Source organism: Brachyhypopomus gauderio, unplaced genomic scaffold (assembly GCF_052324685.1).
Source record: "Brachyhypopomus gauderio isolate BG-103 unplaced genomic scaffold, BGAUD_0.2 sc62, whole genome shotgun sequence".
NCBI lineage: Eukaryota > Metazoa > Chordata > Actinopteri > Gymnotiformes > Hypopomidae > Brachyhypopomus > Brachyhypopomus gauderio.
The window spans coordinates 528,198-598,751 of record NW_027506883.1 but is presented as its reverse complement, the minus strand read 5'-3'; the positions used below and the strand labels follow the sequence as shown (position 1 = coordinate 598,751).

The following is a 70,554-nucleotide window of genomic DNA, read 5'->3' as shown; positions in this document are numbered from 1 at the left end:
AACTGACCCTTGAGACACACCAACCTTAACCTTATTAAGATGATTATTAAGATATTCACTGTTCATATTCACAAACTGAAAGCAGTCAGGCAGAAAGCAGATAGGATTTAAAACCAAATCATTGATGACTAGTTAATGCACTTTCAGGACTAAGACAGGGTCTAAATCCAGAGTGATACGTTTCTTTTTCCTTTACAAAGGTTGTACTGAGATAATTTTTTTCCTGTGATTTTTGCAATAAAGGTTCTTTAGACTATGTCTTTAACTTTGCAATATTTGTGTTATCACTCTTCTAAGTGTTGTATTCATTCATAAACGTACAAATGAGGTCATAACAGAATCCAAATCAGCTTTGATTGGATCGTTCCAAACAATTTCAACATGGTCGTTATTTATCCAAAAAACACTGAGCATGTAGACACCAAACAATTTATATGTAATATCCTGGCTGGCTGATTATACGAAGCCATATCTTTCTAAATGTTGCGTTATGAAACAAACCCATTAGGTAGAAACTGAGGATATTACATTTTTACTGCAGTTACTGAAGCCACTGAAGCAGGTGGAGTCTTGGTACCACAACAACATAGCTAGCTAACACAACACCTCTCTCAGCCTTGTGTCAACTGAAGCTGTCTGAGCTCAGCAGGGATTCTTTTTTAAAAGTGATTTGTGATGCAAAAAGGCATAAATTGGCTTTAGAAATTGAAATGAACACATTTGCTTTCGCTTTTAATATGTATGTGAAATTAAATAGTCACATTTTCATTCACAAGCAGACTTATCTTCACTCAAATGACTAATGATCAGGGCATTTATACTATACTCAAGCAAAAGGCCGTGGCACTTTTCGCCACTGATGTTAACATGGTGTCATACTGTTTCCAGGAACTGCTTAGAAGTGTTTAGTTTAGTGTGAGTCACACCATACCAGTGGTCAATAGACGCTGTTTCCTAAATCCTTACATACATCTAAGAGCCACAAAAGATACTTTGATGTGATGTATGAAAGAAAAACCTAGAACAAAACATTTTCTCTACTCTTTTTTTCTCTCTGAGGGCTGAAGACAAGGTTGACAGTTCAACTCACACTGTGTCTCAATTATCGTAAGACATTCCACCTTACACTCACTGAAGAGCCTTCACCCAAGCTTAGAGTGGGACAGCTCTATGTTTAAGATCATACCCAGTTGTCCTCGCAGAACACAAGACTGCTGGAACTGAGACCATTAAATTTGGTCTTCATGTAGGTATGTGAACATTGGAATTGGTGCAGAAATCCCCAAGACCTCACACACGCACACACACACACACACACACACACACACACACGGCCCACCCCTCCGTAGTCTCCTCCATGGTTGCGGTGCTGTGGTGTAATTACCCTGCTTATCCCAGTATGTGCGTCCACCTTCGTCTCAGCTGCTGGGTTTGTGTGGCGTGATTCTGGTGCTTCCTCCGCTGCGTCCTCTCAAACACGTCTGCTAGGACTCCCTGACCTTGCCCAGAATTACACTGCTCAGCAACACATACATTTCTCTCTCTCTCTCTCTCTCTCTCTCTCTCTCTCTCTCTCTCTCTCTCTCTCTCTCTCTCTCTGTGCCAACCCCCTAAACACACACACACACACACACACACACACACACACACACACACACACACACACACACACACACACACACTCACAGGAAATAATGAGCTTGTCCACCGACTCTGAAAGCTTTAGGAACCCCATTCTCCTCTTAACAAGGTGAAGGCTGTGGCACTGAACCACAGGCCTAATTAGTGCTGTCTTCAGTGCACCTCTTTAAAGGTAAATGTAGAAACGGGCCATTATGGTTAACAACAAGAAGGCCAACAGGACCACACTCACTTTGGACCAACCGTCCTGCAAGTCGCCGCAATCAGCACAGCAGTTTTGTCAAGGTGCAGAATTACTGATGTGTCGCACAGGAAATATCTCAGTCAAAAAGACAAATGCTGCCGTTTCTGGTTTAATTATTTATTACCACTCATCCACACTACAAGTGAGAAGAGGGTAAATGATGAATGAATTTAATTCTCCGTGCTTCATTGTTTTTTTGCTCATATGGTAATTCTCTGTTGAGCAAATATTCTCTCTCGTCTATACGGGTGGTGAAATGTTAATTAGGACATGCATGGTTGTCAGGTCCAAATTACGCCGCAAAAACTGGTTGTTAATCATATATTTGATTTCCTTCTTTTATGTCATCAGACATCAAGTACATCCCACTTAATAGAATGTAGGAACACTGAAAATACTCCCACCGAGTGGGGCAGTGGTGGCTATTCACAAACACACACACACACACACACACACACACACACACACACAGTGCCACTAACTACCCCTCTCTCACACACACACACAGTGCCACTAACTACCCCTCTCTCACACACACACAGTCCCACTAACTACCACTCTCGCACACACAAAGTCCCACTAACTACCCCTCTCTCACACACACAGTGCCACTAACTACTCCTCTCTCACACACACACACCCACACACACACATAAAGCCCCACTAACTACCCCTCACACACACACAGTCCCACTAACTACCCCCTGTCACACACACACAGTGCCACAAACTACCCCTCTCACACACACAGAGTACCACAAACTACCCCTCTCTCTCACACACACACACACAGTGCCACTAACTACCCCCCTCACACACATATCTGTAAATAAATATAAATGTGCCATATTTTGTCAATTGCGATTTTTTCACCACAATCGAAATTTGTCCTCCGCTTTTTACCCATCTGTGCAGTTAGAACACACACACACACTAGTGATTACTAGGGGGCTGTGGATCACACATGCCCAGAGCGGTGGGCAGCCCTAGCCCAGCACCCGGGGAGCAGTTGGGGTTAGATGCCCCGCTCAAGGGCACCTCAGTCATGGCCTCAGGTCTGGGAATCAAACCCATGACCCTCCGGCCACAAGACCAGTTCCCTACCACAAGACCATGACTGCTCACCCAGTCTGTGTGTTTTGCCACAGCTAATGGACGTGCTTACTGAATAATCAAGTTATATTAGTAACACACCTAATATATTAGCACACACAACGTCCAGGTCACTCCAGGACTATATATATATATATATATATATATATATATATATATATATATATATATATATATATATATATATATATATATATGTGTGTGTGTGTGTGTGTGTGTGTGTGTGTGTGTGTGTGTGTGTGTTTCCCAATAGGAATGTCCACCCATTCAGTGGCAGCTGTGGCCAAATGCCCTAATTAAATTACAGTGAAGCTGATGCAGGATAAAATGAAGGTGTGTGTGTGTGTGTGTGTGTGTGTGTGTGTGTGTGTGTGTGTGTGTGTGTGTGTGAGATGCCTTGGTATACATAACCATATTAGCTATGTCCCCAGCACGGCTGGAATTGGATTAGTGTCAGCCTTGATATCGTGACGGACAGTAAAGGGAAGAGTGAGAAATTGAAATAAGGAGGAAGCTGCAATAATTTCATTTCCAGATCAGGTGGCTGAACGTGTCACTGCGCGGCTGCAGCTGATGGAATATTCATGCACTGATTGCTGCTCTCCATCTTCCTGTTTCTCCTGCCGTCTGTTCTGCGTCTTTTGTGACGACAGCGCAGGGTGGTTCTGTGCTCCACGTGTAGAAGGTGAGGTCCGTCACAGTCACAGAGAAGACGGGTACCTTACGTTTGCCGGAAGAAAACCCAAATCTTCTGTCCTAGAGACATCACTACTATTGTTTTAACATAACGGTAGTTAATGCTGATGTTTTGTGATCCTTCAAAGTTGAAACGCGGGTGCATGTTGGAGTGCAGGTGTGTGATTGAGTGAGTGAATGACGTCTGGATCCGTGTACTCATCAGTGTAACGCTCAGTGAACTGTTGCACTGAGCTTTCAAATGAAGGAGGCAGAATCCAATGAACAGAACTCAGAGGCCATGTGAAAGGGGCTTTAAAACACTACGGAAATCTTCAGTGCTGTAACCTGCATTTGTACTCGCAAGCAAAGAAGAGAGCAGAAATGAAGAAAGAAGGGTGAAAAATGAAAGAAAGAAAATACTTGAATGAAGAGAGTGAGGGAGGGAGGGAGAGAGAGAGTGAGTGAGAGAAAGAGAGAGAGAATGAGAGAGAGAAGGTGAGAGAGAGCAAGAGAGGAGAGAGAGAGAGAGCGTGGGAGAGAGAAAGAGAGAGAGAAAGAGAGCGGGAGAGAGACTGGTCATATATAGTTGGTCGGATGTATCCGTGGCACATGGCTGTTAGAATTCAGCCGGTGTTCTGCCTCTGTGTGCAGAGTAAAGCCAATAAGAAAAGAGTATCATGGGACCCTAAAATAAAAATGTGGCACATTGTGGAGTGAGGGAGAGATGGAGGATGGGGGGAGCACACACACCGTGGGGAGAGATGGAGGACGGGGGGAGCACACACCGTAGGATTAAGTATTCAACTGCAGGGTACAATAGCTTTAGCTCAGGCTCCTTCCGGAGATTTCCATTTCCACATCGTGTGAATCATCTGCACTGCCATTGTGTAGTCACGTTCCTATTAAACAACCTGCACTGTGAATCCTATCTCTTCATTCCCGGACTACAGGAACCCTGATTTAGAAAATATTGAGTTCATCTTTGAAAATATGGAAATATTTCCAGAGCACATACTTGTCGTTAAAGCACACTGTCATTGAAAATTAACCTTCATGTGAGAATAGAAATCTGATAAAGGCTTTCAGAGTATTTGCCTTCTGCCCTCCAGATCAGTAGTTAGATAAGTGAACTGGCAATTAATATGGGTAAATGTTAACAGTGCCGTCTCTGCCAGTTTCTGCATTGATATGAAGTGGATATCATCCCTAGTGGAATGTAAGTGTAAAGTTCTCAAAGGCAGTTCAGCACATCTTACACACAAAATAAAAACATTTCACAGTTTTGACATTTCAGTTTAAGTAGTTGCATAAGGAAGTTCTGGTGCACTTTCACATATCACATCTCTATTTTCGGTTCTCATTTCCAGTGGTAGAGTTGATATAATTCTGTACATTTACAGTGTTTAGCATACGCTCCTGCCCAGGGGGACATGTAAAAGAGCTTTGTTGTCTCCATGAAAGTAATCCGTACACCGGCACAACAGGCCAGCGCTGAGGACACCATTAAGGCAGAACCCTGCCCCAGAATGCATTTACATTTACAGCAGTTGATGCTCTTATTTAGAGAGACGTGCATGTTTGTATGACTGTGTCTATGCTCCCTGAATCAAACCAATCTCAGTGTAACATCTGATTTGATCTGCTTAGGCGAACTTCAAGAGCTCAGCAGTTCAGAGGAGTGGAAGAGTAACAGAAGTCAAGTAATTATTAGTGACAATTACTAATAACTTACTGAGTCATTTCTTATCTTGAGTACTTATTAATTAATTGTCATTAATGGTAGCTCTGTCAAAAAAGAGGGAGTAGGTCGATAAGTGCTTCCTCATAGTCAGACCTCTAGGGTTTTACTGAGTCAGATGGAACTATGAATGTCACTTAAACAAAATCTACAACTGCTATGTGGTTTTTTTTCCAGCCAAACCAACAATGGTCAAACTCTCGGGGATGATGGGAAACGTAGTGCATGTGACGTTGAGATGCACCATGTGGTCCTGCAGTAATCTAAAACTTTGATTTGACTAGTGATAAAACAGTCCATTTATGTGCTCATAAATGTGTCCAGAAAAATAGTTATAGCTTTCTGAGTCTGACACCATGCAAATGCGGAACCTTCTAAGCTAGCTGAGTCCAGTTAGTATTTCTTCGACAAGTAGCAACTGTTTTGTGACTGAAAATCATCTTTGGTCTTCTACATAGCTGCATGTTGCACCTGCCTATCTGGCTCTCTGTTTCCTAGATATGGTTCACCTTGAGGAGGAAACCAGACCATGTAGAAAAGCACTGACCATAACACAGGTCAGACATCATTCAGGAAAGGTCGTGGAGTTTACTGAAAAGGACACTGTGAGTCAGTCAGACGTCGTTGCACTGCTAATCTCTCTCTGTTTGTACATCATTGCTGTGGTTTGACTTAAATGACAGCGCCACTGGGCTGGAGTCCGTCACCAACAGGACCAGGACAGTCCTGGTGATACTAACACATGTGAGACTATAGCATAACTCATACAGAAAGAACATAATGCAATGTGTGAATGAGAAACCATACAACTTTAGCATAGAGGCCACTCGCCCAGTTCCGCTCAGAAGTGTCCTACACTGAAAAAGCCATCAGTTACCATCACACCCGTATTCTCTCTTTCCTGTTAGTCACACTGATGGATTAGAAAATGTTGCTGCAACCTTTACTTGAAATCTTAACAGGCATTTCGATTCGCCTCAGGGTAATTGATAAGGGAAGGATTCTTTCTGAAGACGGGATATGGCTTCTGTTCCTGTGCTACTGTCTTTTCCTGACGGCAGTAACACGTCAGGGTTGGTTCGATTGTCCTCGGGGAACCTGTAACGGGCCATTATGGTCTTATTCATATTGCTTTAATGTAGTGATCAGTTATTATCTTCATATTCCGCTAGTGTGCACACGAGCACCTTGAGTGTTCAAGGTCCGAGCTGTGCGTGTCAACCTTTAAAGAGGGAGAGTGAGTCTCTTCATGACTGTATTATGTCCACGTTTCTAGAAGTAGGGGTGGTTGTTTAATTAATGTTGTAATTTAATTAAGGTAATAATGTTATTTTTGTTTATTACTCCTATCTACATAGTTGTGCACATATGACAAAATACATACAAAAATCTTCTAGTTGACTGAGTACAGCTTTAATCACATTTTAACTCATTTTCAAACACACCCAAGCACCTTATGGGTCTTGAGGTGTTTTTGTGGCAGCCCGAGCATTATAATAACCTTTAGCTCTCCGCTTGCTGTCTTCTGAACTATTCGCCATGTCCCCATTTGAATCAGCATTGCAACTGACCTCACTGAACTTGCTATTTGGACGGTTTATACTGGGAGTTTGTGCAATCAGGGAAACATGGGTTTGACTTCTCACATCCTGTCCAAAAGACTCATGTGGATCTATGATCTACACAGTATATAGTAAAATCTAGTGTGGTCCACTGCACATGGCCATTTAACACCTTCCTCTAACTGAGGTTTCCAACCCAGCACTGAATGAACACTTCCTTACGTTTATGAGAAGGCTACACAGATTGTGAAGGTTAAAGGAAGAGGATCTCCATCACACGTCACGGTGCACAAAGCTGTAACACTCACCTCTGCAGCAGACACCAGGGCCGTGTTCCACCAAAATGCTGCTTTAAAGTTCTTACGGGTCTTAAATATATAAATAAATAAACAGTAAAAAATGTTTACATGTACCAGGGTCATTATTTATAAAACAGCAAATCGATGAGGTGTCTTGTGTAATAATTTATCCCGTCATAAAACTAAGACTTCTGCAGAATGTTTCAGGGCATTGACTTTAGATTCATAAGCATTTTCTCCACCCACACACAGAAAGAATCAAGTCTCCAGACACTTGCACTCTGTCTGTCTCTCTCTCTCTCTCTCTCTCTCTCTCTCTCTCTCTCTCTCTCTCTCTCTCTCGCTCTCTCTCTCTCTATCTCTATCTCTCTCTCTGTCTCTCTCTCTCTCTATCTCTCTCTCTCTCTCTCTCTCTCTCTCTCTCTCTCTCTCTCTCTCTCTCTCTCTCTCTCTCTCTCTCTCACTCACACACACAAGTACACACACAACACACCCATACACACAAAACACCATATACCAATACCATATAATCTCCAAAGAACTATAGATTTACCCCACAAACAGAGTCAAGTGGGATTTGAGTGCAAAAGCTGTAAACTTAATCAACGTTCAGTGAAGATGACATACATTGATCCCTGGCACACATATCACACATATACTATGTTAGACAATATACAAGGGGAAAATGTTGACACAACTTCAAAAAAAGGTTGCTAGAAACAAAATTATTTCTCAGAAACACATTAAAAAGGGATGAAGCTGAAACAACAACTGTTCATGCCATCAAAAAATACATAAGACCTAAAGTGTGAAGCCGAGGAAAGATACAGCTACTGTGCGGGAACTGAAGGGTTAGGAGAGAAGAGGAGAAGGTGAGGCTAACAAGCAACGGAGGAAACAAAAGCACGCTAATTATCAGTCCAGCTCTCAGAGTGAACAAACACAGATGCGATTCACACCTCTGTCATCTGTTTTTCAGAGGACTGCTAATTGCACTGTCAAGCTGTTCAATTCCTTGATAAGACACAGGCACACATGGCCTGTGCTTCACATAAACAAGCATGCACAGACACACAGACACACACAGACACACACACACACACACACACACACACACACACACACACGCGTGCGCACAAGCATGTGCAGACACATACGCACACAGAATTATGAGCAAATAGGAACTAAGCTGTGTTTTCCTCTTTCAGTATAAATATGTTCCAGATTATTAAAAAAATTATTTAAAAGAGAACAAAGACATGTGTGATCCTACCGAGATGTCCTTGTGTTACATTTCCTCTTCTCTGCTGTACTTACAGTGTGTCCACAGCGCCCCCTACCATGCTTTCAATGTATTACTCAAATGTACTTACTCAAAACATGCTGAGCTGAACGAAATTACACTAAGTATCATAAACCAAACTTGTCATGAAAACTGGCCTTTTGTTTTTCAAAACCTGTGCCAAATGTAATGAGAGTATCCACAGTCTTTCAAAATAATGTGTTTTTATTTTAGTTTTTTTTTTAGATCTAGCTACAAAGCAATCATGAAGCCAATTTCGTTTTATAGTCCTTTGCTCTAAATAAAAGTCCTTTAAACATGATGACCTTTGTATACTTTTAATATGTTAAAGTGACTCACGAGAAACAAAACACAAAATGGAGAACCCACAATACATTTTTCCAACAAATGTGATCTATATGATTCTGTATGTAATCTGTACATTTTCTGATACACTAATATGAATTTTCCATCTGTTGATGAAAATAAGTACTTGAGTAAAATGTAAAAGGCTTCTAACCATATCAGTGTAATATGAGGCCAGGTGGTGTAATGCTGTTTTTTACCTGCCACGAACACACCTAAACTCACCAGCTTACTCTTGCATTAGCCACCATGGTCAATGTCCAGACACTTGTGTATAGAGAGAGGGACATAGATAGATAGAGAGCGGGGGAGGGAGAGAGAGACAGAGGGAGAGAGAGAGAAGGAGAAAGAGAGGGAGTGAAAGTCACCCTTGGTTTGCACAACTGTTGTAAAAAGCGCTATATAAATAAAATTTGATTGATTGATTGATTGAAAGGGAGAGAGAGAGAGAGAGAGAGAGAGAGAGAGAGAGAGAGAGAGAGAGAGAGAGAACAGTACCCCTTAGCTTAGGCCAGTCATAACCTCCCATAACACTGCACTGAAGAACTACAGGTTAGCAACACACTTTCATTCGCCAGCATTTAGGCAACTGTCATTTTCACATCATCACAGTTCTGCCTGAGTGACGGATTAACGCTTCTAATGTCATGTAAATGACAGTATGAATGCATCAGTGTAACACATGCGCTTCTGGTAATGCTTGTTTCTAACAGAATGCTGAAAGCATCTAAAGAGTAAAATCTCCAGATTTGATTTACTCTGCTATTTTGCTTTGTTTTGAAGCTCACTTTGTTCAGAGAAAATGCACCCGCATTTCAACTTTAAAGCTGGAAAGCAAACATGGAGACGTTTGAGCACATTATGGCTCCACAGGGTTGCTCTCCACCGTGTGCAGTTGGAAGATGTTTCAAACCCCCTGAAGACGGCCTGTACCTGGACACAGTGAATAACTACATTAACGAGTCCTACGGGGGCGACGTTTGGAGGCTGACTGAAGCCCGGCCAGAGATCCCGCACCTCAAGTTTGTACGGCACCAGATGCACAAGCAAACGTCCTGCATTATGAATCAGTATCACAGACAGAGTCCAGCTGTGGACTGAAATGATTTTGTAATGGCGATCTAGTGAATATCTCTCCACTGCATGAGCAGAATTCATGTGAACACAGCAAACTGGCTCTGTTCTGTCTGTTTAAGTCTGTTAAACCTGGATTTGTAGATTAGATTCTAAAGATGAATAAAGGAATTTTAAATGCAGAAAACCTTCACTTTAGTTTAAAAATACAGTTGTTATAAGTCTGCAGAATTAGCCTAACAATGGCAAAATGTGTGAAATGAATTCTTGCTACCTACTTAGTTAACCTCGTGTAATAAAGTTACACCTCAAGTGTAAATGTATTGTTTTTTTGTTATAGTGACAATCTGATTCTTTGTCTGACTAAGGAAGCTGGAGACATCCTAAGAAAGACTCGTGATGAACTGACTTATTTGGGATCTACATGAAAAAATAAATAAGAAATTGTTAAGAGAAGATGCTCAATGTGATCATTAAAATAATTTTTGACAAGCATCCAAAATAAAATCTTAGCATATGATGCACATACCATGCCTTGTTATTTGTGTTTAGGCCATACTGTGATCATTACACGTCTTACAATTTGGATTCCAGCATTCATTGTCTAAACTGTGATCATTATAACATCAGATTAGGCTTTGCCAATTTTCCAGTTTTAAGCCAAATCTGCAGGGCTTTACTCAACTTCTGTGCTTGTGTGTGTGTGTGTGTGTGTGTGTGTGTGTGTGTGTGTGTGTGTGTGTGTGTGTGTGTGTGTGTGTGTGTGTCTCTCGGGTGCTGGGGTGTAATGTGCGAGACTTCATCACCGACCTGGAGAACCTCCACCAATACATCCACTTCTCATTCCCCAAAGTGCAGCCTCTCACTTCCTGTGTGGAGGAGTGTGAGACGTGTCCGACACTCCAGCGTCCAGCAGGAAGGGCCTCACTCCGCTTGTTAAAGGCAAGACTGACCACAGGAGTCCACCGGCGGGTGCAAGCCAGTGTGGAATTGGCCTTTTCTGTGTAGTTTACTCTGAAATAAACAACATCTATGTCACCAAAACAGTCAAATGTCCTTGATTCATTTTCAAGGTAATTTTAAGTGATGGATAGATTATATAACAGTGTATGGGTTGTATAACAGTGGTGTATTGGCCACAGGTTGTGTTAGTGTTGTGTTAGTGTTGTGTTAGCTTCTTCACCACAAGGACACTGTGCCCTTCATTACTGTTACTTTTCTGTTTAAATGTGGCAGTTTCAAATTGTTTTACTCTATTGCACTCTATTACATTGAATATCCACAGTGACTTGTCTGCAGGGCGACTGTCTCAGGTAGGTCCGTCAATTTTACAACCCAGACACTGAAGTGGAGATTCTGTCTAAAGAGGAAATGGAGAAAATGACACATGTTCATTCAGCAGCATGAGGTCAGACTGAGAAAAGGACTTCAACTCCTTAACAACAACCTTTAATAGAAGATGCTAAAGGAGTAGGAGACATAAATTAGACCACAACGTGCAGGTCAATTTGTACATTAGTGTAACTCCTACACTACTGTACATATACAAGATGAACTTTGACAATGCTGCATGTGAGCACCATATGCCTTAGCAGATGACAGCGCCTACGAAAACAGCTCCTGGTGATTATAAACACCTCCTTCCACACGTTCTCCTTCAGCAAGACCTCCCGCAAAGACGTGAGCATGTACAGCATCGGGCACAGCCTCAAGGAGGGCCAATGAAGAGTTTAGTATGGTGCAGCCCACACTGGAGTGCGGCTGGGACAACACAGGTAGGCCAGGGGGTTGTGGTGAGAATAGGCTCCCTGCATTCAATAATGCACAAGGTGCAAAAGGTATAATTATATGAATTATGAATTTATTCTTAGCCACTTATATATAGATGGAACAGGCTCAGTAGTCAAGGCAGGTCAGACATTATGTGGTATTTCTACTTCACCCCCTAATCAACGGTGACACATCATTTTATTTCACAGTTTCATAATCATCTGCTGTTCTTTGAAATCCACTCAATTAGCAAAATGAAATCAGCCTGGGATCAGCAACACAGATTGGATGTCAAGCTTACAGGGGATTTGTGGAATAAGGCATCTGATTATGTGCAATATCTTGTATTCTTTTAGTCCTCGTTTGGTTCTACGAGAGGCCAAACACCCAAAACCACCGTCAGAGTCAGGTGCAGCTGTGACTGGTGATATAAGTCTCCCAATGCTCTCAGTCACGGTCCTACTCTCTCTAAAATGTCTGAGTTTCTTTGGCAATCTTTTTGAGGTCCTTGGTACTGACCTGAAGCAATTTCTCCTATTTAAAGGAGCTCCTGAAGACAACTTCTATTAGTACTGTAGAAGCTGATATTGTGGCATTTATATCTCTGCCAGTGTGACTTTGAATTCTTTTTCTGTGGAAATTCCTCATAAATGTCGTTATTATTGTAAGTGTCTGGAGAAGGTAAAACGTTTCTCCATTCTGCAGAAGTGTTGCACCAAGTTGCACAAGTTCTCTATTTGTCCCTATTTATATGCAAAGTCCAAACATTTGTTTGTTTGTTTGTTTCTCATTTATTTTCATGTAATGTTTTCATTCCTCCTTTGGCAGGAAATATACAAGAAGGAATAACAAATGTGGGTGAGATGGTGAGTGGTGAGTGGTGAGGGGTGAGGGGTGAGTGGTGAGTGGTGAGGGGTGAGGGGTGAGGGGTGAGGGGTGAGTGGTGAGATGGGGAGGGGTGAAATGGTGAGTGGTGAGTGATGACGGGTGAGTAGTGAGGGGTGAGTCGTAATAAAAGTAACTCGTTACCAGGGAAAGTAACTATTTGCATTAAAGTAAAAAAAAAGTTATATGCCAATGAATAAGGATTTTTTTGAAAAAGCAGTTTTCACAGTCAGTTGAAATGAGTACATCAGAAAGGTGTTTAACTTTTGATATTTATTGCACATCCACAAACCAGTGCAGGATAAAATCCTTTAAAATTCCAAATCTTTGTTAAAAAAAAAAAGCAAAAGTAAACAGTTACACTATGTAAAGTGCATTTACATCTATCAAATTTAATTAAATTCTCTCAACCTGAGACAACTGGTTTATTCACAACAGAAGTAAACTTAAAAATAAAACCTCTATTCTTAATTAAATAAATCAAATACCCAGTCTGGTAGACATTCAGGAACTTCAAGTATTTTCTTAAATAATGTTTATTATCGCTCATTAAAATGCTCATTATTATTCGGCTTGCTCCTGACTCACAATTTCTGCCTCTTCTCCGTTTGTGTCGTGTGTCACTGGCGTGCTTCGGCGCGCGTGTAAAAACACTGGCTCTGGTTGGCTATCATAACGCTGCCTTAGCCAATCACTTACTGACTTGTTAAGTTAAATAGGTGTTACACTGAGAACTGTGACCTATCGAGATCTGTTACTCCTCACTAGCCTGGGCAGCGGTCCGCTCGGATTACTGTTAGCATATCAATATATAGTAACGCACCGCTTTTAATGACCAGTAACGTCAATGGCGTTGTAACGACAGGAAAAGTAATTAATTATATTATCCTGTTACTGACTAAATGACGCCGTTACCGTTATTTGCAACACTGGAAGTGAATATATAAATGTTTTGATGACAGTAAAATGTTGTTGTGCAATATAGAATATAGATTAATTTCACAATTAGAACAAAAAACCCATTTTCTGCTGAGCGTGATTCAAACCAAAGTTTTGGTTTATATATATTTGTTTTATATTCTATATTTTAATATTTTGTAATAACCTGTTATGGTCTACGTTCAAACTGGCAAAAGCACTTTATCTTGATGCCATGTTTATTGTAATTGTTTTTGTTTTTTTTTTACTTCAATAAAAAAAAAAATCACATAATTCCACATGACGTCATAATACCTACTCTGTCGCCATGACAACGTCATAACAAATGAGGGTATATAATTGCGTGTACAGTATAATTCATATGAGTGTGTGTAAAGATGATGTCGTGGAGAGATATCAAAAGGTGCTGTCTCTGGTGCTGGTGCTGTGGAGGAACCCAAGATGATTCTGACACAGAGGAGATATACGGAAGAGACAGCAGTAAAAAGAAAAAAAGAAAAAACAGAAGAGAATCAAAACAGGAGCCCGAAAACGCCCATGGCCTGAGTGAGTAAATGAGTTCAATGGCGACGACTTATTTGGGGGCGTGCAGAAAAGACATTTTTAAACACAAGATCCACATTCAGGCTTCCTAAATCACATAAGAGCTCTCCCTTTTAGCGACGCCTTTCCGCGTCTCCCCTATAAACCAGTTATACTTTCGCGAGTGACCGTAGCGCGCGACTCCGCCCACCTCGCGCGCGACTCCGCACACCTCGCGACTCCACCTCGCGACTCCGCACACCTCGCGCTAACCTCCGCGAACGGCGGACGTTCATGAGCGTTTATCCTCTGAACACACGACTTCGCAGTATTACAGCAGTATTATGTCTAAATATCTAGTTAGGACAAAACTAGAGTGCTCAATGAACTAAGTTAAAATCACTGTAACTCCCGAATATCATCTGTAGCGTTTTTATGCACAACGCGTTCGTTTGAAAACATTTCTCCGTCGTCCCTGCTGCTTGCATGAGTTAAATACATTTTGCTTTACAGTGTGAAGATATTTCCCTGCTTTATTCCTGGTTGGCTCTTTGAGTCATAAAAATATAAAACAGTTCAGTTCAGTATATGTTCTATTAGTGTGAGCGTAAGGCAGGTATACTGGTAAACGCTTGTCTGAGTTTAAACTGACTTTCACATGGTAATATTTGCTTAACTGTGGTTTTTCGTTGCTTTAATGTTACTTACCTCTTACATAAGTGTTGCTTAAATTATTTTATTAGCCGTTAGCGGTTAGGTTAACTTGATTCTCCCAAACCTGCGCGAACGGCGGAAGCGTTTAAATACTTGCCGCGCAGTGTTGTCCGAAACAATATGTGGTAATAAAAAAAAACAGGGGAATGAACATTTACCTGACGAATTTTAATGTTCCCTTGCGTTTCAGGTTTGAAAAGTGCTGGAATTGAGGCTAAAGTAAAATACTTGAAATTGTAACTACTTCGTTTCACAACAAATAATCTGTCTGACTGAACAATTCTCTTGTATTACGTTAACAAATACGAGCCTCTTGTAATTCCAGGACATGAGAGAACGTGAAGACGTTAAGATTGGGCGTTTTGAAAATAAACAACCATTAATAATATGATAAAAAAGCGAATTATTTCGAGTATATGTATAAATATTTAACTTTATTAAGTTTAACGTGCTGGGAAATATTGAACTGGACCTTTAAAGTGGCGTACAAGTGCTTTAATTCCACCTTATAAAGGTGTATGAACCCTGCAAACATGACTTTGTTCATTGGGCTGAATCGCGGCGCGCGCGAAAAATTCGAGAGGTGCACGACCTGGCGAATCGACAGCGCGAGACCCTCGGGCGGATCCACCGCGATTACGTCAATTTCGCCGCGCGGACCCTCGTGCCGCTCGCTAGGGGGTGTATTGAAATGAAATACAATTAGATAATCTTTTTTCTTCATTTACATAATCAACATGTATTTTAATCACTGGGTTTTAAGTTTAAGTTCGAAAACATGCATTTTTATTTCTTTACCTAATACATCACTTTAAGCCAGTATCAATAGTATGGCTGTCATCATTCATGCACCAATCAAGCTTTGAATATATTTCTGGCTTCAAAAATATGACCATCAACATGCCCCCTCATTATGTTTTACTGCCCCCCCAAGCAAAGCAGTCCAGAACCGTCAAATACAGTGAAACCGATATAATTTTGAAAAATACCGTGATATAGAATTTTGGTCATACCGCCCAGCACTAAATCAGACTCTTGTAAACAGTTTACTCACTATGCATCTTTATGCCTGTAGCAGTACTGGAAGTCTGTTATTATTGAAAATCATTAATAAATTGCAATAGTCACTGTAATAATTCACAGGAAACAAATAGTGACGGCTTACTGCTATTAGTGTTATTAGTGCACAATTAGTTACATGTTACTTCTATGTTCCAGGTAGCATTAAGTGAATTTGGTGTTTATTGGTAAAACCAATAAGTGAAAAATAGAAAAAGAAATTGATAATTTGACAGGTTAATTTTTATGAAGTCAGTGGTGTAGCTATGGCAACACAAACAAACCCAGGATAGTCTCAATATAAATCCAATAATAATGATTCAATTACATTTGTGTCTTTCTGCTTGGCTGTATTGTAAAAAATACAGCCAGGCCTGGTACCTTATTAATTTTTATTTATTGATTAGAAAAAGTCTTTGAAGGGATTTTTTATGGGTTGTGTATAGTTATTTTGGTTTTAGTGGTGTTAAATTTTCATTTTAACAGCCAAGCGTAATTCCAATGTTATTCTACATTTAAATTCATACAGAATCTTATGATAACATCTCTGATAATCCGATCACATCGAATTTGTCAGAACTTCATTGGTCAATACCAGACAAATTAAATTATAAAAAAATAATAACACAGCTCAGCTGAAAAATACTCATCTGACATTTTCATGTAGTATTACTGTTTGTTGAAAAAAATTCTTTGTTTTACCAGAAGCCACTTTTATAAAGAGTGACATTGACCTGGACGAGCCTGAGATCTGCAAACCACCACTAGGTAAACAAAAGACATGCATAGAGATTCTCAAACTGATAACATGTTTTGTATTTTTCTGACATCAACATGTTCAATACAGAGTAACAGAAAATACACTGATCAAATGAAACATCATCTGTTATTACCATGCAACATTTACCATGCAAAAATCTTTTTTGCAGTAGCACCTTTGGACAAAAGTGCTGTGGATGAAGCCTGTGAGGAGTTCCATTATGATGTCCTTGATGAGAGTGGGGACTCTTGTAGCCGACCTCTAGGTGAGCAAGACATATTCATAAAAAATCCCTTTCTGATAACACATTTGCTAATTTGATTACATTAACCTGTTCAATAGCTTTTAATATCAATGCAAGACATGCTTATATTAACACAGTTCAGCTGAAAAACATTCAGCTGGTATTATCATATAATAGTTAATTAATGTATGTTGAAAAAAACTTTTGTTTTTCCAGAAGCACTTGTGAGTAAAAGTTCTCTGGACGAGGCCTGGGAGGAACTCCTCTACGTTCTCCTGGATGAGACTGAGGACTCTGACAAGCTATCTCTAGGTGACTAAGACACATTCATACAGAATCTCAAGCTGATAACATGTTGGGTTTTAAGACTTGTTTTAAAAATGGGCAGTGAAGGGGCTTGTCTAACATGCAGTGGTAGGTTGTTCCATAATCTAGGAGCAGCGGTGGACAAAGCTCTACCCCCCTGAGCTTACGCTTTGACCTCGGCACCTCCAGCGGCAGCTGACCAGCTGACCTGAGGCCCCGAGCGGTGGTGTGGGGATGGAGCAGCTCGGCGTAATATAAGCTTACATTAACTCAATTAGGCTTACATTAACTCAATCAAATTCTGCCGCTTAACTTCTGGCGTCTCCTGCCACAGGGCGTATGGTGTCACATGCATCCCTGTAGGGAAGAGCAGGGCTGCCTTTGTAATTCACCGAATGATGGAAAATATTTATTACAAAAAAAACTATATGCACTTGAACTTACAACTATTAATATATTTTGATTTAAGCTTCACTTCAAATGTTTCTTCTTGGGGATTGAAGTGTGAGGGTGAGAGAGAGATTACGTGCATGGGTTGGGTTAGAATATGTGTATGTCTTTGTGTTTCTGATTTGTCAAAATGTCCTCAGACTGTGGCATGAATGTTCATCACAAGTGCCAAACTAAAGTGGCTAATCTGTGTAGCATCAGCTAGAACCTACTGGCTGAGTCACTCACTCAGCCAGGTGAGTCTGGATGTGTAAAAATGTACTGTACATCTCTGTAGATGCGTCTCCATGCGGTCCTCTGTGTGAGGGTTCGAGTCCTCGCCCCCCATCCAGGATCAGCCACCAGACACGCATCACTGCCAAGCACTTTACGTTCCACAAAGTACTGGGCAAGGGAAGCTATGGCAAGGTAGAGTCTTCCCCTTCACGCGGCTCCCGCGTCCTCCACACACGCACTGACTGTGTCTCTCTTCACTTCTCCTGACTATTCACTTATCATTTTTACATGTCTGTCCTTTTGCCCTTCTATTGTTAAATACTATCTCCCATATACTATCTACCAAACACTATTCTATCAAATCTTCATATTTCATGTGTGTGTGTGTGTGTGTGTGTGTGTTTCTTTCACTCTGGTCTGATTGTCTATTTCTCTCCCTTGGTCCCTGCTCAGGTTTTTCTGGCTGAACTCAAGTGCAGTGAGGCTTGGTTTGCCATCAAAGCCATGAAGAAGGATGTGGTGCTGGAGAAGGATCATGTAGAGTCCACCATGGTGGAGAAGCGGGTGCTAGCCCTGGCCTGGGGCAACCCCTTCCTTACCCACCTTTACTCCTCCTTTCAGACCAAGGTAGTAAAGAACAAATGAAAGGTTATATTATACAGTTCCTCCATCTCTCAGTCAACAGTAATGGGATGTCCAGCAGGACTCTTTTGTATAGGCAGTAATTAACCACACCAGGCATTGTCACAACTGTTTACTGTACCTTATACTTCATGGAATCACTGTGGTATTTAGATGATTGTTGAGTCAGTAATTCTGCTTGTACTCATACCAAAGTGTTTATGGCATTGTCTGCATGTTAGGAGTACTTGTACTTCGTAATGGAGTACCTGAACGGAGGTGACCTGATGTTCCACGTAGAACAGACAGAACACTTTGACCTCTACAGAACCACGTGAGGCAACACACACACACACACACACACACACACACACACACACACACACACACACACACACACACACACACACACACACACAGTGATGTTTTTTTGTATGCCTTATATAAATATAAACGTAGGTGTGTGTAATTATAGTCCGGTCTGATGGCTCCTGGTTTGTTTCTTCCTTCCAGATTCTATGCAGCTGAAATCGTGTGCGGACTGCAGTTCCTTCACGGAAAAGGCGTCATCCACAGGTTATACACACAAACAAAGCTAAATGAACATTCTGTACCTTCTCCTTTACTGTTCTTGTCTACTAAAGCACATTTTTGTAATTCTCTCCTGCATTAGGGATCTCAAGTTGGACAATGTGATGCTCGATGGAGAAGGTCACATAAAGATAGTGGATTTTGGCTTGTGTAAAGAGAACGTTTCCGGAGACAATCTTGCCACATCCTGCTGTGGGACACCAGACTACGTTGCCCCTGAGGTATGAGATGGCATCAAATGAATTTGACATTGAATGTTCTCACCTGTAGCAATGTCAATGTAATTCAGTATGCCCTCTTAGAGACCATGAATGTGTGTTTGTGTGTGTGTGTGTGTGTGTAGATTCTTCGGCATAAGCCGTATTCATTTTCAGTGGACTGGTGGTCGTTTGGTGTGGTGGTGTATGCGATGCTGACTGGTGAGCTTCCATTCAATGGAGATAATAAACGTGAGCTTTATAGGTCCATCCTTAAGGACACACCTGTCTTTCCTGACTTGATCACTGTGGATACCAGAGACCTGCTAGAACAAGTAAGCATGCACAAAACCACACCTGATGACACATTAATAATAGTAATAATAATAACACTACTTCACAACCAAGATGAACCGAGCTTTGCTATTATGCGCTTAGAAAGGAGACACACTGAGATACTTCTATTATGAATAATATTCTTGCTTTTGTTTTCTTCAATGAACAAAGCTGCTTGAGCGAAACCCGTTTCGTAGACTGGGTGCTGTGGGTGACATCAGAGGCCAGGCATTCTTCGAGACCATTGACTGGTCTGCTCTGGAGAGGAGAGAAATTGAACCTCCTTACAAGCCAAAAGTGGTATGAGCTTTCTTTCCATCTCTTACAGTTCTCTCTCATTCTCTTTTTTTTTTTTTTTTACTTTTCATACTGTATGCTCATTCATCATGTGATTTGCTTCCATTCTCCTCCACCCACAGACATCACCCAACGACTGCAGCAACTTCGACGATCAGTTTTTAAATGAGGAGCCCCACCTGTCCCAGTGTGAGAGTAGTTCGGTTGACTCCATGGACGAGAATGCCTTTGCCAGCTTTTCCTTCATCCACCAGAGCATGGAGGAGCTCCTGCAGAAATGATGGACAACCTGCTTCCCATTTGTACTGCGTCTTTGTACTGCATACTTTGTTACTGAAAGTATAGATAAAAATATATAACTAACAAATTTTCCTGTAAAATAACAGTAAAGACCTGGCAGCTGGGTTGCCATTATGTTACTGTAAAATTAACATTTTTTTTACTGTCATTAAAATTTACAGTTTTGTACTGTTAATGAGAAATACAGTAAAGGACTGTTTTTATTACTTTCCTGTAAAAAAAAACCGGTAAACAACTGCAGTTGATTTCCCATTATGTTGCTGTAAATTTAACACATTTTTACTGTTACTAAAATTTACAGTTTTGTACTGTTATTGAAAAAATACAGCATTCAATTTTGTTTTGTGAATTTAGAACAGCAGTATGTAATTGCAATGTGAAAAAAACACAGCTTCTTAATGCACTTTGCCTTTTATTTTAACATAAATTTATATTCTCTACATTCAAATAGTGCCTTCTTTGCATAAAAAAAAACAAACAAACAAACAAAAAAACACCACAACCCTTTGACTGAAAATAGTGCAATAAAAGAAAAAGGCATTCAGACTTGGAAATATTGATATGTGTGACGGGCAGGTGTGAGCAACTAAAAAGGAAGCGATCACGCCAAGTCTCAGGAAAAGAGGATGGTTTAATAGAAAGTGTGCAAACCAAAAACCTGTGCATTGTTCCAAATGAAGGAAATAATAACCAGCAGTCAACTGGTACAAAGACAAGACATATATAGACGAACAAACGACCCTCAGGTGAGACAGATCACGGGTCCCGCCCACCTGAGGGATGAACATCACATGACCAAAACAGGACAGCTGCCGCTGTAACCGGGGGCGACCGGCAGGGGGCCCCCCCACAACGTGACAATATGAAACTAGTGACAATATAACGGTTCCGATAATTAAACAACAGGAACAAACCAGACAAAGACAAACTTCAGACATGTATAACAGCAATTCAGACTTTCCACCCTGTAATTGAGACAGAAAGGTTGTGAGGGAAAAATATTTTTTAAAACACAGAATATTTTGAAAAGAAAGTGATCACTGTCAGTCCAATCTGACCATTTACCGTGTAAGAGATTAAAGGCCTTTAGTTCTCAGTTACATTTGTGACACACTCACTTGCTGATTCAGAAATACTCCATATTTTAAGGAATTTGAGTTCCAATTTCATGTGAAGCAAATAACTAAAACATGAAAACTAATAAAGTGCACTTGCGTAAATTCTGTTTAAACAAAATACTGTATCAAATAACTAAGCCTAAATTGTCCAGTTTACAGTCAGAGGGCCATTGTGGGATACAAATAAGATAAAATATATAAAAAGGTTCTTATGGAGAACATAACCACTTATAGCACATGCCTTGACATAAAAACAAACCAACATAACTGTAACATCATTCTTTATGGCAAAAGGTCCATCCACAGGCCTGGAACAGTTATTATAAAGTCTTTCTCAGATCTACACCTGTACTGTATGTCTGAGTTGCTGTCCAAAGCTGTGAATGCAACAGGAAGTCAATATCCTGAAACTCAGCAATGAGGAGCAAGAGGAGGAGGAGAGGGAGTGTGGCGAGACAGAGGACAGAGAACAGAGGACAGAGGGACACCTCGTCCTGCAGAATGTTCACGGCACAGTGGAGAATGTATTTCAACAAGACCAACTGTGTTGCACCATAAACGCATATATCTGGTACAACAATACAATAACAGCCTATCTGAATCACAAGTCAAATATCGTCTTTCTTTACAGAATGAGTTTTAATTATGCCAGCAGGTGTTTGTCTGCATCCTCTGCAGGAGCACAGCAGTGACCCAATACAACAGCTCTGCTAACTCTGGAGAAGACCAGATGGAGTTGCTTGCATTTCAGACACTGGTTAGATGCGCTTTCACAGTTCCAAAGCACCTCCTCCCAACCACCCCGACCAGCTTAGCAACACGCTTACTCGCTGTCACAGTGCAAGAAGCTGGAGGATCATTGTCCAAAATTTCAACCGATTCTTTGCAGGCTTGGACAGCATGGCAGAAGACACCATATTTATAGTCATAAATCCAGGCTACAGAATTATAGCCCCAGTCAGGGTTGCTGCATGTTTTTTGTGAGTCTGAGCTGAAGAATTACAGTCAGCCAGCACCCCAGACTGTTGTTTACAACACTCATAACTACACTGAAGTTCCTTTAAATGTTATGTGTCCATTTTTCACTGTTGTTTAGGTAACTGCAGCAATACCATATTCAAGGACATATGGGAGTTACCCGACAAACCGCTCTATCTGACGGGCTAGGTGAACCTCCCTCAGTGGGACTCACCCGAGAAACCGCTCTATCTGAAAGGCCAGATGGACGTCCCTCAGCGGGACTCACCCGAGAAACTGCTCTATCTGAAAGGCCAGATGAACGTCCCTCAGTGGGACTCACCCGAGAAACCGCTCTATCTGACGGGCCAGATGAACGTCCCTCAGTGGGACTCACCCGAGAAACCGCTCTATCTGACGGGCCAGATGAACGTCCCTCAGTGGGACTCACCCGAGAAACCGCTCTATCTGAAAGGCCAGATGAACGTCCCTCAGTGGGACTCACCCGAGAAACCGCTCTATCTGACGGGCCAGATGAACGTCCCTCAGTGGGACTCACCTGAGAAACCGCTCTATCTGAAAGGCCAGATGAACGTCCCTCAGTGGGACTCACCCGAGAAACCGCTCTATCTGAAAGGCCAGATGAACGTCCCTCAGTGGGACTCACCCGAGAAACCGCTCTATCTGAAGGGCCAGATGAACGCCTCTCAGTGGGACTCAGCCTCTGCTGTGGCAGCATGTCTTTATCTAGCGCAAAATGAATTTTCATTCCAAGCATACCTTGACCTGACAGAATTTAAACTGCTTGACAGCTAGTATGATCAAATCATGTCCCTGCACCAATGCACCAGACCTTTCACGTCATTTGATTAAGCATTCTACACATCTAATTTAATTATGTAGATTTATTCCCACAGCAAGGAAATGACAAAAGGACTGCTTGACAGGAATTACACCCCTGATGACTGCAAATACACCATATGGTCAAACGTATGCAGAGACGTGACCATCAAACTTCATACGAGCTTTCTGGACACCCCATTCCAAAACCATTAGCATTAATATGGAGTCATCAATTAATATTTAAAAAGTGTCAAAAAGCAAACAGTCTAAAATGCTTTTGTATGCGGCAGCATTAATATTGCCCTTCACTGGAACTATGGATCCTGACCCTTGCCTAAAAAAACATCTCCAGACATTCATTCTTGCTCTCCAAACTTTATTGTTGGCACTGTGCTATTTGTAAATAGTGTTCTTCTGGCATACACTAAACCCAGATTCATCCATCAGACTGCCAGGTTGTGGAGACTGATTCATCACTCCAGAGAACACGTTTAACACATTTTACTGCTTCAGCATTCAGAGTTCTTTACACCACTCCAACCAACACTTGGGATTGTACGTCGTGATCTTTGGCATGTGTGCAATTGCTCAGCCATTTCATGAAGCTCCTGACCCACAGTTCTTCTGATGTTGCTTCCACAGCCCTGTAATGGGCAATACAGCAGACAGGCAAGTTTTCCTCACCACACACTCTGCTCGTGTGTGTGTGTGTGTGTGTGTGTGTGTGTGTGTGCAGGGACTGCAGCTACATCGTCGAGCTGCTGATGCCTCCGGGTTCTTTCATTTTACGTTACGATTGCACAATCCAATTAATTGACTAGGGCAGATCTTACAGAACAGAAGGTTCACACCAAACAAATTTCATGTCTCTGAGCTCTTCAATATGACCATTGCTACCAGTGTCTGTATATGGAGTCTGCATTGCTGAGGGCTTCCACACCTTAGAATGGCTGAAGCGGAGTCATTAAGGGAGTATCTACAAAGTGTGTCCACATTTTCAGCATCGAGACGGTGGAGGACATGATTAGAATGTGTGTCTACGTCAGTGAGCTGACCCTGCATCAGTTCACCCTGGCTGGAACTCAGCAATCACGGAACTACGGCTGACTCTGGACCAGCTACTAGCACTTTACTCTTAAGACTGTGGGGTGGCACTTAAGACAGCACAGATTAAATCAAACGTAAAGAATGGCCTGCAGCATTATGAAACAGATATTTCATCCCCTTATTGCAGTAGTACTGCTGGTGGACTAATGGATTTCCTATTGTGCTTGCAAAGGTAATAGAATGTCTTGCGTTTACTGAGTGTCTAGCTGAAGTCTGTAGCTAAGGGTCTAGGGTGGAAGGTTGTACAGGGAAATGTGCTCTGTGTGTTCAGGAGCAGCAGAAATAGCCTCAGCTACAAGAGACCATTAAGAAGCTGGATGAGAAGAAAAAGAGAGACAACTCCCTGCTGTATGCCATGATACCAAAAGCTGTGGCTGACAGACTGTGCAAAGATATCACAGCACTGGAGACCTGTCAGGTAAACACTCTCTCTCTCACACACACACACACATACACACACACACACACACGCACAGTATTTTTTAAGCTTGGTTAGTAGGCTAGACTTTATCACATTTATGTAAGCAGTAATAACCTTTTGTCCTACTGTCACATTAATTTCTCATCAGCAGGTTTAATTAAATCATTTATCCTAAATAAGCAAAACATGGTACAATTCTCGTCTTTTTGCGTCATACCTGCTTTGTGATTTGATGCTGTTGCTGCTGGTCTTATCCAGGTGTTCCCAGATGTGACCGTCCTGTTTTATGATGTAGTACTTCAATGAGATCTGCATCCACATCACACTTATGAAATCGACATTGTTTTCAACACCTTCTTTGAAAAGCACAATGCCTACAAGGTAGCAACAGCTCCTACAAAACAAAGCGCATGCACCAGATCTATAAACACATAGATTTCTAACCTGCTCATTATCGAGTGTTCAATTAAAGAACTTTAGGGTTTTTTTTAGGGCAAGCAGCAAATCAACAGAAGACAGCCTGGAATTCTTAACCATAAAATTAAACATCAGCACAGCATGTTTGAAAATCAACTATACAAATGTTCATAAAACATTCCCTGACATAGCAATTCTAATAAAATTCCCCTGACATGGTAATTCTAATAAATGTCTCTTGTTCTCAGGTGGAAACCATTAGAGATGCTCACATGGTGGTGGTTGGTGGTCCAATGAGACATTTCACACCCATCATATCTGTGACGTGGCCTTAGACGTGGTGAGCTCCATCAGCCACCTCAAAGACCTCCACTGTGGACCACGCTCAGGGATAATGTAATACTTTGTGATATTTTATGTAAAAAGGGTAGGCAAAATAGGTTTTTGGCTTCAGACTACACCTTTGTGGTCAGAGAATAGCTTTGGTAAATTAGTCAATTATGTTTATTAGTGGTTGTGTTACTGTGACCAAAACAAAGTGTTAAATCAATCAGTTCCGCGTTGGTAGAGGTCTAGACAGATGGCTGAGAACTATAGTGCTCATTTCAGAAAATGACACCCAATGCTTTAATTAAAACATTTGTAACATGTTTGTGATATATTTTGTAAAACTATATTTTGCCATCCCAGACATGCTGCAGAGATAACAAACCTGTGGGCACAAGGTCAAATTCAAAGTGGGTATGTGCAGTGAAGATGAATGCAGACATTTTGACAAGAGCATTTGTAATATTGTTTCCAGGGACCCGTTCTGGCCAGGTGGTGGCCTGGGTTGTGGCACTCAAGACGCCACTGTCTGTTTGGAGACACAATGAACACATCACGCGTGGAATCCAGCGCAGTGGTGAGAGATGATTTAACGGTGTCACCTGTTTAATAACCATTTTCTCATTAACAAATAATGAGGCACCCAGCCGGAGGTAAGGTGGCAGGTCCCAGGACAAACATAGGATTAGGAATGTTAATCACGTTAATTTGAACCAGGAGGTAATAATGAATGTCCTGTTCATCAGTGTCTTTCTGGGTGTTTAGGGCATGCAAATGCACATTAGTCAGACCACCAAGGAGCACTTGGAACACGAGCCATATATCACAGAAGAGAGGAGCAAGATTTTTGTAAAAATACCTTTCATTCTCCACTGACATCCAGTCTGCTGAAATTACAGTGACATCATGTGTAATATGTAGCCTCCAGCTAATATTACTAATGATGAGATTGAGATTTTATTGGCTATGTTTTTGAGTAATTGGAGTTCTATGGAATTAGGTAATTTAGAGAGAAAGAGAGAAATCCGCTTCCTGTTTAAGGATAAGTGTAAGGGCTATATGAAGACATACTGGCTAAAAAGACAGAAGCACCTGACCTTTAAGACTGAGCTTTGGTTTGGCAGTGAACAGAAGGACTCTGAGGACAGAAGTTAATGGGTGACTGGTGTTTGTGGGGGAAGTTCAGCAATCTCAACTCTACTAAACTATAAATCAGTAGAATAGAAAGGAACAGAATAGAATACAGTAGAAAAGCATAAAAGATGGACTGCTTTAATCAAAACAAATATAACAAATATAACCATCAGGATTAGTATAGCCTGCTAAACGTAGCCTAGCTGTTTCTTTGCTTTTATGCAGATCAACATGTATGAACTAACACTAAGTGATCTAACGCCAACTTAAAACGTCTCCAAAGAGGATCAGGCATGAGGCAAGTCCACTCCAGCAGACCTGCGCACTGACACACTACCACCACTGGAGGGCACTACAGACACAACCACAGTCCCAAACGAGCCCCAAGAGAACGAGAAGGTCAAAAATACAACAAAGCAGTGTTTCGACTTGGGCAAAGAACAGTAGAGTACTGCCCCTGCTCGTGGTCAGAAGAAAGCAATCCCTGCACTTAATAAAACACACAGCTTCAGAAACCAGTATACACAGTACCCAGCCAACCTGTCCATGCACAGCCTGCAATATTCTGTGAGAAGAAAGCCAAGATTCACCTTGTAACATAACTGAAAAGAAACTCCTTTAACCACCCCTGCTCCACTGACAGAACAAATCTAGGAGCAGGTCAACTAAATTTATTTAGTAGAGCCGTGGAACAGGAATAATAGGTCTCGTGGAGATTCACTATCCATTTACCACCTGTTGACTGTTAGAGGTCTCAGCAATGCTGCCACAGCAGTACGCGCACCAGACACGCTGAATTAATGCACCTGCTAGAGTTTAGGGATTTAATTGGCTCCTATATGCTCAAACAAAATAATATGATTCAGTGGTTCATCTGTATCTCCGTCCCCCTTTGGTGTTCTTTCTTTTCCTGGACACCCCACACACTACAGGGGGAGAAGTATGTTGTGCAGACATGGAAACTGCAAATATAATGCTGGGAAGGGGTTGACAAGTACACCTTACAACGATTCTGCAGGACAATCACCTGCAATTAAAGGGAGAAACCCAAACCACATAATCAAAGAATGCCACCCGAAAGAAAAATGCTCAGATGTCCCCTCCAGGCTTATGTAGAGTGACAGTAAGTCTTACTGTCCTTGGTTCACAGGAATGATGGCATATGCGTTAGGGTCTCAAAGACGAACTAATCATGTTACCATTTACACCACTTTTGGGCCTGTGCTCACTATACTGGCATAATTGCATGTAGTTACATTTTATTCTCACAGGTTTATTGATCACAAATCAATAGCCTAATAATTAAATATAACAGATTAGATCATAACAGAATGTGTAATGGTACATCTGTATGATATTGCATTTGCTTGGTAATTGTAACTGGAGGGCAGGTAAAGTTTTACAGCGTTACTTTTAAGCAAATGCGTTGATGTAACGCGTAAAGTTTTAATTAGCAGGACATTTCACTACATTTTTTTTTTTTGATTTGATTGGCAGGTTAGCAATAAGGTTATTAGCAGTTCTAATAGATTGGGACAATAAAATATCGGAAACAGTGAAACACACTCACACCTTTCTCACAAACTAATGCAAGGCATTAATGTAAGACAATATTTTTATCCTGTGAAATCAACGTCTAACCAGTATAGAATACAGCAGCGTGCTGAACAGACACTTGGTCAACGACCGACAAGGACAGAGCACAGGGGCTTTAATACTCACACGGACAAGGGGTGAAACCAGACACAGACGAGGGGAAAGTGGCAAACACGCAGACAGACATGTAGACACGTAGACACACACAGACACGTAGAGAAACACTCAGACAGACACGCAGACAGACACACAGATACGTAGAGAAACACTCAGACAGACACGCAGACACAGACAGACACACAGACACGTAGAGAAACACGCAGACAGACACGTAGAGACACGCAGACAGACATATGGACACCACCACACTAAACGGATATATAAGATGCGGGGTCGCGAAGGAGATTAGATAACTGTGCGCAAAAGATAAGGGAGATACTAGTTCAGCAAACACGAAGACAAGCGTGTGCATTACAAAAGTTTTTTGTTTACAAAATAATTTTCTCGTTGCAGCTTCACGGGTAAATGCGAGCGGAATATCTGCATAATGACATATATTAGTAGGTTTTTCAATCAGTGACATAAATAAAAGTATTTTTTTAATGCTGCATCTGACGTTAAAAGAGAGTACTTCAAGATAAGCATGTGTTGGTGGTTGATCACGTCTCCCTCACCAAACACACACATCATGTCAGATGTCACTCTTCGATAAAATAGGAAGCTGTCAGGAAACCATGTAAGCGACACTTCCTGTCTGTTGCCTTGGAGACAAGCCTAATTCTGCAATTGTCCACACTGTCCCCGCACGTCTGCGTACTCATGCCAAAGCACAAACAACCCTTACCTCAGATTGCTGATTTGATCTAAACTACTATTAAATCTGGGCAGTTTGCATGAATTTGCACGCTCTGAATACATTAACGCAATAACTGACCTAGAAACAGCTCTCCCACCGTGAATGAATAGGGCCACTGAACTAATCAGCTAACTCTATGTTTGCCCTGGTATAGAAGCGATCACATTCAGACTCCTGAGAGGACTATGACACAGCCATAATCTACACTGAACTTTTCTTTCAGTTTTCTCAGTCAGTTGTACTGAAATAATTAAGAATTCTGAATTGCATTTTAAATTGACCACAAAGCCTGTAAACATTTTGCCTAATGACCAGAGAACCAGAGCCAGATGTATGAAAGTGTATTACAGAGGTTGGCTTTAGGCCAGATGGTTGTAATTCAGATAATAGACAGATAAGCAGACATCTTTAAACTTCATTGAAGGCTTATAATACTTCATGTGCATGCAGTAAAACCTGTAACTGGTTAAAAATAACATATTTAATAAAAAGCAAAATTGTAGCTAAATAATTTACATAAAAGATACTAGGAATTAGTTCTTATTACATACGCCTATTATGTGTGTGAGATATGGTATCAGAGCATATGTACTTGTATTGCCCAGGAACAAGAACAGGTTGCATAAGTGAAGTTCTGTGTTGTTCATAAACCCCTTTTGACATAACCATCAGGTGCTGCTTCAGTTAAGAAATCAATAAAAACATAACATAGACTTATTTTGAAACCACTGTGTGTTTTGAAGGTTAAATGAGTACTACACTGCATGAAGGATATTTTAACCAAAGACCTGTGAGCTCAGCAGCACTCTTGAAGAATGCCCTGTACTGGAGTCTCATAAAACCAAATATCATTACATTTCATTGAAGTGTGTCTATTTTGCAATCGCAGTGCACCACACATGCTGCTTCTCTCAGCTGCCAAACGTGAATGTGAGTCAGACTGCAGGAGCCCCCCTGACAGTGGCTGCATTCCAGTAATAGTGACCAAAAAAAGAGCAAAGCCCCTCCCCCTTTCAATGGCCTGCATCACCAGATCACTGCTAAATTCTTTACAGGGGTTTCACTTGTTAGAACATGCAGGAGAGTTGTCAGCAGCTCTGAGAGTTAGACAGAAGGGTGGGGAGAGTATCTGTGAGTGTGTGTGTGTGTGTGTGTGTGTGTTGTTGGAGAGACCGAGAGACAGAGATAGAGAGACATAGAGAGAGAGAGAGAGAGGGACAGAAACATGCACTCTTAGGGGTGTGTCTTAGAAAATTAGTTCCTCAAGGAAGTACAAGCCAAATTATCTTGAAACAGAGCAGCGAGCAGATCAGAGAGTTTGCCTGAAAGATTTTGTATTATTACAACTTTATTTAAGGAAGATATTTCGCCAAAAAAGAAAAACTGGATGTTGATCACCTGACCAAAACACAGAAGGAGGACTGATACATAACAGAGAAGAAGGAGGGTGAAATAAATCACAGGTAAGGACACTTGTGCTGCTGACCTATGCCCTCCTGATGTGTCATGTGAGAGACCGTTTGAGGCCCTCACGTTGACCTGTGTAGAGGCTTTCTGGAAATGTTTAACCTAGAGAAACTGTCAGAAATACTATAATAAAACCAAACTTGTAATTGGTTGCTGTGAGAGTAAAAGACAACACTAGCTGTTTTTGGAGGGAAAGAGGAGTTGCTGTCTCATGGACTAACGCTGGTGGTCTCACGCCCCTCCCTGCGTGGCCGGGGCTGTGGAGGGCACACGGCTGCCTCGGCTCAAGCAGGCGCAGGTACCTTCTGCCTTTGTCAAGGGCTGAGCACAAAAGACAGAGCCACATGCCGCCATTTGCTAATTGCGCAATAAGGTTTTATACAATGGAGTTTCCCTATCCAATGGTGACCTATTTAAATGGAGGTATTAACTGCTCTCTGTTGTGTTGTGTAGCAATGAAGGGGCCTCCAGTATCTGAATTGACTCACTGCCTTGTCAAAGAGGCAGAAAGACAAGTAGCTAGTCACTTTCCTGCTGCCTAACACCAGAGTTTCACTTCCTTTATGAACAACCGCGCACACTCAGTCATCTCATGAAAAACAACTGCCAGACTGAACTGGGCGTAGAGATCACGACAAACGCACATGGAGCGTCTGCTCGCCACTCCACAACGCAAACACTCCACACAGAGCCAAGCTTTCACTTTTACCTCCCAACAAAAATGCCCTCAAGTAAAGCAGGAGAGGATAAAATAATAACATGTTAAAATAGCTAATATATACATACATATAACGTACAGACAACAGAAACATGCTTTTCCAGGGGCCCTCAATCCTTTGATTACAAACACCCGGAAAGTTCTAGAGCTTTTCTGTCAAGCAAGCAATTGTAAAACACATGCTTGCCTACTGTAAATCCAAGCCAGAGAGAGATGGCTACAGCAGCTATATCACTGGCCCTCCAGTGCCAGGCAGCAGGTTATGACCTGTCCCTGCACTACTGTCAGAGGAACAGGCCCAGTAGCCGTCTGCCGTGTAATGACAGTGTTTGTAGGGCTGGTCCTACACAAGATAGGCCGGGCCCACAGGACACCTCTCGTCCTGCACAAGCACCAGGCTTTGCCTGTCTGGAAGAGCACATGTATACCAACCCACCCCACCCACCCCCAAGGATACATGCTACACTCATCTCTGGAATGCTAAATATTTACCTCTCCTGTGGATACTTCTCCAACTGGATTGCTCCATCAAGGCACTTGTAAGCATGGACCAGGTTCCCTACCAACACTTAGCACAAAATAATTAAGAAATGCTGGAAATTATATTCTCTTTATTTTTTTCCCCTTGAACTAAAAGTGAAACAATTAAAGGTAACTAGTTAAACAAAACTGTTAACAATGCATTACATAAGCAAAATTATGGTATTGAAAAATTCTATGTATTTGAATATTGACCAGATCTAAATGCTGTCGTACTGTCATACATTACACTGGGGCTTCAAAACTGCATCTGCAGACATATTTTTTTCTGATTCAATCCTTGAAATGAAGCTGTGAATGAGAACCTGTCCTTGATGTAATTCAAAATGGAGGTGTTGAAAACATCACATGTGACATCCCTAACACAACATAATTAATAGTCATTGTTATAGATTCGTTTAGGTTATTAGGATTAGCACAATGATGACAGCATTGATTAACGTAGGAGTTCAGCCTTGACTGCACAGCTCATTCTGAACAAGGACCAGCACATTCCGGCTGCATCATCTCATTAACCTAAAGCTCAACACAGAAGCAAACACAATAAACCAGAATATTTGGGTAACTGTGGTTCATCATTAAAGCTACTTGGCACTCCCTGAGCTCTGTCTCATGATATGGCCCAACTGGGAGTTGCGTGTGGAAACTTGTGTATGCTATGCAACTCACTCTTATTTCACACACATGTCTTTGCATGCTCTCTAGGACCAAAAACTGTAGTCTGTGGAGCTAGAATGTAGTTATATTTACCTATTAACTGAACTGCTTGTTAATCACAACAATTACAAATAACAAAGTAAATAAAGACAATTAGCATTAAACATTTTTTGTTTTTGTTGACATTGTCTTAACACTGATAAAGCCTTTAGGGTGTGATTTTTCCCCCCAGAGCTGGTTTTTCAATGAGGCCTCAAGGGGGCGTCCCCAAGAGCTGAAAATCTCAGTAACAAACATTGAAGAGAAATGGATGTGGTTGGGAGAAAATACATAATGAACCGCATCATATGTTGTCTTGAATATCATTTTCTATATTTATTGCCTCTGATAATATATGTGGATTTCAAATAAACAATCTCTCTGTCTCTGTCTCTCTCTGTGAATATAGATTGTTCAGTACAGTATATATATATATATATATATATATATATATATATATATATATATATATATATATATATATAGAGAGAGAGAGAGAGAGAGAAAGAAAGAGATACAGTGTGATTAATTGTTCATTTGAAATCCACTTGAGATCCACATATATTATCAGAGGCGATGAATATACAAAACTATGTTCAAGACAACATATAATGCAGTTGTGTGTGTGTGTGTATATATATACACACAGAGAGAAAGAGAGAGGTATACATAGATATATAGCATAGATATACAGCATTTGAAATGAAATCCTCTTGTTAACCTCTATTTCCCCCTCATTTTTCATTTCTAAAGAAATGGAGAACTTCAGCTCCAAGGACATGGCTATGAAGGCCCAGAAGAAGATTCTCAGCAACATGGCCAGCAAGTCAGTAGTGCAGATGTTCATCGATGACACCAGCAGTGAGATCCTGGACGAGCTGTACCGTGTGTCGAAGGAGTACACGGGGAACCGTAATGAGGCCCAGAAGGTGATTAAGGACCTGATTAAGGTGGTAGTGAAGATCGCTGTGCTCTTCAGACACAACCGCTTCAGTGAAGAGGAACTCCGATTAGCCCAGAAGTTCAAGAAGAAATTACAACAGGGAGCCATGACGGCAATCAGCTTCCATGAGGTAAACTTCACAGATCAAGAAAATATGACCAAACTGATCTAGTCCCATATTCAACACAAACTATTGCTCTATTTTTTTCCAAAGAGAATAACAGCTGTTGAACTTTGACACCATATTAATGAAATGAAACAGTTACATTCAATGAAATGAACAGAGGCACTAAAATACCACAAATACCATAATGCTTTGCCTGTTTCAGAAACACTCCCAGTAACACCCCAGGCTATAAAGGCATACTTACCAGTTTCACAGGTTCTGATGTTGAAGAATTACAATGGCAGCAGTATCAAAAACATGTCTGACTCCACGTTACATTAGTCTGTTGGAGTCAAATTAGAGACATTCGTTAAATAGCTCAGAATCCCCTGGATATGCAGAAATTATTTTCATGTTAATGTGTTGTCATAAAAGAAATTCAATAACGGTCTACAATTCCAAAAATAAACAAAAACATAATCGAGTTACTTTACATAAAATGTAGCTTGATATCTAATCAGATTAAATACATTTTCTTGCAGACGTTACTCTGTATTATATAATTGTGTTCTAACCCTAACCTTGACCTGGAGTTTGCATCATTTGTAATTAGCTACTCACTTACTTACTAGCCTTATAGAACATTAATGAACCAATATGAATAAATAAACCTGGATTGACTAATTTTACTAACCCAACAGCAACAACAAGCTATAACAATCACAATCCTTCAAAACAAGTCTGGATTTAGTGGCATAATTATTACACCCACACCTGGTTATGCTGCATTCTCACCTGGAATTCTTCGCTGAAAGGCACAGTGTACTATAATGCCTGTAGGAAAAGCCATCGTCATTGCTGTCTGCCAACGAGTGTAACCTCCAAACATGCGTTGACAAAGATGTTCACTTCTGCTTATGTGATCCAGGTGGACTTCACATTTGACAAGGCAGTGATGTCAGACATCCTAACTACATGCAGAGACATGATGCTGAAACTAGTGGCCACTCATCTCACAACCAAATCCCACGGACGCATCAACCATGTCTTCAGTCATTACTCCAACCCAGACTTCCTCACCCAGCTGTACAATCCAAACGGCCCTTTTAAGTCCAACCTCACCAGAATCTGCAACGGACTCAACAAACTACTTGAAGAGGGGAAACTATGAGTGTGGCACCCGTGGAACTCTTAATAGTGTCGGTGTAAAGGGACCAACCAGCAAGATGACGGACTACAGGAAATTAAAGCAAAAAACTCAGGACAAATGATGACTGACTCTTGTGTTGAGCTCATTGGTCCTATTATAGTTCAACACATTTTGCCTATTATATGAAAGTCACATTTCACGTCCTTGCTGACAGCCAAGTGCAAAATAGATGAATGTTACTTTTTAAAGCCAATCCAGTGACTTTAGTGGTATTTTTAAAAAAACCAACCTTGGTGTGGCAAGATGTATTGAAAGGAGCTCTTGCGTCTTGCAGTGTACCTACATTTACCAATATTTGAAACATTGAGTTCCTGCTGCCTTTCTGACAACCAACAAAGTTTGTTATATATGTCACAAAGTTCTGTAAACATATTTTTTGTTGTCCAATAATTCAGGGATGTTTCCTAACAAATGGCATCACGGAATTGTTTAAGCAAGGAAGGAGCAGACCCAGTCACACGCTGGCTTCATCAAACACAGGGATGGTGCAGTGAACACAGGTGTCAATACTTCATGATGTAACTGAACATTTAAATGCTGGATGCAGTTAGAATCATTTACATTTGAATGTAATTAATGCATCTGTAAAATTTGCAACGTAAATGGCCATCAAGAATCTGTGACATACATGTAAAACAAAATGACAAAATACAAAGACTAGTAGAGCAGGTAGAGAAAGGTACCAACTCGACCAAGGTCATAGGTTCAGTTACCACAGGAGCACACATACTGATCAATGAGTGAGCTGTTCTGGATAAGATCTCCTGTCTAATGGCATGAATGTAAATGTACAGAGCTCCTCTCCACATTAGCAGAGCTCATCACTGCCACCTACAGTCACTGCAGTGAAGTTCTTCCTTAGCAGCACTGTTCCTTACAAATGTTTCCTTGTGCTAACATTGAATTGCTCACTAATGTCCAGTTGCCAAAAAGACTACGTTAGCATTTTAATTTGTCAACTTAATTAGTTAAAATTTAAATATCAATTTAGAATAATGAAGTCAGTGAGCTGAAGGAACATAGTTAATATTGCCAAGCACTTGTAAGGAACATATCTCATAACCCAACATCTTAAGAAAATGTTCAGATAATATCTACCATTTGCATATTTCATACAAGATTCCTGTAACTAAACTCTTGGCCTGCTTCGTGATTTGTATGTGTATCCTACACACATCCTCTACTACCTGTATTCCTAAACACTTAAAAATCTGTTAACCATTATGAAAATATATCAGATTTCATTCTCTCATGAGCCATCATCTTATAGAGTGTCTAATGATCTGTCTTGAACACACGTTGCCTTTATTCTACACTTACTAATTTATGTGTATTGTGACTGTTACAGGCGCTGTTGTTTTTTTTCCATTTGTATACAGTATTACATTAAAATGTTACTTAAAAAATGCAATAGGTACATGCCGCAAAATATACATCTTGAGCAATTCCTTTGGCAATCATTGGGGTTCACACACATAGTGTGGGAACCTATTGTAACTGGGATATGGACTCTTTCAGTATAAATCCTGTTACTGATTCTACATTTGTGGTGGCATTTCTGTTCCTGAACATTCCCAACATACCCATGTCTATTTTGCTTATATCCTCTTCACACTTACAAACCTGCTCAACTACTAAACAGCTAATGCAACATTGAAAAGCAATGCAACAAAACTCAGTAAAGACAACAGGGGAATGTTCCATAAAGCAGACATCCCAGTAGCTCAAGAATGGTCTTTAGCTTTACTGCATGTGTGCAGTTAACTGTTGGATTCTTTACAGTACAGAAATATTGCTTTGTGAATGTCCCCCTGGAAGGGAGCAAACCATGCGATAAAATATGCAATGCATCATAAACCAAGAGAACAAGTGCTTTAAAAATCACAGAAAAATGACAATGTATAATTTTTTTATGCTTTGTTTAAATGGTTGATTTTTTCAGCAAATATTTTAAATGTCAACACTGTGTCTTAACCCACATTCAGCCAGATAACGCGTATCTATTTGTGAATTATTGCTATGTAAATACAGCTACACGAAATGGGCTCAATTTTATTATGAGGTAGTAATCTGACAGTCACTATGTAAGTGTTGGAAGAGGATGAAGAAGAAAACAAAGACATAAATTAGGGAACAGGGAATAAAAAGACCAGTAGTACAGCAGGTATTCTCATCCAGCCAGCAGCAGGTAATGGACCAGAATGCCAGCACGGTGCTTGACATGAGACCATGGAAGCAAATTCAGTACTAGCACAACACTTCACGGTCATCAAGGACATAAATGCTAGTGGCTTGAATCATCAAGCAGGATTTTTTCAGGGTTGAAATCAGAAGTCACCCATCTACCCAACTTCACATTTTATGTGAACTCAATGTCCTCAAATGCTTGGCAGAAGCTATAGGGCTCTATAAAGAGCCAGGGTCAGAGTTGAAAGATCTCATCCTCCCTGTCCCTCAGATTCTTGGCACGTCTGGTGATGGCAAGAGGCACAGCTCCTAGCATGGCCTGCTGACCCTGAGAAGAAGAGCTGGAAACCTTACTGGTGCACAACAGCTGTTCCGCTGAAGACAACCTCAGGGGGGAAAGGGAAAAAAAAAAGTTAAAAATAAGAAGAAGCAGCCAACAGCTTTTTATTCGTGCATGGTAACTTGTACACAGACAAATGCAAAACAGAACAATAAAAACATATACAAGATAACAGCTTCCTATATGTGTGTAATGAACCCCAAGATGCAAGTACTTTAGCCCATTCCTGTGCAGTGTTAGAAATCAAAGTACAGCGCATACCGCAATTGAGGATGTCAGCACAGACAGCAAAGACAAATTGTCAAAGCTAAACAAAGAGGCTTCTTACAAAATAGCTACAGGCCTGGCGAAATGAGGCATTAAATAAGGGCAACAGGAATGTTAAGCCAGCAAAACTGTACAGATAAAAACTAAATCAGTGCTCGTTACAGCTTTAACAATAATTACATTTAGGCTACTTACTGTTTGTCTTCCATTTCACATGTTTTTACAGCTGCTTTTTTTGACTGTTTGATCAGGCTATCTATCCTTTTAAAATAGTCAGACGGAGAAAGATCTGGAGTCTTTTGTTCACATTTAAAGTCTGTCGGACCATTATCAGTAGAAACTTGATGGGATTTCCTCTCTTCCTGACTTGACTCTTCTTCACGCAGTTCATTCTCATGAGCAAATAACAGTGAGTCTGTCTGTACAGGGATGGAGAGGAACTTTTTCAAGAATATTGAATCATTGGTGTACAGTCTGTTTGCCCTTTTGATTTGCTCCATCTACAAAAAAGGGAAAAAGTGGTCAAGAGCGATCTGACAATAAAATATGATTAGATACTCCGAATACTCCTAAAACGTACTTACAGATGCACCATACTTCAGTGCCAGTCCTTGCAACGTGTCTCCACTCTGAACTTCGTGCTGAACATGTTTCGTTCTGCCTGGTGAGGAGGAGGAGGTCACCATACTGCCATAAGACTTGGTGCGCTGGCCGCACAGGAGCCCGTGTGACCCGGTCCGGTCCGGTCCGCGGTCCGTGGACATGGCTGGTCCTCTATGAACGGTGACTGTCGCTAGCTAGACATGTTCCCCATTTGTACACGACGCTTCTTATCAGGACAGACAATGTACGGGTTTGTGTGGGCTCCGAGGGGTGTGTGTGTGTGTGTGTATATATATATATATATATATATATATATATATATATATATATATATAATATTATATATATATATATAATATTATATATATATATATATATATAATATTATATATATATATATATATATATATATATATATATATATATATATATATATATAAAGCCAACAGTGCTTGCTAGATCAGCAAACCAGCACTTTAAAAACACATTCTTTCGGTGGTTGAATGACACCCAGGCCAACTAGCTCGACTAGTTATGTGGGGTTAACCCTCGTACCGACCCGGGAACCACAGCGTTATATAGACCAGCCTCTCAAACAACACATTACATGATGTGTACCACATCACACATCCCGTACATTACCGATCAGCGCTGTTGATGGTCGGGCCGCCACACGTACCAGCTCCGCTAGCCAACATAGCCAACATAGCTAACATCAGCTAGCAGCTGCGCTCGCGCCGCCCATCAGCTAGCTAGTTAGCATTAGCATGCTAGCTAACGTTCAATAACAAAGTCCTTAACTAACAACGAATATGTCCGGATAATGTTTATAACAATGTTTATTATCACTATTGTACTAATCGACGAAAAAACGTTGAAATAAATCGCAGGTCAGCGTCACCTAGAGGTTGTTTGAAGTTCTTTCAGAAGTTTGAAGGTGTCCAAACGGGCCGGGCTAGCCGTTAGCTGTTAGCCGTTAGCCGCTAGCTAACCACAGCGGGTATTAATACGACCGCTGCGTTGCCATGGATTCCCGTATTGCCTCCGCCCAAAAATACCCACAATTCCCCGTTTGAAAACAGGAAGTCGGGAGAGCAGACTGGTGTCTATGGTAACTGAGTCAGGAAGTGGAAGTGCTAAGATGTCTTTCAAGAGGGAGGGCGACGATCAAAGCCAACTAAATGTGCTGAAGGTGAACTTTCATTACGCCCTACAAATGTAGTATCTTAAATGTGATTAGATGTGGTTACACTTAACGTGTTTGGTTTAAAATCACAACTCTGAGCGGGCTTTTCGCCGTTCAAAAGCAGAGGCGTGTGTGTGTGTGTGTGTGTGTGTGTGTGTGTGTGTGTGTTTCCAGAAGCGGCGTGTTGAGGACCTGCTGTCACACTTCATCCCTGAGGACGAGGCCACACTGATGAAGAACGGGAGGTGTGTCCGATTATGTCTGATTATATCTGATTATGTCTGATTAATATCTGATTATGTCTGATTAATATCTGATTATATCTGATTTATGTCTGATTATATCTGATTAATGTCCATCTAGTTCTACTGTGAGGACGTTTTGACCGGGCCCACATGAGTCCCTATAACTAGGTTACTGTGAGTAGGTTTTAGTAAGTTAACGCTTAGACTGCAGCGTCCACATGGCATTTGTTATGTACGTTTATACAAGTTTTATCTGACCACATCAGACAGCAGGGAGATAATTGGGCAGCTATAGCAGTTCTACCGCTTTGACCTCATATGTTAAAGATTTACTGGACATATTTATGGTTGTGCCTGGTACAGAAACCCTAGTGAAGAAGACTGTGTGTGTGTATGGAGCAGGGGGTAGTAGCAGGACTCTGAATTCAGCCCAGAGTGAGATTCTGTCTGCAGGGCAGGGGTTGGTGCACGGTGGGGGTGTGTGTCTGCAAATGGGTGGGGGGGGGGGGGATTTGAAATACAGTACATACACTTTGTTGTCTAATGTATAGTAGAGCTGGGCGATATGGCCCTCCAAAAAAATCTTCGATTAATTTTTTTTAAATCCGATTTTCGATTTTAATAGATTTATTTCCTCTACTAAAAAACTACAGATGATAAAGGAATGGTTAAAAAAAGTTTTAATTTATTTTTCACTTAAATTTCCCCTTTGGGGTTAAAGTGCAACCAGAAACAAGCAAAAAACATTTGTAAACAAGTGAGAACATTCAGTAACTTTTAGAAGGCTTTCTCCAACATAGTTTAAGCACTGACACAATGCAACCTCAAACTTAAAATAAATAAATAAAACACACCCTCAAAAAATAAATAGATATAAATAATTTGGTGCCCTTTTTAATAAAATGGAAAACAAATACAATTTAACAATTGTTGCATGTTGCGTACTGACAGTCACGCTGTCTACATTCTGAATAAGAACAGGACTGCCCTCACTTTAGCCTAAATTCCAGCACTTTTCAAACCTAAAACACAATGCAGGCCCGTAGCCAGCATTGTGATGGGGGGGATCTTTTTCCCCCAAAAGTGGGCTTCATTTGCCTCTCTACTCCAGTGCCCCCTAAATACACGAGCGCACTTCAAACCTTTTAATTTACACATATTTTATTCATTATAAGCATGGTTGCCAACTTTTCAAAATCACTAGGAGTGAGATTTGATGCGGGGGGGGGGGGGGCGTTATGTCTTATATGTTTCCTCTATGTTGCGTCTAAAGCGATCGATCGCCAGTAGTTGGCGCCAGAGCGAACTAGTAACTCATTGAATCATAGATGTAGATCGGAGATAAATAAACTAGATTTTTTCAGCGTGAGAAATCGGATGTATGGCGTGTGAAGACAGTCAAATGCGAGTGTCTCACGCTCATTGCGTGAGAGTTGGCAACACTGTTATAAGTTTGTTGTGAGTCTGTTGTTGCTGTCCTTATTTGTTTGTCTGTATATCCACCGGAGATTAACAATTCATTCGTTGAATAGCCTACATATCTTGAGGGGGCATGTGTGTACGGGGGGGGGGGGGGGTCGAACGAACCCTCCGATCCCCCCTGGCTACGGGTCTGCAATGTAACATTAAAATTCGTCAGGTAAATGTTCCTTCCACTGTTTTTGAGGGGTGTTTCTTTATACTACCACAGTTTATACTTTATACTACCATAGTTGCCAAGTTCGCGTTTTCACGCCAAATTGGGCTTGTTTGTAAATCCAGCCGCGGGTAAAAATTCTGGGGTCGCGAGGTGCGGTTTTTTGGGCTACTTTTGAGTTGGGCTACCGTGGGAGTTACAAGTCAACACTAAGAATGGATCGCGATATAATACTTAATTTGTCTCCATTTTACACCCCCCCCCCCCCCGTCGACAACTTTGGTCTTTGGGCTAGTTTAGGCTGCTGAAGGGCGGGTTTTACACTGACTTTGTGCGGGATATTTTTGTAGGACCTGGCAACCCTGCCTCCACCGAGGTGTGCGGAGCCGCGCGCTACGGTCACTCGCGAAAGTTTAATCCATTGAAGCGGGTTCGGTAACCGAGGCAGAAACTGCTTAATCCAAAATATCCTGCGGAGGGAAACTTTATTCACAACGCAACTGAACAAATAGTACTCTTCGCTCTCTCCCTCTATCGGTTTCAAACACACCTTACAGAGGACTTGTTTGGTCTACGTCTGACGCCGGAAAACCGAACCAACTCCATATCACGGAGCTAGTTGCTCTTTTCTTGGGCACAAGCTCCGCCGTCAAGTTTGTGTGTGTTTGTGTGTGTGTGTGTGTTGAGGGTGGATGGGTGGGAGGTGCTAAACTCACTGAACTACGGGAGCCCACAGTGCAGCGTCGGTGGTGAAAATTAAAACTCAGAAAATCGATTTTCTTAAAAACACATCGTCCTTAACTATAAATTCGAATTAATAGATAATATCGATTAATCGCCCAGCTCTAATGTATAGTTATCTGCACAAGTCGGTTGGATCACATCTCTCTTTCTTTTGTGTAGGTACAGCTGTTTGGTGTGTTCACATCGTCCTGTTTTTGATACAGTGGATATGCTGACAGTTCACAGAACAGGAAAGAGGCACCTTGCAGGTTAGGTTGAGCCCAGAACTGTAGCTTCATACATCATATATTCATTATATGTTAGATCATTGTTGTTTTATTCTTTTGTCCAGGACTAAAGTGGTTTTATGGGAAAAAAACTCGGTTACAAAATGAAATTAATAAGAGGAGACATCAAGATTATGTTAACAGAGAAGACGTTAACAGAGAAGATCAGGTGAATTATTACTTCATATTGCTTCTTCTTGCATTAACACTCTTATTCATGGCTGACGTGAGATGTTTACAAGCACATGTTTGTTCTCAGGAAGCAGGACAGTCAGCACCATTACTTGCACAGACACGGAGGATTACCCATCATGCCTTGCTGAGAAGCACTCCTTACAGCAGCTGTCATAAAAGGGCCAGGTAGTGGTTGGGCATTTAACTTTCTGTACACACACTGGTGAATCTATTACCCTTCTGTCCTGGGCAATTCAGGACACAGATACACACATAGATTTTGTTATGGTAGTTATGTTATGGTTTTTTTTTTTTTTTTGGGGGGGGGGGGGGGGGGGGGGGCTGGTAATCAATATGTAACACGTTTCATTGAGGATTTGAGTCATTTGTGCATGTATGTATTCACTACAGTAGTGTATTCAGAGGATATTCTTTAAAAGCTGTGATGGTATTACAAAGGTTTATATTGCAATATTAAGATCGATCCATATACAAAAATGTATCGCGATGATATTTTTGGCCTTTTTTGCCCGGCTCTAACTCTGAGGTACCTGAGTTATTAAGAAGTATTTTATTTACATAATAACTTTACTTTCTGCAGCATAGTAATTTTAGGCTTGCACCGCAGCTTGTGTATGGCTGTCCAGTAATGTGACCCATAAGGTTGGTACTGGTGCTCAGGCGGGGCAGACACAGGAGCTTTGGTATTGATCCACTAGCCTACATCATGTTAACATATTTTGTAATAGATTTAACCTGCTGTTTTATATATTTAAAAAAACCTTGACAATTGTGGTAATTATAAATGTAGCTATTTGGGAATTAGAACTGCATTAGTGTCTGTAGTTTGGAAAATAGTTTTTGGGTTTGTTAATGTTGTTTTTAGTGAAAGGACTGAAAACGCTGCAGTGGGATTTGGTTCTGAGTGTAGAAGTTCACCAGTGAGAGACAAGAGTGTCACTCAGAGCGTTACAGCTCCTGCCAACAGCAGCAACACACCTCCCTCCCCTGCTCATAGTGAACTCGGTAAGCGTTACAGCAGCATCACACCTCCCTCCCCTGCTCATAGTGAACTCGGTAAGCGTTGCAGCGTTACAGAGCATTACAGCAGCAACACACCTCCCTCCCCTGCTCATAGTGAACTCGGTAAGCGTTACAGCGTTACAGAGCGTTACAGCAGCATCACACCTCCCTCCCCTCCTCATAGTGAACTCTGTAAGCGTTACAGCGTTACAGAGCATTACAGCAGCATCACACCTCCCTCCCCTGCTCATAGTGAACTCGGTAAGCGTTACAGCGTTACAGAGCGTTACAGCAGCATCACACCTCCCTCCCCTGCTCATAGTGAACTCGGTAAGCGTTACAGCGTTACAGAGCGTTACAGCAGCAACACACCTCCCTCCCCTGCTCATAGTGAACTCGGTAAGCGTTACAGAGCGTTACAGCAGCAACACACCTCCCTCCCCTGCTCATAGTGAACTCGGTAAGCGTTACAGCATTACAGAGCGTTACAGCAGCAACACACCTCCCTCCCCTGCTCATAGTGAACTCGGTAAGCGTTACAGCAGCAACACACCTCCCTCCCCTGCTCATAGTGAACTCGGTAAGCGTTACAGAGCGTTACAGCAGCAACACACCTCCCTCCCCTGCTCATAGTGAACTCGGTAAGCGTTACAGCATTACAGAGCGTTACAGCAGCAACACACCTCCCTCCCCTGCTCATAGTGAACTCGGTAAGCGTTACAGCGTTACAGAGCATTACAGCAGCAACACACCTCCCTCCCCTGCTCATAGTGAACTCGGTAAGCGTTACAGCGTTACAGAGCGTTACAGCAGCAACACACCTCCCTCCCCTGCTCATAGTGAACTCGGTAAGCGTTACAGAGCGTTACAGCAGCAACACACCTCCCTCCCCTGCTCATAGTGAACTCGGTAAGCGTTACAGCGTTACAGCAGCAACACACCTCCCTCCCCTGCTCATAGTGAACTCGGTAAGCGTTACAGAGCGTTACAGCAGCAACACACCTCCCTCCCCTGCTCATAGTGAACTCGGTAAGCGTTACAGCATTACAGAGCGTTACAGCAGCAACACACCTCCCTCCCCTGCTCATAGTGAACTCGGTAAGCGTTACAGCGTTACAGAGCATTACAGCAGCAACACACCTCCCTCCCCTGCTCATAGTGAACTCGGTAAGCGTTACAGCGTTACAGAGCATTACAGCAGCAACACACCTCCCTCCCCTGCTCATAGTGAACTCGGTAAGCGTTACAGAGCGTTACAGCAGCAACACACTTCCCTCCCCTGCTCATAGTGAACTCGGTAAGCGTTACAGCGTTACAGAGCGTTACAGCAGCAACACACCTCCCTCCCCTGCTCATAGTGAACTCGGTAAGCGTTACAGCGTTACAGAGCATTACAGCAGCAACACACTTCCCTCCCCTGCTCATAGTGAACACGGTAAGCGTTACAGCGTTACAGAGCGTTACAGCAGCAACACACCTCCCTCCCCTGCTCATAGTGAACTCGGTAAGCGTTACAGCGTTACAGAGCATTACAGCAGCAACACACCTCCCTCCCCTGCTCATAGTGAACTCGGTAAGCGTTACAGCGTTACAGAGCGTTACAGCAGCAACACACCTCCCTCCCCTGCTCATAGTGAACTCGGTAAGCGTTACAGAGCGTTACAGCAGCAACACACCTCCCTCCCCTGCTCATAGTGAACTCGGTAAGCGTTACAGCGTTACAGAGCGTTACAGCAGCAACACACCTCCCTCCCCTGCTCATAGTGAACTCGGTAAGCGTTACAGAGCGTTACAGCAGCAACACACCTCCCTCCCCTGCTCATAGTGAACTCGGTAAGCGTTACAGAGCGTTACAGCAGCAACACACTTCCCTCCCCTGCTCATAGTGAACTCGGTAAGCGTTACAGCGTTACAGAGCGTTACAGCAGCAACACACCTCCCTCCCCTGCTCATAGTGAACTCGGTAAGCGTTACAGCGTTACAGAGCATTACAGCAGCAACACACCTCCCTCCCCTGCTCATAGTGAACTCGGTAAGCGTTACAGCGTTACAGAGTATTACAGCAGCAACACACCTCCCTCCCCTGCTCATAGTGAACTCGGTAAGCGTTACAGCGTTACAGAGTATTACAGCAGCAACACACCTCCCTCCCCTGCTCATAGTGAACTCGGTAAGCGTTACAGCGTTACAGAGCGTTACAGCAGCAACACACCTCCCTCCCCTGCTCATAGTGAACTCGGTAAGCGTTACAGAGCGTTACAGCAGCAACACACCTCCCTCCCCTGCTCATAGTGAACTCGGTAAGCGTTACAGCATTACAGAGCGTTACAGCAGCAACACACCTCCCTCCCCTGCTCATAGTGAACTCGGTAAGCGTTACAGCAGCAACACACCTCCCTCCCCTGCTCATAGTGAACTCGGTAAGCGTTACAGAGCGTTACAGCAGCAACACACCTCCCTCCCCTGCTCATAGTGAACTCGGTAAACGTTACAGCATTACAGAGCGTTACAGCAGCAACACACCTCCCTCCCCTGCTCATAGTGAACTCGGTAAGCGTTACAGCGTTACAGAGCATTACAGCAGCAACACACCTCCCTCCCCTGCTCATAGTGAACTCGGTAAGCGTTACAGCGTTACAGAGCGTTACAGCAGCAACACACCTCCCTCCCCTGCTCATAGTGAACTCGGTAAGCGTTACAGAGCGTTACAGCAGCAACACACCTCCCTCCCCTGCTCATAGTGAACTCGGTAAGCGTTACAGAGCGTTACAGCAGCAACACACCTCCCTCCCCTGCTCATAGTGAACTCGGTAAGCGTTACAGAGCGTTACAGCAGCAACACACCTCCCTCCCCTGCTCATAGTGAACTCGGTAAGCGTTACAGAGCGTTACAGCAGCAACACACCTCCCTCCCCTGCTCATAGTGAACTCGGTAAGCGTTACAGAGCGTTACAGCAGCAACACACCTCCCTCCCCTGCTCATAGTGAACTCGGTAAGCGTTACAGAGCGTTACAGCAGCAACACACCTCCCTCCCCTGCTCATAGTGAACTCGGTAAGCGTTACAGAGCGTTACAGCAGCAACACACCTCCCTCCCCTGCTCATAGTGAACTCGGTAGGCCACGTTTGTCATACTTGCACAGTATATTGTTTTGGTGGGGTGTGATTTTCCTCTGTTTGTTTCCGCCCTTATTTGATTGCTGTGTTGTTCTTCAGCAGCTTCAGGTCAGAGTCAGACGTGGAGTCAATCCAAGAGCAAGAAGAAACTCTCCTGTGCAAACAGACCACCTGGACCTGGACCTGGACCTGGACCTGGACCTGAACCTGGACCTGGACCTGAACCTGAACCTGAACCTGAAGCTCTCACAGAGCAGAGGTGCAGAGAACTGGAACACTACCTCAAATTAAAGAGGTGCAGTACCAATCAGCCATTTTGATCATGAGCCTGTTGGCAGTTGACCCTAATGTACAGTGTTAATTAGGTTTTAGAATATGCAGTGAAACTACATTCAGAGTTCAGCAGTGTTTGTTTATTCCAGCTCTTTCAAGTGAGGCCTTTAGATTGCTTTGACGGATCAGTGATGCCCTCCTTTCTAAAGCTTTTCTCTGTTTCAGTGCCGGGTGGCTACACGATCCGAGTGGCAAATGGGTAAAAGATGAAAATGTGGAATTTGATTCAGATGAGGACGAGCCACTTCCTCTGCTGCCCTCTAGTGAGACTACATAGATCATGCTGCCTTGCCAGTCCTGGACAAACATGGTCTCTGCTTCCTTCAAGAAACGTCATCTCCATGTTAAAGCTGTGAGCTCCGAGAAAACACAAGGGAGGGACTGACAACAGCGAGGTGGCGTTCATGTCCAGGCTGGAGTTGTGTTCAACATGTCCAGAATGTCCCTCAACATCTTTTTAAAGTTCCATAAAACATGACCGTTACAACAAACTTGATTGCTTTATAATAAAACGATAAAGGAATAATGTCTCCTCTAAAGTAATGTACTTTTCCACATTAAATTCTCATGGTTAGAAGAATCAGATATCAGATATTGCCTTGGAGCAATCAGACCTTGTGTATGAAGAACCACAGCTGCTCTCGGGAGTCTGATAATGACCTGTAGGACATGATATAGATGATAAATAATCGAGCAGCAAGTACACAGTCTCTGTGTGCTTCAAATCGCCTTTGCCAAAGCATTATGGTTTGGATCAATATCTTGAGTGTTGAGAGTGATCAGTTGTGTATATATAGCCACAAGTCCATGAATAGTCTTGATTGGCTAGCAGCTGCTTTGAAGGTAGAACACGAGTGTTGTGTGTCTGCCTCGTCTTTCTTGACCTGGTCTGAAACTATATTTGGGCATCTGTAACTCAATCTCAGGGGACTGACTTTCATGTCTCTTAGTCCATAAGTATAAATAGGCAGGTGGCAGAGGACCAAGCCAACAGCTACAGCGGGGAATTGAACAGTTCCGACCGGGCCGAGTCTGATGTGTCCAACAGTAACGAGCTCTGTCTTCGCAGTGAACTCATCACACAATGGTTCAGCACACACACACAGAGCCAAGACTGCCTCATGAAGCTCAAACGTCACTAACATAACAATTAAAACCTCAAGTGGTTTCATAACTTGTTGATCAGTGTCTGATTGGTGATGCAGAGGGAACAGACAGATGATCGATCACTGTGGATAAATGAAATGTGATTATCTTGGCTGGCTTGCCTTCCTGACAAATGATTGATGCACGTTGCTAGTTATGATCCACTTATATCCACATTTCAGTCTGCCATGTTAAGGAACAAAATGGCACCGACAGTGATGGATTTAATGACTGTGTGAAATGCACCAGTCAATAAATGAATGCCAATTTAATGCAGATTATTGATCTGAATTAGGTATGCCAGTGCTCTTAATGAACCTGTTCAAAGAAGGTAAGGGAAAGGTCACACCATTTCTGATCTAAATTTAACAGAACCGAAGCCTGATTAGACAATGAAGAAGATAACGGTTTATTTAAAATATGTACATAATTTTTCTGTTCGAAGCACCATACTGAAAAAATATATCCATGACTCAAGTAATGATCAAATAGTGACTTTTTTACAAGTTTACAAACATTGACAGATTGAAGGCACATGATCTTTATTCAGTCAAAAAGCATTTGGCTTGATGAAATCCAGTGACTACATAAGAGAATGGAGCAGTGTATTAGCTAATGATCTCCACGATGGGAGGTGCTGGGTGATGAAGACAGCAGTGCTTGTCTGTGTCATGGGTCTGTAACTGCTCAGCGTTGCTCTGGGAGACTCCATGGCAACCTTTGACTCAGCTTATCCTCTGCTGGCGAACTGGATATGGAAAAACAAAATAATGATCATATAAATAAAACACTGGGGCTTTTTTTCCTGCACACAAACCTGATGCAAAACGGAGCACACAAGGTGAACGACACTTGTGCAGTAGTGAAATTGGTGTTTTGCTTTTAGCAGTTCCTGAGCTGAACTGAGTAATTGTGTTGACAATTACTGAGGATTAATGTATTAGTTCATCTAGTTCGTCTAGTATTAAATGTACCAGCCAATTCACTGAGTGTGCTATGCTCCTCTGAGCTCTGGTGTGTTTGTAAAAGACGTGACTACTAAAGTGTTTGTGGACTCACAGTAATCATTGTTTCTGGTGATGGCAATGGCGGCTCGGGCACGAGGACCCTGCTGGGTGAAGTGGTAACCGATCTTCAAGATGCTGGGGTTGTTCTCCAACATGGAGGCGATCTCCATCTCAACAGAGTCACCCAATTTCTGTCTCTATAAGCAGGTAATCACACAGCCAGCCAATTAAAAACAGCCTGGAATTGGCACAACCAATCACGTGCGATCCCTGCTGCAGGGAGTGCTCAGGTTAATATTGGTGCCAAAGACCACATGGCTCTGACAGCAAATCAGAAGTTACGATGGTTGACGTTCACCTGATTGTCAATCTTAATTTCCGCAAGGGTGGTGTTTTCACAAAGGGCTTTAGTAATAGCCATCATTCCGTTTGCAGTGATGAAGTTGGACTCGATATTCAGACTCTGTAGTGTTGTGTTTGCAGTCAACATCTCTGCTATTGCCTGGCCAATAAGGACAGAGAGAATATCGGTATTACTACACTGGTACACTTGTACAGTATAATTTGTCCCTTCAAATCCGGCAAGAATAAAACAACAAAAATCCAAATTTCCCATATAACGTTCCTAGTTGAATGTTTTTCTATAAGCACATTTAAATTCCTCCAAGTTGGTTTCCCTGATGTTCACCAACGGGGGATGTTGAAACAAGGTGTGAAAAACGTGAGTGAATGTCCAGGCAAAGCAGCAGTGGAAGTGTCACGTTGGGGGGGGGGGGGGGGGGGGGGGGCACGTGGGGGTGCTCACGTAGGCCACGGGGTCGTTGCTACGGGTGGCAGCGATGCTCAGACTCAGGACGTGAGTGTTGCTCTTCATAGCCTGGAAGATCTCCTTCAGTGTCGGGATGGGAATATCCTGATGGATAAAGCACCCGTTACTCCTGCTGTTCTCAGTATGTCCAAAATAGAACTACTTCATTTCATATACATAAATTGCTTTAAATTGCTACTACAGGTGTCTTGATGAACTGCTTGAGACAGTTCCATGTCCTATGGGAGTCTCAGTGCTGTGGAAGATTATTTCAAGTCATTAGTTAGTACAAATTCTGATCAAGACTCTGAAATGTTTATGGGAGTTGGTCCATCGAGTCCGACAAACATGCCTGAAGAAAGAACAATAAATATCTGGTACTGGTGCACCAAAATCTCGGTAGGCTACGACCAAACACGTCAACTTTCCAGTATGTTGCACTGAGCTGGTAACTTTCAGGTCCATTGTAAATGTAAGATAAGCTAACGCAAGCTGTCACAGCTAAAGCATCGGGCGGGGATGGAGAGCCGTCACTGGGATTAGGTTGAGATTACTGGGATTAGGTTGAGATTACTGGGATTAGGTTGAGATTACTGGGATGTTGTTGAGGTTGATGTCTGTCAGGCTGCTGTCATTCTTCTGGATCCGGTGCAGTGTGTCCTCAACATCTGTGTCGTTGGGAGGCTCCTCGGGATACGTCTTATACACGTCGGGCTTCACCACACCTGCAGGAGCACACGCCAGACTGGGTTACAGCAGGGGTATCAGAGCAGAGATCTCAACAGGCTGCTGTGGTGGTCATGTGAAGTGGGCACGTACTCTTGATGCCTTCTGTGTTGGCGATCTTGCCGTGTGCACCCAGCGCGTCGTAATATTGCTTGTTGCTCATGAGTGTATACATCCCCAGGATTGCTGCAAAGTTCAATGGAATTTTAGTTAATGTAACGTATTTTATACTGTATATTACGAAGGGAAGCCAATTAAACTGGAGAATTGTAACTGAAGGTAGAACGGAGATTGTACATCATCACCAGAAGGTGGCAGTATTTTTCGAGTGAACTCCCTCATAACTCCCAGTGATCTGAGCCCTGACAACTGTTTAGGGAAGTCACAGCTGAGACTTTTTTGGGGAGAGTGAGGGAGACGGAAGCCCAGAGGACCCATTACTGTGTCCTTAGATAACACCCGGGAGTGTTAAAAACAAAAGATAACAATTCATCAAAGACGTGCGCGTACTTCAGACAGCTGCCTGTCGGGTTTGCTTAACGCGGATATCCGTCACAAAATGGACGGAAGAATGATGTGACAGCAAAGAGAGGTTTTAATCCCACACATTTAATCCCAGACTGAACGCGAGAATTGTGTATTCTCAATGATGTGCTCGACCACCGTGTCTAATCTCTGGGCTCAGCGAGCCGCTCAAGCTCATTTAACCCTGTAGCAGATAGAAGGACCACTGCTGTCCAGACGGATGAAGACGGCCTGGGGACACAGAGAAGGGGACACACTGTGGACATTATTTTAGTTTGTCATTATGGTATAGACATTTAAAACGTACGTTTCTACAAAAATGAAAACGATAAGATGTAATAAATAAATCATATTTCTTTTTTTATTTTAATAATAAAAAAAGTTTTTTGTAGTGAAAATTATTTTTTAATAAAATGTATGGGAGACGTCTATAGAACGAATATATATTCTATATTGTGTTCCTGTTATCTCAACACAATAATCATCATAGTCTGCAAGATTTTTAGCTGTTTTTTTCCCCTCAAATGGCTCTAAGCCAGTCTACAGACCACTGTTAATATTTCACATCTACCAACCCCCTCCACCCTCTGTGTGTGTCATGTTAGCCCAGTGGCACTTTGCCATCTTATTTTGGTGAGTTGCTGAGCTATGGGAATCAGATACTGTGTGCTATGGCCCGGCCATACACATCTGTAAGACACGCTGACACCTGGTGATAGTCTGACAGAGCACCAGTGTTTTGTACATCAAAAGTCTTTTCACAAGTAATCTGAATATAAAGTTTTAAAATGGTAATTATGGAGAAATGTTATGGCATGTCACAAAATGTCTAGCTTGGAAGGTACACACACATTATTACACAATAAATATAAGAAAACTGTGTTGGTGTACAGTACTATAATCTATAGCCTTCATGTAGCTTCATTGAAAAACCTGCTCTAGTCCAACACCACGCCCCACTTCTCTGAGAATAGTTAACACAATGTGTTGAGCGTGGCCAGCACAAACATTATAGCCAGTGGTAAATCCAGTGAACTGATGAACTGTGCTGAAAGTGACTGCAAGCCAAATGTCTAAGACCTCTAAGATATAAGGGTAGGTGTACCCACAATTGTTGTTTTAGAACCAAAATTGTTGTTGTTTTTAAGCAGCGTTGGTATAGTGTTAGACTTTTGTAATCTGTTGATTTAGAATAGAAGGATAGTTCGTGTTTTGTCACCTGGTCAGACCAGAGTAATGAACCTCTATTATTGGGTTGAATAGCAGAGACCTCTGTGTTAGCGGAGTTAAATGATTTGGGGGCCTGTGACTCCAGTGTGCTCTGTGAATCTGAACAGTGGAATCTGTGAGAAGGTGAAGCCAAGCTCTGGGCGTTGGCCAGACTGTCAGGTCCAGGATGGCTCCCATGAGATCTGCCAGCCAACCTCCCACACCACCCACCTGCAATGTCGCACATCTCGGCATCCGTGGCATTCTTCAGAGCTTCTTCCAGCTCTGGCTCCAGAGTGATTTGCTCTTCAATAGGAATCTGTCCTGTTCCAGGCTTGGGGATAAATTTCTTCCCTAGAGAGGCAGATTCAGATGATCTCAAAGGAAGGCACATGCTCCACGCCCCTCTCTGCCCTCAGATGTAGTAGTCGCGCTACCTTTCTTCTCGCCGGTGAAGGGCACCAGGTCTTCGCGGTCCTGGTGTTCCAGAGCCTGTTTCTCCAGGTGATCCATCAGAGAGACGCGGTCAAATGGCCCCGTTGGACTCTTCTTGGTCTGATCACGCTGGCGTAGTCCAGCTGGGAGCATGGCATTCTGGGAGGAATAGGGGGGGGGGGGGGTGGGGAATGTTGGATTATGGTGATTTGCATGGTTTTAGGTGCATTGTGATAAAGCCATCAGCTGATTACACAGTTGCGGTGTATCTCACAGGTTCCTTTACCTCAGGGTCCATCTCCTGAAGCTCATACTCCAGCTGCTCCAGCTCCTCGGCGCTGAGGCCCCTGAGGATGGCATCCTCATCGATGTCCCGAGGGTCGCTCTTTGACATCTTGTCTGCTTGATCTAACCCCTACTTCACACCGCCAGCCCAGACACGCAGAGCCCTGACGTCACAGAGGAAGATCACGTCCTGCTGGATGAGAGAAATCGATTCAGGCACATTAGCTGTCAACATGTGCCAAGTGTAGCTGAAACCCACAGAAGAAAAGGAATCTGACTGATAAGCAGGCCGTGTTTCTCTAAACCAGTAGTGAACCCAGCGCGTTCACTTCGCTCGCAGGACGCAGGGTTATTAACTGTTCCTAGGATCAAAAAGATCACAGCAGGTGGAAGAGCCTTTTCTTTTAAAGCTCCACAATTGTGGAATAATCTTCCTGCCTCTATTCGGGACTCAGACACAGTCTCAATGTTTAAAACTCGATTAAAGACTCATCTGTTTAGTTTGGCCTTTGATTAATCTGTTACATATTTACTACATCTCGTATCTTTTCTCCGAGGTTCACCTGGAGAGTAACATTGCAGTCGGAGCCTACAATACCAGCATCGCTGCTCCGACACGGAATGAAAGCCTGGCGTTCATCAACAGACATTTACAGTGACAATATCATAACCCAGAACTTTCATTTTTACCTTTACTTAGTCTGATTGTGTGATTTGTGTGTGACTTGTGTATTTGTCTGTATTTTGTGTAATCTGTGTGTTAACGGGCCGCCCAATGGAGGATGGGTTCCCTTTTGAGTCTTGGTTCTCCCGAGGTTTCTTCCTATTCCCCACTATCTTAGGGAGTTTTTCCTCGCCACTGTCGCCCTTGGCTTGCTCATTAGGGTTCTGGACCCGTAGTATTGTTAACCTTTTAAATCCTGTAAGGCGCTTTGTGACAACATGTGTTGTGAAAAGCGCTATACAAATAAACTTTGATTGATTGATTGATAGTTTGAGCAGATAGCACCATTTACCTTTTCAGGATACCCAAAGACAAGACAAACATGGAGCATGCGGAGAAGAAAGAACAGCTTTCGTTGGTAAACACCAGAACGGCCGAATAAGGGCCATGACACACCACCCTTTCTCATGCTATGATATGATGAAGAAATTCCATATGGCGGAATACTCAGATTACAGCACACAGCACTGGCTAGTTTATATTTTTATATTTGGAACATACGGCTGGAGCATATGAAAAAAGGGACTCTGGACTGATATCACTGAGCAGAAAGAGAGAGAGCATGCGTGAGGAGAGAGAGAGCGAGTGAGGGAGAGAGAGACAGCGCAGAAGAGAGGGAGCTGCTATTCTTAGTGCCAGAATGGCAGTCCTGAGTTTTGTGTTACAGTTGTGAGAACCATACCAAGTGGAGCTCCCTAATTTATCAGAGGCTTACATTCACCTCCAGACAGGGTTTAGTACCACACGCCCATCACTGAGCAGAGCCGATAAGAAACACCAGGCACACCTAAAGTTTCACGCCACCACACCCCAACAAAACAGCATCTGGCTCACCGTGGCCCCCCCAACACAAATCATGAGAATGAGAAGTGTGTGTGGCAGACTGTTGAAGAGTTAGTCTGCATTAATCTCACCACGAGCCCTTGTAAGCTCTGGGGAAGACCAGGCTATAGAGATTTGGCAGACTAGTGTCTCACCTGGACATCTGAATGAACGACTGCACAAAAACTGTGACGTCTTCATACAACATGTCGCTATTTTTAGCAAGTCTGTCTCAACTTAATCATTCACTACAGAAAATAGATCTTACGATGATGAAGTAAATGTATCCTAATTGAGATAATATTCATATTTCCACACCATATAATTGGATCCATTGGCCAAGTTGCAGAATTTGACACTTTAACGGGGCTGTCTCCCCTCATGAACTGGTACAATCTCGTGCACAAAATGCTTCACCGATCCCTGATCACTGATGTAAATCACTAGTGCTGGATGGTGATGTTTCTGTATTAGGACACCGTGACAGTACAAAATCATTTCAGTACAAAATAACTGACCTATTAAGCTGCTTCAGGATTCGAAATATCTGTTTATTGTATTTCTTGTAGGGAGAGTTACCACTTATCTGCAATCAATTCAGTAAACTTTTTATCACACATCTTTTTTTCGATATGTAAAATTTTACAGGATCTTTGCCGTTTTGTCAAAGTGAAACAGCTTTAGGTGACCTTGCTCATTTCACACTGGTCTGTCAAAGACCAGTAACACAAGATTGATAGCAGATGGACTTATAAATAGTTACACCAGGTTGTCTCTTCAATAAATACATGTAGCCAGCCCCACTGGCCAGGTGACGTGTTTATGACTGTTCCCAGTGTCCCGTGGAAGGCAGCTGCCTGTTTCACACACCTGTCTACGGAGCTCCAGCTCACATCAGCTCTGCTACAACCAATGCAAAGAAACACCAAAACCCTGACTCCACCCGTTCACGCCCTGACTCCACCCGTTCACGCCCTGACTCCACCCGTTCAAGCAACTGCACCAAAGAACTTGAAACGAGACCTTTCCACATGCAGCCGTATTTGCGCCTGCGGAGAACAATTTGTTGTAGTATAGGTCTTCATTTTAATATCTTTACGATGTGTGTTAAGTTGTGAGATTGTGTGTTTAACCTGAACTAGGACTGAAATGAAATACATGACGTGTATGTGTGTCATTTGGCTAGTGCTGTAAATAGATGTACAGTGAAGTGTCAAATGTCTCAAGCTGAAGTCACTAATAATTATACAACATCAATCAATTAAGTTATCCAAAGTGCCAAAGAAATTTAGAGTAGACGTTAACTACTGTCACACTACTATGCTGAAGGTTTTCCATATAATGTGACTCATATGGAACTATTTTTATGCAACAACAACATATAAAAAGTCTAGAGTAACTAATTAAAACATCACATCAGTTGCAAAGCGAGTTCGTCCCTGGTCTCTGCAGCCCGTCATGGAGTCAGAGGTTGGCTGGGGTCCAACATGCAGCAAGGTGAGGGGCCTCGAAGACAAATGCATGTTGTAGGGAATCTTTGTGACCAAAGTACATAATGCACAGAACATATGTGAACCAGAACTTAAATAATTATTGATGGGCTAAAAAAAGGAATTCTAGGAATTAACAAAAAATATTTTTAATGTTAGAGGTTTGAAATCATAAAGAATCACAACACAGAAAAGTAAAAGCTGTAATACTGTAATTCTTCTCCTTCCCAAACATGCTGAATGATTCTACGCATGCGTGTGAGCTCAGGCTTGTCTTGACCTGGACCTCCAAACAGAAGATCTGGCACTATGTCTGGTCAGCTACTTCAGCTCTCAATGCCCACATGTAAAGTTCCAAATCAACCCCAGCGTAATTTTAGCCTCAGTCTTCAGCTACGTTTGACAACGCAGATCTTACACCAGACCTTCACTTCTTCTAACACCATCCTCAGTCTTCATGCAACTCCTACAATAATGAAAAATCTATTTAAAAAATGTTTTCTTGCAAATAATTAAGATAAAATTTATCATAAAAACTGAACAAAATGTTGCATCCAATTGTATTAAAAAACAAGGCTTAATATGGTTCTAATACAAGTTTAAGGTCTTTGATTCAAACTTGCTAAATAGCCCTGCAACTTCATCCACAGAAGGGCACGAGCTGCTTCACTGAACATGAGGGACGTCCGCGAGGATCTAGAGTGTAACAACTAAAACGGAACCGTAATCAGTCTGTAAAGCAATACATGATACACCAAGCACCAAACGTTCATGACCAGGCTTGATACATCCAAGGTAGCACACAACTAACAGTATGTTAGATAGCAAAGGACATTTATTGCAACACAAATAAACTGTAAGGCCACATCCAATGACACCAAATAAACAATAATACACAGCAATACAAATAAATGCTACACTATAATAAAAAATTTAGATTATACAGAAGTAGCACACAATTGCAGAAATGACTAAGTGCTAGAACCATATTTCTATTCCACATAAACAGATTCTAATTGTAGGAAGCAATGCAGCCTAAACACACACACACACACACACACACACACACACACACACACACACACACTTTAGAAAGTACAGACTCTGTGGCAGTGAGAGGTCGCCTGCTACGTACCTGCACTCACAGTCAGTCAGCCTTCAGCAGGGCCAGCCCAGCATTGGGAATCTGAGAGAGACATTACAGCAACCCCCCCCTCCCCCTCCCCCTCCCCTCCTACCCACTACACACACACACACACACAAACACACCCCCATTATTTCTCTCCACCCACATCTCCCTCTCCAAATCAACCGCCTGCTTTCTGGGTAGTGCTGAGATACTTACATCTGCCAAGCACATTATAAAGTCTGCATATAATTATTCTTTTAGTTAAGAGTGACTATCAATCAGAGAGAGAGAGAGAAAGAGAGAAAGAAAAACAGCACACGTGCTCATGTTTTATCCCAACGTAGGGTTAATTTAAAAGGAGTTATACTGTCCTCTAGTGGTAGAAGTTAGAATATCCAGACTGCACGGTCAGCATGATAAAAGCTTAAGCTGCACACAAATACCTCACGCATTTCTGAGCTTTCGCAACATCTGAAGCAGCCGTTTTCCAGTTCAGCGTGGTTCTAATATACATGCACACACTGCAGAAAAAAGACCTATGATACAAATTCCATGTTGATACAGAAGCAAAAAAAACCCCTGACAAAACTCCCCGACACTGAGAGTATAAAACTGTAAACTCCACCACTATACTGCTGCGCCTCAGAAAAATAAAACATGGTGGGAATTTAGTGGCGGCTACTAAAACACCAGTCTTGGGTTTTAGTCTTTGGTCTTGGGTTTTCCCATGACCCAGGCTTGTCTCCTTATGCACTGTATTATGTTTAAAACTCTCTAAGGATACTAAAGAAGGCATGTTTATCCCCCTCTCAACACTGCGTGTACCAATTCTTACGGAGGGTGGACAAAGACACTGAATCACCTGACAGCATGTGATTTATTTAATACTGTTAGTGTACTTCATATTGTAGTATACACACAGTGCTATTACAGCACGATTTAATACTATTAGTGCACTTCATATTGTAGTATACACATAGTGCATTTACAGCATGATGTAATAACTGTTAGTGTACTTCATATTGTAGTATACAAACAGCTTTTATATGTTGATGTTTTCAGACCACTGATAGTACACTACATAAACAAAGAACATCAGTGAATCTGCTGCTCATGAGATCTAAACTGGGTCTGTGTAACCACCTACCCAGTCATGTGCACCTCTCCAATGGCCTCTGAAACACCAGGAGTGGGGTACTGGGGTTAAGGGTCACCTTTCATTTAGTCCCGAGGCTCTTTAATGAAAATTAAAAGAGCAGAAATAATATAATAAACAATAATGAAACAGCACAACACTGGAAGTTTTATCATTGAAAATTACAATATCTGCATTCAAGTACATTAGCATTACTAAAACACTTGACTCTTGACCACACCCACACATTGGCATTACTAAAACACTGACTCTTGACTACACCCACTCATTAGCATGACTAAAACACTGACTCTTGACCACACCCACTCATTAGCATTACAACACTGACTCTTGACCACACCCACTCATTAGCATTACTAAAACACTGACTCTTGACCACACCCACACATTAGCAATACTAAAACACTGACTCTTGACCACACCCACACATTAGCATTACAACACTGACTCTTGACCACAACCACTCATTAGCATTACTAAAACACTGACTCTTGACCACACCCACTCATTAGCATTACTAAAACACTGACTCTTGACCACACCCACTCATTAGCATTACTAAAACACTGACTCTTGACCACACCCACTCATTAGCATTACTAAAACACTGACTCTTGACCACACCCACTCATTAGCATTACTAAAACACTGACTCTTGACCACAACCACTCATTAGCATTACTAAAACACTGACTCTTGACCACAACCACTCATTAGCATTACTAAAACACTGACTCTTGACCACACCCACTCATTAGCATTACTAAAACACTGACTCTTGACCACACCCACTCATTAGCATTACTAAAACACTGACTCTTGACCACACCCAGACATTAGCATTACTAAAACACTGACTCTTGACCACACCCACTCATTAGCATTACTAAAACACTGACTCTTGACCACACCCACTCATTAGCATTACTAAAACACTGACTCTTGACCACACCCACTCATTAGCATTACTAAAACACTGACTCTTGACCACACCCAGACATTAGCATTACTAAAACACTGACTCTTGACCACACCCACTCATTAGCATTACTAAAACACTGACTCTTGACCACACCCACTCATTAGCATTACTAAAACACTGACTCTTGACCACACCCACTCATTAACCTCTAAACAAGTCAAGACTTACAACTGTGCCAAAGCAAGCAGAAGACAAACGTTCATCAAACATCTGCATGGTCCCCAAACACACGAGAAGAACTGTGGGAATCTTGCAGTGTGACAGCTGCTGCCTTCAGAGCGTGTAGCTCTGTGTAACATCAGGCAGAAACACAAGGCCTCAACACTTCAGACCATCGCTAGTGAGGCAGTTGAAAGGATATCGTTCAGCTCAAGACCGATTCAAATTCGCTTTCTTTTTCGACGGTACTTTCCTCTGCTGAAAGTCCCCCCCCCCCCCCCCCCCCCCCCCCCCCACGTCTCTCTACACCTGTTTGAGGACGAGTTTCTGGCGCAGGCTCCGGGCCCCGGGCTCTGTGGCGAGGGCCGCGCTGGTGCAGGGCAGGCCGTGGGCGCTCACGTACTTCCTGTAAGCCTCGCGGATGATCTTGAAGGCCCTGACGTTGGCGTACGGGATATCCGTGACGGGGTCGCGGTACACGGCCGGTTTGTGGGTCACCGGGCACACCTCCCTGACGGGGATCCGTGGTGCGGGGGTGTTGGGGAAGAACGTCTGGAAGGTGTCCTCCTCACTGAAGGTGATGTAGGTGCGTGAGCACCTGGTGCCTCCTGGTGGCGCTGGAGGAGCGGAGGGGGCGGAGGTGGAGGCAAGGGGGCCGGGGGGGGTCGTCTCTGTCCAGGGTGGATCTACAACTCCACCGCTGTGAGGGCACAGCTGCACGTCCTGGTCCAACCTGCAGACCGCACGAGTGAAGGAACACTGCAGGTGAAGCACTTTTAATGAAACACATCATGTATTTCCTACATCTCATACTTTGGAGTGGGACAAACGATCTGGTCCTAAATGAAGGATCAGGCATGCTGACGGAGAAGAATACCCCTCAACGTCCACGTTCTCCTCTTTGAGGAAGTGCTCGCTCAGCACGGGCGTCTGTACGGAGTGGTAGCGGATGATGGGGCCCACACACTGACGCTTCTTATGAACCTGCTTCTTCTTATCCGCCTCCAGGCGCTCATAGTTCTCTGGATTTAGCACAGGAAAAGGAGGAGACCTTTATGACTTAATCTGATCGCTCGTCTGTCTGTGAAGGTTACATGGTCTAAAAAGGGAATATATGACGCTCGTGAGTGGAAGGAGTAACACAGCGTTCTATCTGCGAGACCTGAGCTTGGTTCTCAGCAATGCCCTTCTGGAGCCAGGGGTCTCCGGGCACACACTTGGCCAGCGTCTCTCTGGGTGTGGGGGCCTCACTTTCTCCTGCGCTGTCCTCTGCTAGTCACGCTAGCCGATTCTAGAGGCATGGCAGCTCACGGCCTGGTTACTAGTGTTCTGAAGCCCTGACCCATGCTGGTAATTATCATGTGGACACCAGAGAGCAGGTGGAAACTTGTAATGGTTAACGCATGAAAATTGGGAAAATTTGTGTTTTATAATGATTTTAAATGATTTGTTATATGTCAGTTGTGCATTAGAGTGCATTTTTTGCAGTGTGTGTACAAGATGATGTCCTGCTGTGCAACATGTCTGTCTGGGTTACACCACACCATCCTGGAAGTGAAGGCTCCTCTCAGCCTGTGTGCTTTGTGGGAGAACTGGGTGACAGACTACATATCCCAGAATGCCGATGCTGTAGTGTGATAGAGGTTTGTGGCTACCTTGACTAATTTAATGAACAAAGGGGGAGCAGTATAATATATTAGAAATCATTAGACATACGCATGCAGGTCTGTGTCATTATTTCCACAGGGATTTCATCTCATATTTACTGTGCTAGTCACCTTTTTACTGTATACCAGCTGTAAGTCAAGCTGGAAGCTACAGTGTAGAGTTGCTTTCTTACCCAGTGAGCGGAGGTTAACTTCCGCTGTCACCTTAGCTTCAGCTAGGAGCTCCGCCTGGGTCAGAGGTCGTTCGTGGCGTGTGCCTTTCCTGCGTCGTGGGGCGACCTGCCTCTCCTGTAGCCTCAGGTAGGTCAGCCGCGTGTGCTCGGTGGTGGACTGCCTCACAGACTTCCTGTCCGAGACGGAGACGCCACGTCGCGCCGCACATCTGACCCGCTCAAGCTTACGCTGTCGGTTGATGTCTGAGGCAAAGCAAAAGCTAATGTCACACTGTCTCACCTTGACCCTTGACCTGTGGACTCACTTCTTCCAGAACTTCTTCCCTATCCCACATGAAAGTTACATACACCCTCATAACAGCTGTCACATCAACAAGAAATGATCCACTATTGCACTCTTATTCCCATAAACATAAGTAATGTCAAACAAGGCATAGCTACATCACTAAATCAAACCACAGGAAGTGATAGGTTTCATGAATCTAGGGTTCACAGTTACAATCCTATACAGAATCAAAAATCTTGTTTTCACAAGAGAACAACCATTTTTAAACTATTTTAACAATTAGTTAAAGACCTATTCTGTACACTGTGAAGAAACACCTTCCTCAGAGGCAGTAACCCTGGAGGAGTCTCACTCTTCCTCAGAGGCAGTAACCCTGGAGGAGTCTCACTCTTCCTCAGAGGCAGTAACCCTGGAGGAGTCTCACTCTTCCTCAGAGGCAGTAACCCTGGAGGAGTCTCACTCTTCCTCAGAGGCAGTAACCCTGGAGGAGTCTCACTCTTCCTCAGAGGCAGTAACCCTGGAGGAGTCTCACTCTTCCTCAGAGGCAGTAACCCTGGAGGAGTCTCACTCTTCCTCAGAGGCAGTAACCCTGGAGGAGTCTCACTCTTGCTGGTGTCTTCCTGGAGCTCAACAGGTTTATGTCTGTCGTTCCTGGTCTTTTCTGCCCTCCTAGGCAGTTCATTGAGCTTCTTTGGCTTGGGCCTGGGTTTCACAACCTTAATAGGTTCCTGGGCAAACACAGTGCAACACGGGGAATAGACAAGACTGATCATCAGTACTGATCACACCAACATTATTAATTTACAACTACAATCTAGTCACGCTGGCTAACAAAAAAGTGACCTGTTAATGAATGAAAATGGAATGAATGAATTAAAACGTAGTGTCCTCAGTTTTGAACAGCAGAAAGGCTGGTTTGAGGTACTAATCTCTTTCAAGCCAACCTTAATGTGAATGTTAGTGCAAAGTGAACTACAATCCAGAGAATGAATCAAATCATCATCTGAGGCGCACGACACCTTGTAGGCCTTGGTGACCACCCTGGTCTTCCTCCGTGGTCCGTCCTCCTCCTGCTCACTGTCCGGTTCTTCCCCCTCGTCGATGTCGAAGTCACTGTCCACCTCGTCCGCGGTGTCCGACAACTCCACCTTATATTCACCATCTCCTGATTCCTGCAACACACACACAAAGGCATCATCACATATTGTCCTTACACTAGGCACGCAGCACACACGCGTAAAAACCCATTAAAATGTGTTTCATCCATTATTAATCCCGTCATTTCTTGACAGTAGTGCCAGACTAGCTAAAACCTCTTCTACAAGTTCTGCACCTGGTTTTAGCATCACGCAGATTACGAAATAACCTCTGCAGCTACCCGCGGGTTACAAAAAAAGACACTGCAGGCTGCAAAACGGACACAACACACCTTGCACACATGTACTAGTTCTGGCCCACATGCATGCCCAGTGGCCTGCAGCGCCAGGTGCGCTGTCGCGTGCGCGGTGCGGGCAGCGCGCGCCACTCACGTCGCTGAATCCTCCGTAGGTGGTTCTGTAGAACTCATCATCTTCCTCCGCGTCCAGCAGCTTGGACATGCGGTTCCCCGCGTTCTTCCGCGGAGCCCGACAGAAAGCCACGCTCATTCTTTAGTTTTTTTTCCTCTCCGTTGACCTTTATTGACGGAATTAAGAGAGTGACGAGCTGTCCCGTTTCTAATTGACACATCACATGTGTCTAAATCCCGAGTGAAGGACGCAGTGAGCGCGGGGATGAAAGGGCTTCGGAGCCCACCTCGAGGAGCACACGTTTAAATGAACAATCCATGTGATGTTAAAACATTATAGATTAACACACAACAGATGAAACAAGTGTCAGACTTACTAGTACGCACAAAAAAGCACAATCGATGAATATCTTGTTCAGACCCAACCAATAGAACCACAAGTAATTCAGCTGTGTGGCCTCCAGATGGCGCTCTAAGAGTTCTTATGTGATCACGAATGAGTGACCCTGCAGCGTTTCATGATGGCACCACGTTAAGATGTCACTAGTTTGGAATAATACGGTTCAAAAGGTCTATGGCATTTAAATATGTCTTTAAAAATTTAAATAAGGAAGCGCGGATCTCTGTAATTTCATTTTGCATTATAAAGCAATATTGTGCTTTATATTCCTTTTGCGTTAAATAGCCAACCTCACGAGCTTATATGTGCATGTGCACAAACTCACTTGTCTTTGGAATTCTTGCAACTTTTCTAAAATACCTACTGCATACATAACGTGTTCTGGATGTTTTGTGAAAGAATGCTACCAAGCAGGAAGCGCAGGACATAATTGGGTTTGTTCAGAGATGGAAAACATGAAAGAAATTTAAAGGGACCACAGCCAACAAAGACAGAAGGTGATCTGAACACCGCAAGGGCTTTCCACATTACATGACTTTTTGAGAATCCTCAGCATTTTTGAGACTTTAAGGGGAACTTTGAATGTGTAAAGGGGAAATAGGTGATGTACAACAAAAAAAAACCTTATTCTCATGTAAAATTTTGTGTTCCAGCACTGGATTGTACATGAAATAAGGACCATGTGTGTGAGTTGCTTTCAATTCTGAACTCTCATTCATGTAAACAATATGCCTGTCACTATAAAGTTCTAGATCTCATATTTTCAGAGCGTATCAGTCTCACAGTGGCTTGTCTTTGTACTAAATAATGTGCTTGGTTGATAGGAAGGCTTTGTCCTTGGAACAAGGCCACAGTGTGTGTGTTTTCAACAAACTTTACTTGTTATTTCTACCCAACACATTTATTTGGAAACCAAAAGTAAACAACGCACAAAAGCACTCAAATAAAAACACAACCACAATCCGCACGCTACACATACTGCACAAGGTCAGAAAGTTTAAGTCTGGAATATTGTATTTTTAGTTATGTGTTGTTTGATTTCCAATCCTCAGTCAGAGGCAGACATGTCTAGAAATCGTACATATGCCAACAGTACATAGGTTCACTACGTGTAGGTGACTTTATTGTCTCCCATAAAAAAACGTGATAACAACCAAAAGAATGAAGAAATACTTTATTAGGATCTGTTACGAAATGCCAGGAAACAAAGTAGCAGTTGAGGTTTCTACAGTCTGATCTAATTCCCTTTCTGATTCATTAGGCGAGGGAATGTCTTTGTATGCAAAGTGGTATTTTGTTTCTTATCATTTTGAAGTCTGGTTTCGCAGTCTTACATTCTCTATGTGTCATATCTCCAGACTCAACTCCAGAATGTGGCACAGAAACTAACATTCGTTTTCAAAATGAACTGGTAGTGCTTAAAGCAAAACACAAGTATGACCAAAAGGAAAATATTAAACATTCAAAGTTTCTAAAACTGAACACCGAGGTTTATGAATGAGAGCCAGTGATTTACATTAAGTCCATTCTTCAAGTCCGAGCCCCAAGCACTCAGACATTGCGTGGGCTTTAAGATTACAGGGGCGTTATTGTGAGAGTTGGAGTGGCTGATGACTTCATGTGTTGGGAATGTGTTGATGCGGCTAATGACGGTAAACGGCAGGGAGACCACGCCCCCCCCCATTCACAGCCAGCTGCCTACCCACCAACACCACTCTGTGTGTGTGTGTGTGTGTGTGTGTGTGTGTGTGTGTGTGTGTGTGTGTGTGTGTGTGTGTGTGTGTGTGTGTTGAAGTAAGCCCACTCACCATGGAAGCACAGAGGAACACACCAAAAAAGGGCTGGAGAGCATATATTATTGTAATGTATTTTGTAAACATTTTTGGTAATGAATGGAACATTTATGGAAAACTCTTTGCTATTTACAACTAAAACAGTTTTCTGGTTCATATACACAAACAGTCGGAGAACTTTGATACGGATTAATTAGGGTCAATTCTGGAAACTGGAGTAAACAGTGGAGCTGAAATCCTTGGAAAAGTGTTCCTTCAGAAAGCTTAGAACCGGTTAAATATGGTCATGCCTGTAAAATTGGCTGATGGCAGCTACCACAGCCCAGGATAACACAGCCTAGGTTACCACACAGCCCAGGATAACACAGCCCAGGATAACACAGCCTAGGTTACCACACAGCCCAGGATAACACAGCCCAGGATAACACAGCCCAGGATAACACAGCCAAGGTTACCACAGCTCAGGATAACACAGCCCAGGTTACCACAGCCCAGGATAACACAGCCTAGGTTAACACAGCTCAGGATAACACAGCCCAGGATAACACAGCCTAGGTTACCACAGCCCAGGATAACACAGCCCAGGTTACCACAGCTCAGGATAACACAGCCAAGGTTACCACAGCTCAGGATAACACAGCCCAGGTTACCACAGCCCAGGATAACACAGCCTAGGTTACCACAGCCCAGGATAACACAGCCTAGGTTACCACAGCCCAGGGTAACACAGCCCAGGATAACACAACCTAGGTTACCACAGCTCAGGATAACACAGCCCAGGTTACCACAGCCCAGGATAACACAGCCTAGGTTAACACAGCCCAGGATAACACAGCCCAGGTTTTACAGGTGCTCTGTCCATCACAAGGTTTCACACATGCAGATGTAACTGAAATGTGAGAATTGAGTCCTCCTAATCATCTGCCCCAGCAGAGTGACGCTACAGTTACAGGGTGATGCTACAGTTACAGTGACGCTGCAGTTACAGGATGACGCTACAGTTACAGAGTGACGCTACAGTTACAGGGTGAAGCTGTAGTTACAGAGTGATGCTAAAGTTACAGGGTGATGCTACAGTTACAGAGTGACGCTACAGTTCCAGGGTGACGCTACAGTTACAGAGTGATGCTACAGTTACAGAGTGACACTACAGTTACAGGGTGACGCTGTAGTTACAGAGTGACGCTACAGTTACAGAGTGACGCTACAGTTACAGTGATGCTACAGTTACAGGGTGACGCTGTAGTTACAGAGTGACGCTACAGTTACAGAGTGACGCTACAGTTACAGGGTGAAGCTGTAGTTACAGAGCGAAGCTACAGTTACAGGGTGACGCTACAGTTACAGAGTGACGCTACAGTTCCAGGGTGACGCTACAGTTACAGAGTGACGCTACAGTTACAGAGTGACACTACAGTTACAGGGTGACGCTAGAGTTACAGGGTGAAGCTGTAGTTACAGAGTGACGCTACAGTTACAGGGTGACGCTAGAGTTACAGGGTGACGCTAGAGTTACAGGGTGAAGCTGTAGTTACAGAGTGACACTACAGTTACAGGGTGACGCTAGAGTTACAGGGTGAAGCTGTAGTTACAGAGTGACGCTACAGTTACAGGGTGACGCTACAGTTACAGAGTGACACTACAGTTACAGGGTGACGCTAGAGTTACAGGGTGAAGCTGTAGTTACAGAGTGACACTACAGTTACAGGGTGACGCTAGAGTTACAGGGTGAAGCTGTAGTTACAGAGTGACGCTACAGTTACAGAGTGACGCTACAGTTACAGGGTGAAGCTGTAGTTACAGAGCGAAGCTACAGTTACAGAGTGACGCTACAGTTACAAGGTGAAGCTGTAATGAAGCAACACATGCAGTGTGCCAGTGAGAATTGCTAGATGCACAGTACGTAGAAACCCTTATTAGTCCCACTGCAGAGAAAGGACAAAAATTACCCAGATAAATTATGTGTAAAAAATTGTGTCATCCTCAGTTTGTACTGTCAGCAACATCACATTGCAGCATGAACGTTGTCCTTTAGATATTTTACTTCTGTAGGTGACAAGTGATGAATAGCAAAAGACAAAAGATCTTCAGCACTTTCATTTAAACGTTTAGTCTAGAAGAAAAAACAACTCTACCCTTAGAGGCATCTGTGTGCATGCCAAAGAGATCATATTTTCAACTAAGAGGAGGTTTCTCTGTTGCAGGCCTGGACATGTTAATCATGCAGGTTAAATGCTTCTCTTTGTACATCATGTTCTTGTATGGCCTGTATGGTGTCCTCCCTGCTGTTACAGCCTAATGAGTGTACATCATGACACCATTGCCTTTGTTTAATATTCAGTATTGAACAGTATTTAACCAAAATATGACAGCTGGGTACTCTTACCCATGTGCCAAATCAGAGTAACAGCGGTGTGGCATATTCCCCTGATCCCCCACCCCCTCCGAAGTATTTTGAGTATTTTAAATCAGAAGTATGATTTATGATTCTGCAGGACAAAAAAATGTTGACACTCCCTTTGTGGTTACCGCAGGCTCTTCAGGTATCGGTGGGTTAAACCTGCCTTGAGGATCAGAGACTTAGACCAGAGACTTCTGCAGCGTTTAAGAATTGAAGGAAGAATTTATGGTTAAAAGTTATCCAAAAGTTAATTCTTCCCTAAAGTCCAATTCTTGCTTGGTTAATATGAGTAGAAGAAAGGTAATAGGGTAAAAAGTGTCATTTCTGTCCTGCAGAGCATAATCATGAGTAAGAGGGAGTGGAGGAGAGTTCAGAGGTTCAGAGGTTCAGAGGTTCAGAGGTTCAGAGGTTCAGAGGTTCAGAGGTTCAGAGGTTCAGAGGTTCAGAGGTTCAGAGGTGCTGTGTAAGGGATCTGCTCCAGCAATATCATTTGGACATGCAGTGTTGGTGTGCATGTTTATCCCTATCAGAAGTAATGACACTTTATTTCCCCCTCTGTGTAACACATGCAGTTGAATGTCTTCAGAGCTGTTTTGCAGACATGACCCAGTTTAAATGCCATCTAAACATTAGAATGTGGAAGTTGTTAAGCAAGTCCTCTTCTTGAGGCGTTACTCTATGAAAAACAGGTCACATGTTTGGGCTTCAGGAGAGGACTTGTTAGATCCAGCTTTATGTGCACGTCTTAGTACACTGTATTGCACGTAGTCTGGTTTCACTGTGTCACACGTACCATGTCACACGTACCATGGTTTGACCTGGATCACCTCACACCCTCTCCCACATTTTCACAATATTCATAGAATTTAAGTCAGTAAAGGACTTTATGACACTAAAGGAATTTATGCAGAGAATTAAGCTCTGAATAAGATCGTTATTTAAAATATTTTAACACAGAATGAACAATATAGAACAGTATATATTCTAGAACAATATTTTGAAACACCTGTCTTACAAGAGCTCTGTACTGAGACATGAAGCAGTGTAGAAGTGTGTCAACGATTATGTCAAAGTAATTCTGTTAAGAGTGGTTTATTCAGATAACTGGCCACATCATACAAGAAGGTCTCTTGTACATTGAGGCTGCATTGTCATGTTTATACACAGTGGTGGATCTATCAACACAGTCCACTGTGATGGAACAAATAGCAAAAATGCTATGGCTATATTATTTTTTTCCAACAGATTAAACATGGAGTTAATCTACTCAGATATCCATACAGTAATTTTCAAAGTGTTAGCTTGGATGACAGTTAATGACTCAGTAAATCAGTATAAAATGGCAATACAACATGCAGTTGACTGTACACAATGCATCATATGGGTAATACTGGGAACTGGAGTAAACATTGGAGCTGTGAACCTTGGAAAAAGTGTCAGAAAGCTGAGCAGGTAAAGTGTCATGGAGGTGTTACCACTCATGCAGGTACTTGAGGAATCTCACATACGCAATCATTTTGTTTTGTATTTGTTTTTTGGTGTTGTTATGGTACAACCAATCATAAATAACGAAATACAGACCTGTATGACAAATAAGTCTTGCAGAATATGCAAATATAACCTAGATAAACAGTTATTGTTTTCAACTGTGCTGAAAATCTTGTGCATTCAGTTTAATTGCAGTGGTGTGGCCTGTAATCTTCTGAGGTGAATATACATGAAAAGAGACCCAGACGTACTGCTTGCTGGAACTACAGGGTGTGGGCCCTGTCTCTGGTTTTAGCTGTGTGATGTCTCATTTATGAAACATGCCTCAAAGAGCTGCCAAATGATGACTTTACTGGGTGTAGTGTACATATGATAGCATTCACCTTAGGCTTAAGGACATAATTACAGACATCTGGAGTGTGGTCCTTTTCTTTCTCCTCTGTCTCTTCATCTCAGTCATTTATGGGACACTGTGTGGTCTTTTGTCTTCTGAGTGGAAATGTCTTTTGGATATCTGTCTGTGTAGTAATTTAAATACAGAATGTCTGTAATTGTTAGGAGCAGTGCCCAATGGATTTATCCATTTTGACATTTTCACACCAAAAAAAAACCTCCTTTATAATATATGTTTCTGTTATTATTGTTATTCTGTTGTTATTACTGGTAAGAGTATTCAGACCAGTGTATGCTGGTTACATGCTTCCTTGAGTATGTCCACCTAGCCTATGTCTAAAATTGTAAAAACCAATAAAATTCATTTATTTGAATTTGTTTATAATGTCCAATAAACTACTGAAATTGTCCTATGAACATGTAACTTACAGCTAAACATATTTGTCTCAAGTGGACACAAATGAGATTTCAGTGTCTTTATTTGAATATACATGATTGTAATTTCATGTTTATGTTTATTGATTATCTGTACTATTCCATATACTTTTGCTGTTCATTTTATAGTAAGAAACCATAATCGTTTTGCTCCAGTAAACTCTCAGTACATCTATACTGTATCAGTACTGGTTGTGAACAATGAGGCATATATTTTTGTGATATAATGATTGCAGTGTGGTTTGTCAAATTAGTCTGTGAGGTACAGTGAGTCAATCATGACTAATAATCATTATAGTTCTTTTCATCTTATTTTTGTAATTGTTTCAGAAACACAACGCCAAAAACATAGTATGGTAATACTAAATACTAAATAGTGAAAATTAATGTATTTTTGTCATCCTAACCCTTATATATCTATTCATATATTATCAGATTGAAAAATACTTGAGTGTCACGCATAGTGGAATTGAAAGGAATGCCAGTCATTAAAACAGGGAAGAAAGTCCCCATATCAGTAAAAAAAAAAAACTCTTTATGCATTTTCACTTTCTATATTACTATTACTGTATTACTATTATTATTACCGTATTACCGTAACAGGTTCTTATATCCATGGGAAATCAT

The 70,554-nt window shown here is 42.4% G+C and overlaps 6 protein-coding genes and 1 long non-coding RNA gene across 10 annotated transcripts; 3 read left to right on the top strand and 4 right to left on the bottom strand.

Moving 5' to 3' along the window:
• The first annotated feature begins 13,967 nt into the window (after nt 1-13,967).
• Nucleotides 13,968-20,320, top strand: LOC143489497 (protein kinase C delta type-like). Its single transcript, XM_076988569.1, has 12 exons — nt 13,968-14,137; nt 16,592-16,654; nt 16,816-16,911; nt 17,107-17,202; nt 17,924-18,054; nt 18,316-18,489; nt 18,726-18,817; nt 18,997-19,059; nt 19,157-19,295; nt 19,418-19,606; nt 19,779-19,907; nt 20,027-20,320. The coding sequence occupies exons 1-12, from the start codon at nt 13,969-13,971 to the stop codon at nt 20,183-20,185; spliced, it is 1,500 nt and encodes a 499-aa protein (XP_076844684.1). The 5' UTR covers nt 13,968; the 3' UTR covers nt 20,186-20,320.
• Nucleotides 18,566-25,902, bottom strand: LOC143489498 (uncharacterized). Its single transcript, XR_013124696.1, has 3 exons — nt 24,868-25,902; nt 20,084-20,237; nt 18,566-19,865 (listed from the first exon to the last, which is right to left on the bottom strand). It is a non-coding gene; the product is annotated as an uncharacterized LOC143489498 (long non-coding RNA).
• A 4,201-nt stretch (nt 25,903-30,103) lies between these two features.
• tnfaip8l2b (tumor necrosis factor, alpha-induced protein 8-like 2b) lies at nt 30,104-36,201 on the top strand. Its single transcript, XM_076988577.1, has 3 exons — nt 30,104-30,443; nt 33,155-33,474; nt 34,379-36,201. The coding sequence occupies exons 2-3, from the start codon at nt 33,157-33,159 to the stop codon at nt 34,619-34,621; spliced, it is 561 nt and encodes a 186-aa protein (XP_076844692.1). The 5' UTR covers nt 30,104-30,443; nt 33,155-33,156; the 3' UTR covers nt 34,622-36,201.
• A 351-nt stretch (nt 36,202-36,552) lies between these two features.
• On the bottom strand, nt 36,553-38,218 carry lysmd1 (LysM, putative peptidoglycan-binding, domain containing 1). The gene is made up of 3 exons (XM_076988576.1): nt 38,039-38,218; nt 37,650-37,954; nt 36,553-37,233 (listed from the first exon to the last, which is right to left on the bottom strand). Exons 1-3 carry the CDS (start codon nt 38,216-38,218, stop codon nt 37,083-37,085), a joined length of 636 nt encoding a protein of 211 aa, XP_076844691.1. The 3' UTR covers nt 36,553-37,082.
• Nucleotides 38,106-47,361, top strand: scnm1 (sodium channel modifier 1). 3 transcript variants are annotated; one of them, XM_076988574.1, is made up of 9 exons: nt 38,106-38,237; nt 39,140-39,249; nt 39,418-39,488; nt 42,028-42,116; nt 42,200-42,303; nt 42,394-42,494; nt 43,195-43,334; nt 46,551-46,743; nt 46,947-47,361. In XM_076988574.1, exons 1-9 carry the CDS (start codon nt 38,231-38,233, stop codon nt 47,056-47,058), a joined length of 927 nt encoding a protein of 308 aa, XP_076844689.1. In that variant the 5' UTR covers nt 38,106-38,230; the 3' UTR covers nt 47,059-47,361. The 3 variants fall into 3 exon arrangements, with proteins under 3 accessions (XP_076844689.1, XP_076844688.1, XP_076844690.1); XM_076988573.1 differs by having other exon boundaries at nt 46,548-46,743; XM_076988575.1 differs by having other exon boundaries at nt 38,179-38,301; nt 46,548-46,743.
• Nucleotides 47,362-48,452: 1,091 nt separating this feature from the next.
• Nucleotides 48,453-57,205, bottom strand: tmod4 (tropomodulin 4 (muscle)). 2 transcript variants are annotated; one of them, XM_076988571.1, is made up of 10 exons: nt 57,094-57,205; nt 52,924-53,115; nt 52,640-52,796; nt 52,434-52,556; nt 50,562-50,654; nt 50,337-50,467; nt 49,740-49,847; nt 49,293-49,436; nt 48,987-49,131; nt 48,453-48,675 (listed from the first exon to the last, which is right to left on the bottom strand). In XM_076988571.1, exons 2-10 carry the CDS (start codon nt 53,029-53,031, stop codon nt 48,653-48,655), a joined length of 1,032 nt encoding a protein of 343 aa, XP_076844686.1. In that variant the 5' UTR covers nt 53,032-53,115; nt 57,094-57,205; the 3' UTR covers nt 48,453-48,652. The 2 variants fall into 2 exon arrangements, with proteins under 2 accessions (XP_076844686.1, XP_076844687.1); XM_076988572.1 differs by having other exon boundaries at nt 52,924-53,112; nt 57,094-57,176.
• A 2,481-nt stretch (nt 57,206-59,686) lies between these two features.
• vps72b (vacuolar protein sorting 72 homolog b) lies at nt 59,687-63,547 on the bottom strand. The gene is made up of 6 exons (XM_076988568.1): nt 63,040-63,547; nt 62,530-62,682; nt 62,115-62,238; nt 61,225-61,467; nt 60,262-60,406; nt 59,687-60,117 (listed from the first exon to the last, which is right to left on the bottom strand). The coding sequence occupies exons 1-6, from the start codon at nt 63,154-63,156 to the stop codon at nt 59,688-59,690; spliced, it is 1,212 nt and encodes a 403-aa protein (XP_076844683.1). The 5' UTR covers nt 63,157-63,547; the 3' UTR covers nt 59,687.
• Nucleotides 63,548-70,554: the final 7,007 nt, after the last annotated feature.

Excerpts from the sequence above, each read along its gene's own strand:
- lysmd1 (XM_076988576.1), bottom strand. The coding sequence starts at position 38,218 with ATGTCCACGGACCGCGGACCGGACCGGACCGGGTCACACGGGCTCCTG. Across the intron at positions 37,955-38,038 it reads CACTGAAGTATGGTGCATCT|ATGGAGCAAATCAAAAGGGC; the intron begins GTAAGTACGTTT and ends CCTTTTTTGTAG. Across the intron at positions 37,234-37,649 it reads TGTGAAATGGAAGACAAACA|GTTGTCTTCAGCGGAACAGC; the intron begins GTAAGTAGCCTA and ends TTCCCCCCTGAG.
- vps72b (XM_076988568.1), bottom strand. The coding sequence starts at position 63,156 with ATGAGCGTGGCTTTCTGTCGGGCTCCGCGGAAGAACGCGGGGAACCGC. Across the intron at positions 60,407-61,224 it reads AGTTAACCTCCGCTCACTGG|AGAACTATGAGCGCCTGGAG; the intron begins GTAAGAAAGCAA and ends TGCTAAATCCAG. Across the intron at positions 60,118-60,261 it reads GAGAACGTGGACGTTGAGGG|GTTGGACCAGGACGTGCAGC; the intron begins GTATTCTTCTCC and ends TGCGGTCTGCAG.
- tmod4 (XM_076988571.1), bottom strand. The coding sequence starts at position 53,031 with ATGTCAAAGAGCGACCCTCGGGACATCGATGAGGATGCCATCCTCAGG. Across the intron at positions 52,557-52,639 it reads CTTCACCGGCGAGAAGAAAG|GGAAGAAATTTATCCCCAAG; the intron begins GTAGCGCGACTA and ends CTGCCTCTCTAG. Across the intron at positions 50,468-50,561 it reads CAACACAGAAGGCATCAAGA|GTGTGGTGAAGCCCGACGTG; the intron begins GTACGTGCCCAC and ends GTGCTCCTGCAG.
- LOC143489497 (XM_076988569.1), top strand. The coding sequence starts at position 13,969 with ATGATGTCGTGGAGAGATATCAAAAGGTGCTGTCTCTGGTGCTGGTGC. Across the intron at positions 18,055-18,315 it reads GCAAGGGAAGCTATGGCAAG|GTTTTTCTGGCTGAACTCAA; the intron begins GTAGAGTCTTCC and ends GTCCCTGCTCAG. Across the intron at positions 19,296-19,417 it reads CAGACTACGTTGCCCCTGAG|ATTCTTCGGCATAAGCCGTA; the intron begins GTATGAGATGGC and ends GTGTGTGTGTAG.
- scnm1 (XM_076988573.1), top strand. Across the intron at positions 42,117-42,199 it reads AGGAAAGAGGCACCTTGCAG|GACTAAAGTGGTTTTATGGG; the intron begins GTTAGGTTGAGC and ends TCTTTTGTCCAG. Across the intron at positions 46,744-46,946 it reads CACTACCTCAAATTAAAGAG|TGCCGGGTGGCTACACGATC; the intron begins GTGCAGTACCAA and ends TCTCTGTTTCAG.
- tnfaip8l2b (XM_076988577.1), top strand. The coding sequence starts at position 33,157 with ATGGAGAACTTCAGCTCCAAGGACATGGCTATGAAGGCCCAGAAGAAG. Across the intron at positions 33,475-34,378 it reads CGGCAATCAGCTTCCATGAG|GTGGACTTCACATTTGACAA; the intron begins GTAAACTTCACA and ends TATGTGATCCAG.